The sequence below is a fragment of the Impatiens glandulifera genome, chromosome 1 (genome assembly GCF_907164915.1).
Source record: "Impatiens glandulifera chromosome 1, dImpGla2.1, whole genome shotgun sequence".
Classification (NCBI taxonomy): domain Eukaryota; kingdom Viridiplantae; phylum Streptophyta; class Magnoliopsida; order Ericales; family Balsaminaceae; genus Impatiens; species Impatiens glandulifera.
The window spans coordinates 38,049,142-38,121,230 of record NC_061862.1 but is presented as its reverse complement, the minus strand read 5'-3'; the positions used below and the strand labels follow the sequence as shown (position 1 = coordinate 38,121,230).

At 32.3% G+C, this 72,089-nt stretch overlaps 4 protein-coding genes across 8 annotated transcripts; 2 read left to right on the top strand and 2 right to left on the bottom strand.

Moving 5' to 3' along the window:
• Nucleotides 1-35,670: 35,670 nt before the first annotated feature.
• Nucleotides 35,671-37,355, top strand: LOC124922229 (probable pectate lyase 5). Its single transcript, XM_047462963.1, has 3 exons — nt 35,671-35,854; nt 35,938-36,681; nt 36,764-37,355. The coding sequence occupies exons 1-3, from the start codon at nt 35,733-35,735 to the stop codon at nt 37,122-37,124; spliced, it is 1,227 nt and encodes a 408-aa protein (XP_047318919.1). The 5' UTR covers nt 35,671-35,732; the 3' UTR covers nt 37,125-37,355.
• Nucleotides 37,356-40,512: 3,157 nt separating this feature from the next.
• LOC124922228 (T-complex protein 1 subunit epsilon) lies at nt 40,513-44,348 on the bottom strand. The gene is made up of 9 exons (XM_047462962.1): nt 44,024-44,348; nt 43,301-43,619; nt 42,857-43,205; nt 42,612-42,744; nt 42,430-42,482; nt 41,641-41,743; nt 41,358-41,524; nt 41,155-41,268; nt 40,513-40,906 (listed from the first exon to the last, which is right to left on the bottom strand). Exons 1-9 carry the CDS (start codon nt 44,220-44,222, stop codon nt 40,736-40,738), a joined length of 1,608 nt encoding a protein of 535 aa, XP_047318918.1. The 5' UTR covers nt 44,223-44,348; the 3' UTR covers nt 40,513-40,735.
• Nucleotides 44,349-45,697: 1,349 nt separating this feature from the next.
• LOC124920876 (inositol polyphosphate multikinase beta-like) lies at nt 45,698-46,977 on the top strand. Its single transcript, XM_047461448.1, has 2 exons — nt 45,698-45,822; nt 45,915-46,977. Exon 2 carries the CDS (start codon nt 45,946-45,948, stop codon nt 46,807-46,809), a length of 864 nt encoding a protein of 287 aa, XP_047317404.1. The 5' UTR covers nt 45,698-45,822; nt 45,915-45,945; the 3' UTR covers nt 46,810-46,977.
• An 18,482-nt stretch (nt 46,978-65,459) lies between these two features.
• Nucleotides 65,460-70,328, bottom strand: LOC124922225 (cleavage and polyadenylation specificity factor subunit 6). Of its 5 annotated transcripts, none has more exons than XR_007097781.1 (3): nt 70,147-70,328; nt 67,114-69,214; nt 65,460-65,826 (listed from the first exon to the last, which is right to left on the bottom strand). XR_007097781.1 is itself a non-coding variant. In XM_047462960.1 (2 exons), exon 2 carries the CDS (start codon nt 69,170-69,172, stop codon nt 67,193-67,195), a length of 1,980 nt encoding a protein of 659 aa, XP_047318916.1. In that variant the 5' UTR covers nt 69,173-69,214; nt 69,603-69,626; the 3' UTR covers nt 66,793-67,192. The 5 variants fall into 5 exon arrangements, 1 of the variants encoding a protein (XP_047318916.1); XR_007097779.1 differs by having other exon boundaries at nt 65,460-65,781; XR_007097778.1 differs by lacking the exon at nt 65,460-65,826 and adding an exon at nt 66,128-66,545.
• Nucleotides 70,329-72,089: the final 1,761 nt, after the last annotated feature.

Below are 72,089 nucleotides of genomic sequence, written 5' to 3'. Positions count from 1 at the left end.
CATTCAACCAAAACCTGTGTCTTTGTTTTGTTTCGAACTGTGATCTCTCGTTCCCCTACTATCCTGCCTTTCTTGTCAGCTTCCTTGGTTTGGGGGATTTCCACAATGGCAGTAGGGGTGCCTTGGAAACTTTTTAACTGAGATACATGAAAAACATTGTGTATTTTTGCACCAGCTCCTAGCTCCAGTTTGTAAGCCACATTACCGATCCTTTCCAGCACTTTGAATGGTCCAAAAAATTTAGGAGACAGCTTGTGGAAACATTTTCGAACAGATAATTGTCTATAGGGCTGCAGTTTTAACAAGACCCAAGCTCCTACCTCAAGTATCACATCTGTTCTTTTCTTATCTTGCACCTGTTTCATTCGGTTTTGTGCTCTTTGCAGGTGAAACTTCAGCAATTGGAGAGTTGCTTCTCGTGCAGAAAGAGTTAAGTCAACTTCTTCAACTCTTGAATCTCCAGCGACATATGAGGTGTGAATTGGAGGAGAATACCCATAGACAGCTTCAAAGGGTGAGGTTTGGATGGCTGAATGGAAGTTGGTGTTATACCACCACTCAGCCAATGGCAACCAACGAACCCATTCCTTGGGGGATTGTCCAGCCATACATCGTAGGTAAGTGCCTAAACATTTATTTACAATTTCTGTTTGTCCGTCTGATTGAGGATGATATGCTGTGGACAGATTTTGCTGCACCTGCTGTATCTTCAGGAATTCTCGCCAAAAGGTGCTGAGGAACACTTTATCTCGATCACTGACTATAGACAGAGGCATCCCATGAAGTTTAGAGACATTATTGACAAAAGCTTCAGCGACTGTTTTGGCAGAAAATGGGTGTCGCAGGCTAATGAAATGTGCCATCTTGGACAGTCTGTCCACCACCACGAAAATTACAGATTTACCTTGTGTTTTGGGGAGGTTTTCTATAAAATCCATGGAGATGGATTCCCAATATCGATTTGGAATTGTTAATGGCTGTAACCTGCCTTTATATGCCATATTATCTGACTTATTTTTTTGACATGTCTCGCAGGTTCGAACAAACTCCCGCACATCCTTAGTCATTCCTGACCAAAAGTATACGAGCTGCAATTTCTTTTGTGTGACCAGTGAGCCTGAATGTCCTCCTTCGGCACCGCAATGTATTGCTGCTATCAGTGTGGTCCTCAATTCAGCGTTTCGTCCAACTACTAATTTCCCTCTTCTTCTCAATGTGCCATCGATATAAGTGAAATCCGGGTGAGAATTTGGTGCATCACTTATTTCTTGAACAAGCTTGACCAGATTTAGATCAGTGACATACGTTTCTTGTATTTGTTTTTGCACAGCTGTATGGTATACCGAAATTCCTGCGCATTGGACCCTTGTATCCCGCCTAGATAACGCATCTGCCACCAGGTTCTCTTTTCCCTTTTTATACTGAACTGTGAAATCATAACCTACCAATTTGTAAAGCCACTTTTCTTGTGCAGGAGTCTGCACTCTTTGTTCTAGCAGATATTTAAGCGCTTTATGATCTGTTTTCACCACAAATGGTTTATATCTGAGGTAGGTTCTCCACTTCTGCACAGCAAACGTTAAAGACATCAGTTCCTTTTCATAAGTCGATGATGGCAGTTTCCTGGATTCGATAGCTTTGCTGATAAATGCTATTGGGCGACCTTCCTGCATCAACACTGCACCAATGCCTGCTCCGCTTGCGTCCGTCTCTACAACGAATGGAGTCTGAAAATTGGGCAGCGCCAGAACTGGAGGGGATATCATCATTTGTTTCAGCAATTGAAATGCGTCATCTGCTTCTTTGTTCCAACCAAACTGTCCCTTTTTCAGCAGAGAAGTAAGGGGTCGAGCAATGCAACCGTATTGCTTAATGAATCTACGGTAATACCCGGTTAAGCCTAGGAATCCCTTGAGTTGTTTTGGTGATTGTGGAACGGGCCATGCGCTCATTGCTTCCAGTTTCTCCGGATCTGCAGCTATTCCATTTTCATCCAAAATGTGTCCCAGGTATGCAATTTGATTACAGCCAAAACTGCACTTCCCTTTATTTAAAACTAATTGATGTTGCTGTAATATAAGTAATACTTGTCTCAGATGAAATATATGCTCCTTCCAGTTTGGACTGTAAACCAGAATATCATCAAAGAAAACCAACACAGATTTCCTTAGAAATGACTTCAACACATCATTCATCAAACTTTGGAAGGTGGAAGGTGCATTTGTTAAGCCAAATGGCATCACCAGGAACTCATACAAGCCCTCATGAGTTCGGAACGCAGTCTTATGGCAGTCTTCCGGGTACATTCGTATTTGGTGAAAACCAGATTTCAAATCCAGTTTGGAAAAAACCTTGGATCCATGCAGCTCCTCCATCAGTTCTTCTATCACCGGAATCGGAAACTTGTCTTTAATGGTGGCTGAGTTCAACTTTCTATAATCGATACACATCCTCCAAGATAAGTCCTTTTTTCTGATCAACACCACGGGAGCAGCGAACGAACTGTGACTTTTTCTAATTATTCCCCTTTCCAGCATATCATTGATTAAGTTCTCAATTTCTGATTTCTGCAGGGCCGGGTAGCGATAAGGGTGTAAGCACACAGCTTCGGTGCCTTCCTTTAGTGGGATCCGATGATCGTGCTCTCTTGTAGGTGGTAAGCCATCCGGTTGCTGGAACAGAGTACTAAAATCATCAAGCAACCCCTGAAGATCTTCAGAAACCTCTTCCTGGGCTCTTGTGATAAGTGCAAAGAACTGGGCTTCATTCTCTGTTTTTGCTTGTACCATGGCAGCCAGGCTGCCCTTCCTTAACAATTTCTCCAACTGGTGACCCTCTATAAGATTAATTTGTGTTTGGGGTATCCCTTGCAAGGTAATAGTTGCACCCTCCATTTCAAAAGAAAATGTAAGTTTTTCAAAATTTCAGGCTGAAGTGCCTAGAGTAATTAACCACTCTATGCCCAACACCATATCATAACCTGTCATAGTAAGAACTTTCATATCCGCTTGATAATCTTTACCTTCCATGGACCATTTCAGGTTTTTGCAAATGCTGGAACAAAACAGGGTTGAACCGTCTGCCACTTTTACCGACAACACTTGAGTTTTCATAGCCTCGTGGCCTATATTTCTTAGTATCCTGCTGTTAATGAAGTTGTGAGTGCTGCCTGTGTCGATAAGGATCACTACCGGCAGACTCCCAATCTTGCCCCGGATCTGGAGAGTTTGGAAATTCTTGGAACCGGTTAAGGCATGTAGAGAAATGGCGGGCTCCTCCACTGAATTGGGCTGCAACAATGAAGGATCGTCAACAACCGTTTCTTGAACCAATTGGACATCTGGTAAGGCTTCTTCCTCATTAGCCGAGATAATGAACAACTTTGTTTTACACTTGTGGTTTGGTTCCCATTTCTGATCACATTTGTAACAAAGGCCTTTTCTCCTTTTCTCATCGAATACAGCAGGTTCTAATTGTTTCATCGAGCCCTGATTCCCGCCAGAAGAAGATGCATGAGGAATGCCCGAAAAAGAAGTTCGGTTGGAACTTGGCCCGACTGGTTTGGGCAGTAAAGGGGCTGATTTACTATACAAGTGTCCTCTGCTCCACAGGGATCTGTATATTGATTCTTGGGCTTTAGCCATCGACATAGCCTCGTTCAAAGTTTCTGGATTTCTAAGTTTGACAGCATCTGCAATTTCCTCATTCAGACCCGCCAGGTAACATTCTATCACGTACTCTCCTGGAAGGTTAAGCAATTTCTGGGAAATATTTATATATTGTTGATTGTAATACATGACTGATTCCTCATTCTGTCGTAGATGCATAATCTGTCTCATGGGGGTGTCATACATAGAGGGACCAAAATGTGCTAGTAGATCCCTTCTGAACACTTCCCACGTCAAGATTTCCCGATGATTGCGTTGCTGCAAATAGGAACCGTACCACATTCTGGCGTTGCCCGTAAAATGGATTGGAGCAATGTCTGTTTTGGTTTCATCCTCTGTCTTATCAACGCGAAAAAATTTTTCTGCAGATATGAGCCAACCTTCCACTTCGGTTCCATCAAATCGAGGAAAGTCGACTTTGGTGAGTCGGGTTGGAGGAATATGTCGAACGTTTCTATCACGTGGAGGGTTCTGACGGCCATTACCCTCATGTCCCCTATGACGATTTTCTTGGCCAAGAATATGAATTTGTTCTTCAGTGGCCTTCATACGAGTTTCAATAGTGTCCAATCTACGATCCAATCTAGTGTTCACATCAAGAAAGGAGGCAGTTAACGTTTCGATGGAAGCACGAAGGGCATCAATCTCTGACTGTTGTCGGGTTTCCACCATGGTAGGATTGTATGGCTCTGATACCAAGATGTTACAGGTTAGGGTTTGACAAATTACTGAATTTTGTGGTTTTATGATTTAGGGCAGCGGAAGCAGTGTTTTTGAAGAAGAAGAAGAGATCTGAAGAAGAAGGAAGGATCTGTCAATTTATTAACAGCCAAGAAGAAGAAGAAAAGGTACATAACAACCTTTAAGATTTTCCATAATATTGATAAAGAGATTTGGGATTGTTATACCCAAACATTACAGTTTTACAGTTACATAACTACTTTTCATAACTACCCATTACACAAACTACCCACTACACAAACAGTTACTAACTTCTAACTTGCATAACTGTCTAAACTTATCATGAACACAACACACACACAACAAACATAACTGTCATACAATTATACTGAAATTACCAGCTACATGTAACATAGTCTTAGTTCTCAGACCTGCAACATTTGGCCGAACTCTGTTATCAAATTTTTAGTTTGTTATTTCTTACATTTCTTTTTTTATTCTGTAAGTTTTTCCCAACATTTAGGTTATATTTGAGTAGTCTTTCTTGAACTGAAACTCAAAAGCAATGGCCAAATCGACGATCAGATTTTTTCAGTTAAAATTCAACTATCCAATTCACAAATCAAAACAAACATTCAGACATAATCAAACATTTAGAAGACAATAAGGATCAATAATACAAACAATGACCGATCGTTTAACGAATTAAAACAAATATATACCCAAACAAGAGATGAATATGTTATTATTCAGAACTGAAATTACAAATGGATCAGTACACTTACAATCACTTAGGAAAACTTATGAACGATTCATAATAAAATCATAGGGTTCTTAGAGCAGCGATTTTTGCTTTTATAGTGAGGTAAGAAAACTCTAATGAGTTTCGATAAAAAAAAATAATAAATTCTTGTATAAAACAATTCAACCATTCTTCTTTCTCTCAGGTGCTGGTTATCTCTCTATCTAACTTAGGTTAAATCTTAGGTCATATAGTCAATCCTAGACCTAATAAATTAAACAACATACTAACTTGGACAGAAAGTTACATAGACTCTTTAGACTTACACACGGTGGGTGATAGGTTGAGGCTACTACCCTTCGAAAACTTATCATCATAGATTTCATTTTTAAGTCATTCACGCAATTTGGTTTATCATAGCTTTTGTTCTTTCTCGTTAAAGATTGAACACGTTTAACCGCGACAACCGGCTTGTGGGCATCTCGAGGCTTACACACGGTGAGTGACTAGCAAAGACCAGTATGTGCATGTAGTTGATCTTCGAGCCAACAATTTGATAGATGGATCGTCCCATATGGTGCACCTTAACTTTGTCATTCATTTTGATTGAAGCTTCAGCAACTTAAACTCGTCACTACTGGGTTGTGTAGCTTCTCTTGGTTGATACACGATGCATGATGGACTGGGGTCGATACTAGGGGTGAGCATATTATGGGTTGACTCAATCCCCAACCCTAATCCAAACCCAAAATATTAATTTGGGTAAGTTAATTTGGGTTGGGTTGAGTATGGGTTGGGTTTAATTTGAGTTGGGTTAAGGTTACCCAAATTATATAAATTTAATTTAATTCTCTCTTATTAATCCAATATAAACTAACTATCTTCTAACTTTAATATATTCTCTTAATTTTTACTATGTTGATCTCCATTACAGTCGAACATGTTTTCAACATGTTTAACACGTTTAACATATTTTCACACTTTAACACGTTTTTCATGTTTAACATGTTCTTGATATTTTTAACACATTTTCACACTTATAACACGTTCTTCACATTTTTGTACTTTTAACACATTTTTGACACGTTTAACACGTCTTTCACGTTTTTGGCATGTTTAACACGTTTTACACGTTTTACACACATTAAACACGTTTTTCACATTTTTGACATATTTAACACGTTTTTGATACGTTTAACACATTTTGACAAGTTTAACACATTTAACACATGTTTAGCACATTTAACATATTTTGTTACGATTAACACGTTTTTCACATTTTTGCCACGTTTAACACATTTTTGACATTTTTACACATTTTTGCACATTAAACATGTTTAACACGTTTTGACAAATATTTGACACTTTTAACAATTTTTTTTGCAAATCTAACACGTTTTTTTTTGCATGTTTAATATTTTTTTGACATGTTTAACAAGTATTCACGTTTAACACATTTTTAGCACGTTTAACACATTATTGATACGCTTAATACGTTTCGACACATTTAACACGTTTTTTTTTATGTTTTTGGCACATTTAATACAGTTTTTGACATGTTTAATACGTTTTGACACATTTAACACATTCATATGTTTTTGACATGTTTAACATGTTTTTAACCATGTTAAACGTGCTAAAAACGTGTTAAATATGTTTAAAATTTGTTAAACATGCCAAAAACATGTTAAACATGTCAAAATGTGTTAAACGTGCCAAAATGTTAAAAATGTGAAAACATGTTAAACATACCAATAATGTGTTAAACGTGTCAAAACGTGAAAAATGTGTTAAAATGTGTTAAATGTGTTAAAAAATGAAAAACGTGTTAAACATGTTAAAAACGTGTTAAACATGCCAAAACGTGTTAAATATTCAAAAACGTGAAAAACGTGTTAAATGGATACAAATGTGTTAAATTAGTCAAATATATGTTAAATGAAAAAATAAAAAATTAATTTGGGTTACCCAACTCATACTCAACCCATATTAGTAAATAATATGGGTTTGATTATGGGTTGGATAAATTTAATTTGGGTTGAATATGGGTTGGGTAATACGGGTTGAGTTTATCTGTTTGTTCACCCCTAATCTGTGTCAACTCGTATCTGACTCTTGGGCCATCAATTTGATAGGGTACATGTGCATAATAGAGCAATCTAGATGAATTTTTCTTCGGTTGAAGTTTAGTCTATCTCTAGTTAGCTTATATGACTTATATTGCACCTCCATTGATTTTCTTACTTCACAAACGATGAATGACATGTCAATGCTACTATTTTATTGTTCATCATTGTATTGTGAACATTTTGGTACATGGTTCATCTTTTTTGTTGACCAAACTCTACTTCTCGTTAGTTGAACCCATGTTGTCCTTTAATGCCTCAAATGACACGTTTTTTGTCTTTAAACGTGAACCAACACTATTATAAGTATACCACATCGGGACCTATACCTCGTTAGAGTAGAGTTCCTTGTTATCATTTTTGTACATCATGCTCTTGGAATTGTGCCTCCTAACTATGGTTGTGGTTAAAGAAGCCAAAGCTATTTGGGGGAGTTTTTATCTTAGGATGGAAATGGTTGAAGAACTTCAAGTTGCTAGTTGGTGTTGATGAAGATGCCTTCCGCGAAGAAGAAGGCCCTGTACGTGCATGCATGCACATGCAGTTCATTCCCGCCAGTTGCTCCTTCACCCATGAGATGACCAAGCCAGGCGTGGTTGACTCACTCCTAGTTCACCTAATATGTCGGTTCTGACCTCCATTGGTCATGTCAGCGACTTTTGGTTCCGGTTCGACGTCGACCAACACGTGCCATCACCCACGACGATTTCTAACGAATTCCTTGATCATTTTTTGCAAAAACAAAAAAAAAACGCAATATTATTAAATAATGTCATACAAGCTTAGGCCATCGGTCATGTTTAATTATTTTATTTATTATGTCCACTCTATAAAATTTCTATAATTCAATTATTTCAAAAACTAATTAAAGAGTGTCGTTCTCGAATTAATTATTTTTTAAAATCCAGATTCAATATGTCATTTCTACAAAAGTCATATAGGCTCGACATTTTTCAAAAGTTGTATTTGCGGGAATAAAAATCAAGTGTCTACATCCCAATGTAGTTTATTTCACTCTAGTTTATGTGTTTCCTCATTTTTATTTTGTTTTCTATAGTTCTCTTTTCACTCTCATTAGTTTATCAGTTTTTATTGATTTTTTTTAAATAAATAATATTTTCCCCCAAAATAAGGTTTACTATAATGGTCTCGGTTCGATCTTTCGGATCCAAGTTTGCTGATTGTGATTGAGATCTCTTTTTGTTTTCAATATGCTTTCAAATGGGCAATTTTGACCTTATTCTATACATTTTGGTTGAGCTATTTAATTTAGTGCATATATATATATATATATATTTTTGAATATATATATTTTTAAATATATATTTGATTTAGTATATATATATATATACTATTGTATCTATATATATATATACTATTGTATCTGCTTAAAATTTTTAAGTGCAGTTCATTTATCTATTTTTTATATAGTATATCAAAGGAGTCATGGGCCCTCGACAGCACAAGCACTACTAGCCACAACAGTTGTTGATTGTGAAAGGTGTGCAATTCTCCCCCTCAAAAAAAGACAAAAATTTAGTAAAAACATATTTATGACGAGAATCTCGTTAATGTACATTTACAATCTTGTTTAACAACTATGAGACGAACAAAAAGAGGTCGTTAGGTCATTCAATTGCAGGAGGTGCGCGCTCATCCTAGAGAATGACGAAGATATCCAAATAGATAAAAAGATGTTCAGTGCATACTAGACTTTCGGGGGATCGAAATCACTGAGTCAACTATAAACGACTCAAAGGACCCCAAATAAGATCAAAAGTTCATAGAGTGGAGGAGAAGATAGAGGATCCTCAAGAATAATGGCGCTCCCAAAACAACTGAAATGTCATAGAAGATCCTAGAGAACTGAGCAACTGACAATAATTTTAAGATAGACTTTATAGTTTATCTTATCAACAACTTTATGTAGACCTCACAAAATTAGTAATCCAAGTATAGAGTTAATCTTAAAACTAACATTCCAAAGCATCATACATTTATATACACTTCTGACCCAACTCGTTTTCATGGACCGCAAACAATTCTACTGGTAATTAATCTTTGTCAAATATTAGTACTTTATTTTGGTGGTTTATTTAAATGTAATTGTTCTAACATATTGAATATATATGTTTTCAGACGTGCCACTTGGATAGGATCGTGGACTGTAGAGTACAACTAACTTATGATCGACGATTTTTAATATTGTAATGTTGAAATGACAGTAAACTAAAAAATAAGATAAAAATGGAAGTGAGAGGAGGAGAATTTGGATTTGGAAGATCTGTTGGATGCCTTCCACTTCCAATAACCCACCAGATGGAAAAGGATGAGCATGAGATGGTGGAAGATCAAGTGGAGCCTCAGATGGAGATGGTAAATGAGGTAGAGCATGAGGTGGACGATCAAGGGGAGTGAAGGCTTGAGAAAGAGGAGTTCACGCAGATATTAACCTCCTCTAGGGTTACAGTTACATTCATTATTATTGTTGAAAATGCATAGAAGATGACAGATGCCACATGAGAGTTGGAAGATATAGCAGCAGCATCACAACAACGGAAAATCAATGTAGATGAAATATTTAAAATCAGAATTCATTCTTATACGAGATCTTCAACACAAATGAATACCTGAACGATGGCCTCTTCAAATTCCTCACAAAGACACAAAGACACCCATATAGAAGGAACACACGTAGTGGTTGGACAAGTCACTCCACATGTAGAGGTTGTAGTACAAATACCACCCGCATATGGTGGACAAGTCTCTCAATCAGTAGAGGTTCGAATAAAAATACCACCTGCAGATGGTGGACAAGTTTCTCAATTTGTAGAGGTTGAAATAGAAATACCTCCCGCATATGGTGGACAAGTCTCTCAATCTGCAAAGGTTCGACTGGAAACATCACCCGTAGATGGTGGACAAGTCTCTCCATCCGTAGAAGTTAGAGTAGAAACACCACCCGTAGATGGTGGACAAGTCTCTCCATCCGTAGAGGTTTGAGTAGAAAAACCTCTGAAGTTAGTATGTAAGATTTTGAAAGAGGAGAACGTAGAGGAAATCAAAAAAGGCCATATCAGTCAACACCATAAGAGGAAGATTCAAACTCTACTGATGACTCTTAGCTCTTCATACTTGACAACATATTTCAAGATATATGCCAAACACTTCGAAAGGTCAAATTAAGTCTCAAAGACAAATAGTTTTTGGACTTAATATTTGTAAATAATTTTGAATTAAGGTAACATCTTTAGAACTCTTCATAATTATTATAAGGTTTTCTTAACTCTTATTAGGATGTATTTTCTTAAATTTCTTTACAACGAAATTTTATTCTGGTGTGAGCACACCACCCTTACCAGAGAAAATATATGTACCATAAAAACTGAAACCTATCTAGACTGTAAATTAGTTTATGTCTATGCCCATACTCTGGATTTGAGGAATACTAGACAACCCAGACATAGCATCCACAAATTTTTCTTCTCTACAATGTCCCATATCCAGCGCTTAACTCAATATATTTTTTTATCTAATGTTTATTATCTTTATTTTTTTAATGTCATGTTAATTTGCAGACTGTATATTGTGCCTACTCTTTTTGAAGACACACTTAAAAAAGAGATGAAAGTATTTAATATATCATTTGACGACTTAGAGACTGTTGGCGCTGTAAATAACCTCTCTAATATTTTATTTTTCAGCTACCTAGCTACCTAACCATATGACATCTTAACATGGGACTTTGCAAATCTTCGTCCCTATTATACAAAGTAGATATTTTTATATTTTCTACATAAACTTGGAATTCAAACAAATCCAAATAATTATCAACCTTCCATTGCTAAACAACAAAATGGGAGGATAAATATTTGATAGATTCGGCCTTGCTAATACAATGAACTTCTCAAAAAATCTAGAATGTTTCATTGCCAAATAATTTCCTTCCATGTTTATATTTTTTCTTGCCTTTGTAAAATAGAAGTTCGCATTTGTGGATTTCCTTAAAAGTATTAACTCACCAAGCACCGATTTAAAAGCTCAATTCTCGATCAAGGTTTTCAAATTTCCATGGCAAACATTAAAGAATAAAACAGACTGTGGAATCTACTGTATGAGGCACGTGAAAACCTATGTAGGAGATGAAACATAATAGAATTGTGATCTTACAAAAGAAAATGTAAGTTATATAATTTTAATACTTTGATTGTTTGAGAATTCTCAATACTAAATTGTTGATACTTATTTTTTTTGAAGGCCAATGGAATAATTGAGACGCTTATGATAAAATATAGTACGGTGATCTTGAAGTCAGCGCTCAACACTTATAGGATCTCATTGCCTAAAAATTGTAGTGACTTATACAATGAGCTCAAAAAATGAAGAAATGTGTAGAAATTTGGCACAATTGTATAGATGAACATCTGACACAAATGTATAAAGATTTCACAATTGTATAGGTGAACATGGCCTTATAAAGCACTAAACGTAGCCTTATGAGGCGCTAAACATTACCTTATGAGGCGTTGAACATGACACTCGTTTGTTTGTTGTTCCTAAGCTTTTGCTCAAGAATGACAAACTCAAAAGCATTGTAACATGTTATAAAATTGTGTATGATCAATCCTACTCCATTTCCACTAGTTTGATGCATGTCCTCAAAATTTTTAAAAAAAATGTTGATAGCTATCGGATTTTTGTTCATAGCATGATATTGAAGGCCTTAGGCTAGAATTAGATTTGTGTAACAAGTTTCTGTAGGGTCAAGACAAATCAATTTTTAATTGATTTGTAAGTACTCACATTTTTTTGGCCAACCTTCAGGTTTTTATGATAAACCTTTGTTGAGCCTCTTCCCCATTGAATGATGACTCATGTGGCTATAATGGTAATTTCTCAATGTCATGAGAACGTTTGTATCTAGCTAGATCTTAAATTAGAGGTCGGGAAACTAAAAACCAATTTGACAAAAAAAAAACTTGGTCGACTAGAGGTTGAAGACGACTAAGGTCCTTCACCCGTGATCGAGGAACGTCACTACGCAACTGGTAACATAGTTTTTGTTTGAGGAGAACGAGGTTGCTTTGCTTGCGACCGAGAAAAAAAACCTCAAGCTTGATTTTCGACCAAGTGTCCGACTGAGAATTCATCAAGGTGCGCGACCGAAAATTCCCTAGTCGCCCGACCAATAGAGCTCCCTACCCGACTAAGAGGATTTTTGCCTTCCATCGAAGGATGTTGGTGCTCGTCCCGTTACTGAGAGGTTAGGCTTCTAGCCTAGTTTTCGACCGAGACCAGCCCATGTGCCCGCGACTCACGTCTACGTCCATGACCTGTGATCTGCATCCGACCCGATCCACACATGTCTAAATTCTTTTTTGTTTTTTTGTTTTATTTCTTTATTTTTACACTTGTATGTTTTGTTTGATTATTATAAAAATAAAAAAATATATAGAAAAAAATAATATTTTTAATAAAAATGAAATATTTCTTTTTAATTAGGGTTTGTTTTACTCGTTTTTCAAGATTTCGCTACATTAATAATTTGTCAAAGTTTGGGCCATAATTTGACCAAACCAAAAATTGTGGGCTTTAAGTTACATAGAAACTTAAGGACTTAAACAGATAAATGTCATTTTTTATCACAAGAAACAAGTTTCACAATTCTAAATATAGCTTGTCAATCATAATTTTCGCTCCTACAATTCTAAATATAGCTTGTCAATCATAATATTCGCTCCCTATAAGTTTTAAGATTTCAACACTCATTTTCTTTAATTGTGTGCAAGTTTTGGTATGTTTTACCTTGTATATCTATGTTTCTTATTCTTTATCTTTATATTTGAATTATTTGTAAATTTTCTTATATCTATTTTTCAATAAAATCAATAAAATAAAAATAAAAATACATTTATTTTGTTTGTTATAAAATTATTTGTTAGGTACCATAATTAAAATAATTTATTTGTCATAATTTGTTTTAAAAGAATTTAATCTCAATTCATATTTATTTTTAGAATCTTTTGGTTACACAACAAATTTTTTGTTTACTTTAATTTGAAATAAAATCATATATATATAAATATACTCTAAGAAAAAGATAAATCTATTAATTGTTACATTTTTTATGATTTTTCTTTAACAAAATCAATTTCTAGGAAAAAAAAGCACTTTAATGCCCTTTTCTAAACAAAAAAAATTAAAACTTTAATGTAATGAAAAAATATTATTATCCATATCATCATTTTTTTAATACAATAAATTTACACTGGTAGTCTCATATTTATTAAGGTTAATTAATATTTTATCAGTGATTTTACAAAGACATGACAAGTACAAAAGCTCCATCATCATCGATGATTGATACATCATCATCATCAATGATTGATAGTGAATCATCATCTGGACGCTCATGACCTCACCAGCCTAGACGCTTCATGTTCCTTCTTCAGCCGGATTGCTCAAGACGAAGAAACCCTCTCATGGACAGAGGCTGCAGTTTTGGAGGTTCATGAAAACGCGTCTTGAGATTCCTGCTCGCCCGTGAATTCTGCTCCAGGTGGGGGAAATCTCAAGTGCTAACCGGACCCGGTTATAGCATTGCGTCAACAATTTATATAAATTTTCATAGACATTTAGTGGTCTAATTACATTGTATTTGTATTCTCTTATCACTCTCCTCTTTGAGGAGAAACAGATTTCTCCTCTAGATTCAAAACTCTTTTCAATGACCATTTTCTCACCTTTCATCTTCTAATCTGATCTCTGTCTGAGAATAAGATGAATTGAGAAAAACAAAAGTTAGATTAAATTTTAAGATTTTTAATCTGTATACAAAACTATTTTCAAAGAAAAGATTCTCACCTTTCATCTTCCAATCATAACTCCATTAAAATCTTACTCTTATGTATCATCTGTTGTTTATTTGTGCTCTATTACTTGTGATAACAGTTTATTTATAGATTTTGAAATGAAAGGCGGCGGCTAATTAGAGAAAATATTTCTAGGTTAACTTCTGGGCATTTCTTATGGGCCTGAACCGACCACCCGGCCCAGTTTTTTTTAGGGCAATTAGGTAGGTATAAATTAAATTGAAGTCCTTAAATAAATTTAGACTTTAAAATTTATCAATTATTTGTTAAGATTAACATTCACCTCAAACTTATAATAAATCGAATATACAAATATTTGTTATATTGGGTTTGTCTAACCAGAAACAAGAAAATTATTTGTAACTTTAAATTATTCATTTAGTCAAAAAAAAAAAAAAAAACATTTCTCTAATATTTAAAATAAAATTTTGTCTAGTAAGAAACAAGAAAATTATTTGTAACTTTAAATTATTCATTTAGCCCATAAAAAAACATTTCTCTAATATATGAAATAAATATTTACAATTTCAACAACGAAATCGAAGCTTTTTGTCGTTTCGACCTTCTAACAGCGAATCATTTTGTAAGACAGGTAATAAAGTAAAATCTATCATTTTAATTATATAATAATAGTATTTTGCATTTGATTAAATGCGAAAATTATTACTTGAACCACAGTAGTATTTGTTAAGAATTCCATGCAAAATTTGTATGGAAAATCACTATTGATATTCCAATCTCTTTTAATATTCCAACATCTTGAGCACTCATAAAACATCCATCATCCATGATCCATGCATCAACATCCAAATTAATATTAACCGTACCAGAAAATTAGTTTTGAAAATGTTATTATAATATAAAAATAGATGAAAAGAGATTGAAATTAGTCTTGCCTTATCCATATAAATATGAAGGTTAAGAAATTGTGTGAAGGATTGAGGTTCTTTCTAAATTTAAAATACTGAATTCATGTAAAAGCTTGATTTTTAATTTAAATTTGTACACATGAAAACACGAAAACAAAGATTTTCTATTGTCGAGCTAAATTTTGTTATTATGTATAAACTCAAACACGTAAAATTTTGCGTTTTCACTTTCCACGTAAAATTATTTTAAAATTAACAAAAATATTTTAGTAATATAATATGTTTTTTTGTAGCTAACATTAACAAAAAAAAAATAACATATTTAAGATTATAGGTGTCAAATATAATTATTTATCATACATATATATTAATACTTGTGAAAAAATGGTCAAATTTATTCACTAATTTAAAATTAATAATAATTATTATATTTGGCTAACTTTTAATCGCACCAATTGACCATACATTAAATTACTTGTTTACTTATATATTTTTAATTTTACATAATAATTTTTTAAAATAATAAATTATAACATTATTATAACATTATTATTTTATTTTAAATTTTAATTAGATTAATAATTTTAATTTATATACATATAATTTATATTAGAATAAAATATTTACTAAATAAATATGGAACTAAAACATTAATAATAAAAACTATTTTAAATAATAATTGCTTTTAATAATATAAATTAATTTTAATAGGAAAGACAAAAAGAATTATATATTTTAAATAATAATGCATTATAATATAATTATATATATAAATTAAGATTATTAATCTTATTTTTTAAAATAAAAATATTAAATAAATTCAAAATAGTAATAAAATATATAATAAATTTTTTTAACATTATAAAGTTATTCTAATATATAAGACTTTTATATATTTTAAATAAAAATATAAAAATAAATAGAAATATATATATATATATATATATATATATATATATATATATATATATATATATATATATATATATATATATATATATATATATATATATATATATATATATATATATGTTTGTGTGTAATTATGAATCTTATTAAAAAAATAAATAACTTTATTCTAATATATTAGTTAATTGTTTAGTTATTCTAAATAAATTATATTATATAAATTAAAATATTTATTTATTTTTTAAATAAAAATTTTGATTTAAAATATTTTATTTCAAGTTATCATTGATTTTAATCATTATAAATATGTAATATAAATAAAAATTATTAACCTTATTATAACTTAATAATATTATAATTTCAAAATATTTTATTATTTATTATTTTAAATAAAAATATTAATTAAAAATATATTTTTTAAACTAGTCATATTTAAAGTAGAAGGTAAATTATTAGTTTACTTTAGGGTTTGTTTTAATACATAACCATGACAGGTTCTGATTTCAAACCTTACATCTTCTTTCTTTGGAAATTTTATTTCTTTTGAATTTGAGTGTCATGTGTTTTTATAATAAATTTTCAAAATTTGGGCCATAATTTGACCTCATAATAAATTTAGGGTTTTAAATTATAAACAATTTGAAAGTCTTAAACATATATTTTATTTATATGAGAAAAGCCATTTTAAATAGACGGTGTAAATTTGGGTAGGTTTTACTTTTAACACCGTAATCACATTTATTTGTTTTCAAATTTAAATTATTTATCCGTTCAGTTTTAAACGGTTCCGGTTAAATTCGGTTTTACTTCTTATTTTACAAACCGGTTAACCGACCAATATTGATATCAATTTTACCAGTTTGAGAATCATTGGTTCCGTTCAGAGTACCGGTTGGTTAACTAGTTTAATCGTAAACTAATAATTCAATTTTTTTAATTAATTATTAAAATTATTAAATGATTTTTTTTCAAAATTCTTGTTTGCGGTGTACTTTTATGTTATTCTCCATTTTTTTTATCTATATTATGAATGTTATAATATAATATATTATAATAATATTTCTTAGATATATTTAAAAATATTTTATAATATATTATATTATTCTAACCATATAATATATTTAAAAAATATTTATTTTTAAATTTATAGGCATATAAATTAGATTTTTTAAATAATTCTATATAAATTATAATTGAAAATTAAAAGAAAAACTAATATATATATATATATATATATATATATTATTTATGATATATCTAATATTTACAAAATAACTAATATTAATATATATATATATATAATTAAATTATTACCGGTTAATCGGAACCGTTAGAACCAGTTAACCAATAAACCAGTAAAATGAAATTGGTAAGTCATCGGTTCGGTTGGGTTATTGGTTTTCCGGTTTTTTTATAACCCTAATTGCCTTCATTCTTTTTATAAATATTTTTCATTATCATTTATAGATTTCTTCTCAATTTTGTAGAGCGGGTTTAACTTTTTAAAATGTATTTATCTTTTTCATAATCACAATTATTGAAAAATAGTTAAAATAAAAATTAAAATAAATTTATTTTGATTGTTAAAAATTTATTTGTTAGGTTTAATTATTAAAATTAATTTTTTAGATGTTGATATGATTAAAATGTTTTTTTTTAATTTTATTAAACTATTTTAATCATGATTCATATAAAATTTTAAAGCATTTTAAAAATAAAACACAACAATTTCTTTTTTCTTTTTAATTTGAATCATTGAGATTAATATATTCACTTTGTGTAACAATGAATAAATGGTTTATTACTTATTTGAAGATGATTTTGTATTTTATTATTATTTTTTAGTTTAATTTGAAATAAAGTCAAATATATTAAGAAAAAAATAAATTTATCAATAGTTACATTTTTATTATTTTTTCATTCATTACAAATATTTAATGGGCTTCATTAAATACCTTATTTTTAAATATATATATATATATATATATATATATATATATATATATATATAATATTTATTGATCTATAATAAAAGCATTTTTTTCTAAAAAAAAATAAAGAAGAAGAAAGTCACTTTATTGTACTTTTACAAAAATAAAAAGCACTATAATTTTTAAAATATATTATTAAATATTATGAATAACAGTCATTTTAACCGTCGTTAATATCCTAAATTAATTAACCATATTTAACAATTACAATTGTTATAATAATTTTTCTTTTAAAATTTTCAACATCTGTTTTCAGTTTCATTTTAATAGTTAAATAATAAATTATTATTAATATAAAAATAAAGTAATTTGGTTAATATAAGAATAAAGTGAATATTAATACTTGTTAGGATTTTGTTTTAATTGTTAAGTTAATTTAATATAAAATAATATAAAATTGTTTGATAAAGTTTATCTTTCCCTTTTTAATTTATTTTTCTATATATAATAGTTCCTACCTCTTCGCCTTCAATTATTTACTAATTACAACAACGATCGTGATCTTGCTGGTTTAGATCAGGTCGACTAGGAACAACACTGAAATTTGTGGCCCTTGCAGCCGAAAAAATTGTTCCTGTTTTTTTTTGTTATATTGAAAATATTAATAATTTTTTTATTATTTTTAACATAAATAGTTTAACATAATTTGTTAAATGATATAACACTTTCTAAGAAGTTTTATGTTCAAATTGATAGAATATTTATTGTTTTCTAAAAATATTTGGATCCAAAGCGTCTACTTTTGATTGCCTTACCCTATTACTTCCCTGAACTAAATGCACCTTGTTTCTATTTCAACCCTATAAAAGCACTATGACAAAGTTATATGTTCGCATTGGCAAAGAAAAAAGAAAACCAAAATGTAAGTGAATTTCTCTCGTGAACACAATATTTTAACTGTGGTTATTTTTACAATTCATCATTAACAATATTAGATGGTTTATTCGGATGGACGTGGACCGATATAGAGACAGAGCTACCTTGGGGTAAGTCCGGTAAGTCCTCGGAATAGGGCAGCCCACTCCCCGGCAGACCATTTGTTACAAATATCAAACTATTTTATTAAATGTATTGTAATTTAAAACATAAATTTATGTAGTTTGGTGGTTCAAGATAAAAAAATTAAAAATTTTACAGATGATTTTGAGTTTTGGTTAGTTTATTTATATTTATTTTATTAATAGGATTAATGATATTTTGATAGGCTATTTTTTCATAGGATTAATTTAATTTGTAGTTTAAAAGAAAATTCGAATAATTCAAATCCAATTCAAAATTAACCAAACTCAAATTCAACCAACTAAAAATTAGACAAAAATAAATTTTAGAGATAAAATTTCTTACACTATTTTTTCCCCTTGTAACAGTGATCGGTTTTGGTTATTTAGACTATCTCCAACAAAAAAACCCATTTTTAAATTCATTTTGGTGTAAATGTCATATCAAACAGTAATTCTTTTACAATCGAAAAACTCATTCTCAAACCCAAAAGAATATTCTTATAGTATTCTTTCTTACATCAACTTTTATAACTTTTTAATATCACCCATATATTTTTCAATGTTATAAATTATACCATAATATTTTAATATTACCCTATTATTTTAAATTTGATTGTAAATTAATTATAAAAATTTAATAATACACAAAAATAAATATTATAAAAAAATATTGTATAAAATAATATTGTTTGATAAAACAAAGTTATTAAAAAAAAATCATTAAATATTTTTCATTATTATAATTTTTAACATTATTATAATTTTTTTTAAACATTATAATAATTTTTTGAACATTTTTATCAATTTTGAACATTATTATAAATTTATGTTATATAAATAAATTATATAAATAAGTTTAATGTATAAAATATATATAAACTAAGTTTATGGGTTGAATTAAAAGAAAAAAAAAATTCGATTGTGAAGAAAATGCTGAAAACTCATTTTAGGTTTAAGTTTGAGAATGAGGGTTGATTGAAAGAAAAATAGCTGAAAACCCATTTTGGGTTTAGGTTAGGTCACCACTATAACTAAAAACTTGAATTAGTTGAAATCTAATTAATTATTAAAAATATTTGGACAATTAAATAAAAATGTATGATGTTTAAAGTATCTATTTATAAATAAATAATATATATATATATATATATGGGAGAGAAAATTTGGGTGAGAAAATTAAAAAAAAAATGGACACAATCGGATAAAAGTAAAATAATTTCTCTCTTTTCTCACACATTTTCTTTTTTCTAATCAATGAAGTAATGTCACTTTATTCTCTATCTCATTTTCTCTTCCAAATTTTCCTTTATCACTACTCTCATATATATATATATATATATATATATATATATATATATATATATATATATATATATATATATATATATATATATATATATATATATATATATATATTTATATATTAAAAAAGAAAATTAAAGAGATAAAACCGAATTTGATTAAAATATGGAATAATTATATATTTATTTTACAATAATCAAACATATACCTTTAGAATATTTTCTGATTAAATTAAATAAAGGAGAAATTAGGGGTTGATTCGAACAAAGAGATAGATAGACAATAATTAAGTATCAAATAAAACGAGTGAATAAATGAAGTTTTACTATTTTTTTTAATAATTATATAAAAAACATGAAATTATATTAAATTTTAAAAAAAATATTAAATTATTGTCAAATTTTAAACATAAATTTTTTTTTTCGGGTTAATTTTCAGCACACCCAAACCTTACCTTGTTAGATTCGTCCATGATAACAAGTCTTAAAATGATTCATCAATTTCCAAAGTCCAATTGGTTCATTGTCTTCAATTTCTTCACTTCTCCATGACCTCCTTAAAAATTACAATCATAAATATCATTGAAACTGATTTGTTGTTTTTTTTTATTCTCCAAATGTCATGACTATGGACTTATGAGTTAATGTTAGAGTGAATTTTAAGGTTATGATGCATTATAACCTTAAAACATGTCTGTAAATATTTAACTTTTTTATTAACTTAATCTAAATACCATCTAATTCTAATTTAAAATTTTAAAATTACTGTTTTTAAATTTATCGTAATAACTCCAAGAGTTATTGACAGCTATTAAATATGTCTCACTCAGACACTATTTCTTATTGATTAGAATGTTAAAAGAGAACCAATAAACTACATTTTTCATTATCACAACCATTTTTGGATAAGATAGACTAGACTAGCAAGAAATAAGTTTAGATTTTCTCCATCCTTTCAATTGAAATAAATATTAACAAGATCTTATTCATCTAAATACAAATAATAATTAATTAACTCAAAATTTTGACACAAAATAACTTAAATTATTTGAAGAATAAATTCACTTAAATTATTTAAAGAATAAATTAATGTTAAAATTTAGTTAACTGTGGTTTTTGGATCTTAAAAATAGTTTAGAGAATAAATTTAAGTTCAAATGTGGCTGCTCCATATCTTGGCCTTGTTCTCTTTGAGTTTTTAAAAAAATCAACCAAAATTAAATTTTTAATCAATCACTTCTTAATAATTATATCACTCATTTCGTTAATCAAAATATTAAAATACCTTCTATTTTAAATTATTATTTTTATTTTATTCATATATATCAATATTCTTTAAAAAATTTTATCAAAAATAATCATCACCTTTTCAAAATAATCACTAATTATTATTTTTTTCTCCCTTTAAATTTTTAAAAAATACCTTATAATCAAATAAAGTCTTTGCATGGTAAAATTTAAAACAAGTTGGTTGTGATTTTGACTATGAATATTGGATTGAAATCTAATTAAATATTATTTATTTTTCTTTTATTTATTATAATACTTAATTTATTAATTAAAATATTTGTTATTTAAAAAATGTAATAATTTATTTTATTATTATATATTAAATCATTTGAAATTTTTTTACAATAACAATATTTCTTTGCATTTTCATTCAATAGTTTATGCCACTTGTCACGGGTTGACTGATTAGGCTCACGGGCCTTAGCAACTATTGGACAAGTAAACTTTTCCCTTAATTTAATAAAGGACATAGGCTCACCGACCGAAACAACTTTGACTGAGAGGAGAGGGGAAGAAGGGAGGCTTTGGGAGAAAGTGAACTGGGGGACCCCGCGACAGGTTAACTAGAGGAATGCCAGGTGATCCAGGCGTCGGCTTTCAAGGAAGCGGCTCTCTTGTCTTCCTAAACATAAGACTTAATCATCGAAGGTCCAACCTAAGTAACATTTTAGAAGTCTTGTAAAAAAACATATCTTACATTAATGAGCCATTAAATGTGGTGGTTGTTTAGTAAGTCATTAATGTGATAATTGAGTATTATGTAATTAATATAGTAGCTGAGGATAGCCTATAAATACCTTTGAGGTATTCCTTTATAAATCATCAAGTATTCAATAAATATAATATTACTTTTGTAAGAGATACTTTCTCTTTCTAGAATTTTTGTGTCCATTCAATCAAACATCGAGTGTTTGCTTCGAATAAGGCTGACTAGCTACTTGTTCTTACGAAGATCGTAACTAGTGTCGCACAGATCGTTAGTGGAAAGACTAAGCCCGTGACAGTTGGTATCAGAGCAGAATGACGAAGAGATTGAATGAAAGTGCCACTAATAATAATGTGGACGGAGTGGAGAGACTTTCCCAAGAGATCGGAGATAATCTTACGAACCCGAGCCAGGTTTAAGAGGGAAAATCCAAAAATACCAAAGAAAGGGGAAAATCAAGAGATGCTATTGTTGACATCGTCGCTAGGTTGGAGAAAGTAGAACTCACAAACAATATAACTTCGGGGACCTAGAGGAACGCATCGTCAAGCTCGAGAAGAAGAGAGAGACGAGCTCCGAGATGGGATGCAAGGTGCCTTGAATGAGGGGTTGTCCAAATGTCAAGAACAAACTCAGATCATGGAGTAGACCCTCATTGGTGAGATCAATACCTTGAACGAGAAACTCGAGGTAATGACATCTAAATTACAAGCCACTAAAGAGGATGTGGCGTTACTCAAGAAGGCGGATGCGTAAGAATGCGAACATGCGCCTATAGGAGTCTCTAATTCAACAAGGATAGACATTCCAAGGCCTAAAACGTATTTAGAAGAGAGGAATGCAAAAGAGATTGACAACTTCTTATGGGGTCAAGATCAGTATTTCAAAGCACTCAGCCTAGTAGACGAGGCGAGAAAGATAGATACTTCCATGACATACCTAAAAGACACCGCAATATTGTGGTGGAGGAGAAGTAGTGACATAGAAAGAGGTATATGTACTATCAATACCTGGGGTGAATTCAAGAAGAGACAGTTCATCCTAAAAACGTCATTCGAGAAGCAAGGGTTAAGTTGCGACGACTCTCACAAAGGGGGGTATCAAGGAGTATGTCAATGAGTTCATCGCTACTCTCCTTGATATCCCTAACTACTTAGACGACGAAGCCTTGTTTGCCTTCATTAATGGTCTATAAATGTGGGTGATGCTGGAGTTAAAACGGCGTGGTGTCCAAGATCTAAACACAGCTATTGTCATGACTGAATCTCTTGTCGAAATGAGAAGGCAAGAGAAACCAAAGTCGACCTATGAGAGGAATGACGATGGGGAAAATGGTGGAGACCATTTCTACAGCAATGAAGACCCAACTAAGTTTACGAAGCCCAATGGTAGAGGAGAGCGTGACGAGAAATGTGGAGAGAGACCCCGAATAAAGTGTTTCTTTTATGAAGGACCGCATAAAGCAAGAGAGTGCCCTATGAAGAACAAATTATCCGTTTTGATGGAGGAGAACAAACGTATTCATGATGAATCTCGATTGGGGTCGTTAAATCTCCTTAGTGTTGTTAAAGAAAAGTTTGAGGAGCTAGTCCGCGAAGAAATGACTATTATTCGTGGAAACAAAAGTAAGAAGCCATGTAGTTAAAGCTTTATTGGATACGAGAGCTAACAACAACTTTCTAGAGGTAAAAGAGGCGGGAAGACTGGGCATCAGGTACACCAAAGAGAAGGGTGGCTTAAAGTAGTCAACTCGGCACCAAGTGCAACTTATGGAGTTGCTCGTAATGTAAAGGTCAACTTGGGGGAGTTGATTGACATTATAGATTTCTCCATTGTTAAAATGGACGACTACAAAATGGTTCTCGAAATAAAGTTCCTAGACAAGGTAAATGTCTTCATATTCCCTTCTACCAATACTATGCACATTCTAGAGCAAGGCAATACTTGCACAATACCTTTAACAAGAGAGGGCAAAAGAGAAACTAAGCACATCTCTGCCCTACAACTCTCAAAAGGTGTGAAGATGACCCACTCATCATCTTTTATCACCTTGAAAGAAGATGAGAAAGATGCGTCCCAAGAGAATACACCTCCAAAAGTTACAATTGTCCTTGAGAAAGGTCATGATGTAATGCCCGCTGGATTACCAAAGAAACCCCACCATAAGAGAGAGGTGGATCACAGAGAAAAGTTAGTCAAAGGTACTAAACCATCAGCGTCGGTCCTTTATCGCATGGAACCTACTAAATTGGAGGATTTGAAGAGGCAGCCAGAGGAGTTTCTTTTCAAAAAAGAGAAGTGCGAAATTGCCAAGGCCGCCAAGGGAATGAAGAAATGGGAGGACAAGAAGGGAAGATACTTGGAGTTCGGAGGAAACCGAGTGATAGTAAAACTTCTCCTCCAACAAGGGAGGCGATTTTTCAAAATTTACAAGGGACTTATGAGGCGATACGAAGACCCTTTCTTAGGGAAGAAACGAGTTGAAAAACTAGCATATCGCTCAAAACTTCTATCGTATTTGGAGACATCATTCAGACCTACAAGGAGGATGCGACGAGGATGTCGTCGAAATGAGTGTGGGAGAATGTCACGGCTCCCTTGTCTTTCTAGACCTAAGGGGCTTAATCATCCATGAAGGCCCAACCCAATGAATATTCTAGAAGCCTTGTAAGAAAGTATGTCTTAGATTAATGAGTCATTAAATGTGGTGGTTGGTTAGTAAGTCATTAATGAGGTAGTTGGGTATTATGTAATTAATGTAGTAGCTGGGGATAGCCCTATGAATATATTTGAGGCCTACATATACCAGCCTATTTTGAGAGTCCAAAAATTGCCAAAACGAAATTTTAAAGTACCAATGACCAAAATGTCTTTAAATTTCATTTGATTCCTATATTAAAAATTAAATAATTAATTTGTATCCTATATTTTGTCTATTGCACATGGACATAAAAATCTGTAGAATAGACTATGTTCGGTAGAGCCAACTCATGGCGGGCGGGCCTATCCATCAAAACCAATCGTTTGACGGGTCAACGGTGGGCTAGAAAATCCCCAACCCAACTCAAGGTAGGTTGCGAGTTAGGCAATTCAGCCCGCGGATTGTCTTACTACAAATAAAAATAATAAAAAATCATTAATAGTTCTAGAAAATAAGAGTTTAAGAACATGATCAAATAGTCATAATACACATCAAACAAGAGTCTTGTCTACACATTAATTGACTAAATAGTTCAACAAAGTAACTAAAATTTAAAAAATTCTCTAAAAATTCTCTCTCTCCTACACGTGACCACAAAATCTTCCGAACATGGTCATCACGTTGGGGACAAAAAATTTCCCAAAATTACAATGTTCGGGACAAAAATCGCCCAAACATGACCATGTTTGATACAAAAATCTACCGAAAGTAGCCATATTCAGGGGAAAAAATCTCCCAGACATGACCATCCTAAACAAAAAATTACATTTTTGTTTTCTCTCTTTTACAAATGGCCACAAAAATCTCTCAAAAATTATCATTTTCCCCCTAAAAAGAATAAAAAAATTGATAAAACTTAATTGCTCAAATATTTTATATATATATATATATATATATATATAATCAAATTTTAACATTTTTTTAATAATTTAAAGCTCTCCATTAAAAGAACTGCTAAAAATAAAATAAAATTAAGAAGGGATTCATGTTAATTTCATTTTTTAAATTAATCAAATATTTGGGGTTTAAAGTTGATAGATCTCTTCTTTTCAAATGGTATATGTAATCATGATAAATATATATATGAGCAAAGGTACTATCCCGTATGTCAGTCGGTATGGCATATGTTACAAGGAGGTAAATAGTTCTCCATCTGTTTTTGCACTTTCATGTTGGAGATTGAGTGGGTTATATTTTAAGTCCATTGACAATGGTTGAAAAACATAGATTGAGGCAGGTTCATGTGGCGGGATTAAAAAATTTGATCATATATCCAGGCTCATCTTTTGGTGAAAAAAAAAATAATCTTAAGGCACTCATAGCTGAGGTGAGGGCTGGTCCTAGGTGTTGCAACATATCTACCACCTAACAAATTCTCAATGTTTGAATTCTTCATTTGGTCACTAAACCTATAAGAAACTTTGGGAATTATTTTCAACATTTTAGTATATATTATTAAGTAAGTGTGTATTAGTTGTTATCATATAAAATTTAAAATTCAATTAATGTGATTTATTAAAATATAAAAGTTATAGTTTTATTTAGATATCTATAATAAATATTATGGGAATATATTTGTGTAGAAACATAAATATCATTTACTATTTCGTTGATGAAATGAATAGTAAATGTGTATATTTGGGTTAGGTCCCCAACCCATAAAGACAAAACATGCAAGGGCTATCAATTGAGCGCTGGAAGACTTAAACCTCAGCACATCAGACATTCCAATCCAGATCCAGATCCAGATCCAGAATTAGGAGATCCACGTACGATCAAGAGAATATCCGAAGAATAACTTAATGAACAATTTTTCATTTTAGATTCAGGTATGTTTCCACCGCTTATAAGTTTATTTCAATTTATCGACATAGATTATAATGGGGAAGAATGTCAATTTTACCACTGAACTAATTTTTGTTCGCTCATACCACTGAAGTTGAGATTAATATTCATCTATGTCACTACTCCACCAAACCTCTAACCCCGTTAAGTTTCTGTTAAATGAGACGACATGTGGAATTAACATGTCATTTTTTAAATTAATATATTGACATGTCATATTTTTTAATTAATATATATTATATATATTTTTATTTATTTAAAATTTTAAATAATAAAACATTTATAAAGTTATTAATAATTTCTTTCTTCTACCTTAATTAACTAAACCCACGATTCTTCTTCTCCAATTCTTGTTCTTCAAAAGATTCGATTTCTCAAATAAAAGAACCGAAGGGAGACTGAGGAGTTAGCGAGAGAATTGAGGACAATGTGAGATGAGATTTTGATTTCAGAACCCTACCACGACGAACTTTGACATTTAGCTGAGCCTTAAACCTCAACTTTTTCTTCTTACTTCGACCAGTCTCAAACAAAGTTCACAATGAACAATGATGACAGGTAATGAAGTTTACAAATCTTCTTCTTTCTGTTGAAGACTTATTTCTGGATTATTGTTCTTGTTCTCTTCCTATATGCTTTCTTATCTTTTCAGAGTTTGTTCTCTTTTCTTTTCCTATATTTTTGGATTATTGTTCTGTTTTAAAAAGGTGAATCTATATGATTAATTAGGTGAACCAGAAAAGAAGAATGGTGGGTTTAGTTAATTAGGGCATGAGAGATAAATTATTAATGACTTTGTAAATGTTTTATTATTTAGAATTTTAAATAAATATATAATATATATTAATTAAAAAAATATGACATGTCAATTCCACATGTTGTTTCATTTAACAGAAACTTAACGGTATTAGAAGTTTGGTTGAGTAGTAACACAGATTAATATTAATCTCAACTTCAGTGGTATGAGCGAACAAAAATTAGTTCAGTGATATAGGTGAATATTCTATTATAGTTCAGTGATAAAATTGGCATTCTTCCCGATTATGATGATTATAAACTTAAGAATAAATATTCAGATTAAAGATTTTAACTAAAAACAACTAACCAATAAAATTAAATTACTTTTTTTTTAATTATTTTACATTTATACTACTATTTTAAAAGTTGCTAGAAAAAATATATACTAAAAATTTGAATGGATTGGCCCATCATTCAATATCCAACATTCAGGACGGGCATGACATGAGATGCACGTTGGGTTACATGTGGATCAGCCGGCGACCTTATCGCTATGTTGGAGGACCTCAGTGCTCGACCTTAATTATCCATGCAGAATTAGTCGCAAGTAACAAAACATGTCGATATCATCTTGACACTGCAGAATCAATGACTTTGGGATGATTGGATGAACTTCATTAGAAATATCATATATGAAACATCTTTTGATTAATTTCTGACTCTATTTGCAGCACCATACAAAGACAAGAAGAACCCAGATTATGACACAAGCTGGGAGGTACTCATGATGAACATCCAACCGAAGAAGCACATGGCTTTCATTAATAATGATTTGCACCTTTCACTTTTTTTAGAAAGCCCTACTTCTTATTAAGGATTTACCCTCGTCTGTTTTTGTCTATGTTTCTTCACTTTTTGAATAAAATCTGATGATATAAAAAAAAATATGGTGAAAATGGAAGAAAGAGGACCCCCAAAGCTTGAGGGATATGATGGTTTTAGAAATATTAATGGGAAACGTTGAAATGAAAGGCCGACAATGTATTTGATCTCTTGATTTTAATGAAATGTTGACATTTTCGATATCTTTAATTCTCAGTTGCAGTTGCAGACATGTTCCCCTTTTCCTTCCATCACCTAACATGGTCATAGACGGTGAATATTTATTTGCCTATTTCCCTTTGAATTTTGATCATGGGCCTTTATTGTTAATTATATATAATTAGTCTTGTTTGAAATCCAATATATATATATATATGGTTTAGGTTATATGATCAATTAAGTGTTTGATAGTTAATTGAAATATACTTAATCAAATATAATTAAGTATTTGATAGTGTAAAAGGTCAAGGAGTGTACAAATTTACTTTAGAGCCAAACAATTTTATCTGAGAAAAAAAAAACTCTATAATGTTGAAAAGTCATATTTTTATGATAGGCCTCTTTGGGTGGTTTTTTTAGCATGGGTGGTCGTATTTCTCTTTACACCACTTAGATTTGAATTTGTGTTATATTTTGTTCGGTATGACAAAAAATTTAACAGAATTGAATTTGTCATTTCAAATTATTATAATCTGAATAATATTCTCAATCTTTAGTAGGTCGTTTGTTGCTCATACCCTTTAATCGTGTTGGTGATCATTTCTCGGGTCCGTATTCATCTTCTTCTTTGCAACAAATAAGGAGATGATGTTGTCGGATCTGAAGTTCTTTTTTATTTTTTTATAAGGAGTTTTTGGAATTTATCTTTCATACGAGGACCCTTTTAGAAATATCTTCTAATTAGTTTTATGAGTTTATCGTTATTTTAACCATATTTGTATATGGTCAGTTTATCATTTGACAGAACTTTTTCCGACGTTGGTAATTACCAACTCTCGGGCAAAGATAAATTTTACTGTCGCTTAGAATTTTGGGTAGATTTTTCTAACACCGCTTGATTGGTTTGTTCGTCTTTCTCTCCTTCATTGCTCGTTTTTATTGAATTCAAATGAGTTCGTTATTGAAGCTACCTGAAGAAATCGTGTGATTGGTGAATTAGTTTCATTAGAATATTCTTAATCTCTGCAAATTTATATTATGTAACATTTATATTTTGATTTTTTTAGATATTTTATTTTATTTTATTTGTAAATTAATGTTATATATGTATCTCTTTATTTATTGGATTTAATAAGAATTAATTTCTTTTAAAAAAAATATTTGATAGTTTAAAGATAAGAATTTGTTTGATGTAATGTTATTTGGAAATAATAATATTATTTCTTCTTTTTTAAACAACATAAAATTATACATCCCCCAAAGACATAGTTTGCATTTAATGAGGAAGATTACGTCTTTGACAAATAAATTGATATAATTAGGACTATTATTGCTTGAGAAATTAATTATATTAAGGTTCAAATGCTAAAAATAGTCTTAATATTTGATATTTTTTAAGTTATATACCATGAACAAGAAAAAAACAATAATAATACTTTGATTGTATAATTGATTGAATTGATAAAATTTTAAATTATTTGGATTTATTCTAAATAAGTCACTTCAAACTTGGTATTTTAAGTGTGAGTTATTAGAATAATGTTGAATTTTAATTTAAATAATTCATATCAAATATATTCCCAAGGAAACTCTTATGTTTGTATTGATGTAATTAGTTATCTGTTTTAATATAGGACCAAAAAGAAAGTTTGAAATAAGGGTAATATTCGAATAAGAGGAATATTTATTAGAATCCAATTAACACCAAACAAAATTAATGTGATTAGAATTTAATTTTTCAAAATCTTAAATTAATTATTATAATATAAAAAGTACATTACAATCAATCAATCAATCAATCTGGATCATAAGGTATGATATAGAAAATTGGAAAAATAAATCTGAAATGGACATCCAACCTTCTTCCTTATTGAAGATTAGTAAGTAGTTAAAACACCATTATTTTCTTACCCTATTGCTAAAAATGGTGAACAAGAGTAATTAAGCCCTCAAAGTGTAGAATTTATGACAAACTAACTCTATGTGTTTCATCAATCATGTCCCCATCACCATAAATATATAATCTAGGACATTTTAATTGGCATCTGATTATTAATTTGAACAATAACTTGTTATTAATTTTGTCTTTGAGAAATGATAAAAAAAAATGTAATCCGGTTAATTTTCAAAAGGACAGAACTCTCTCATATTAAAACTTGCAATAGAAAGTATGGTTGATGTAGATTCATGTATTCATGTCAATATTTTGGAATAGTAAAAGAGTGACCACAAGGTAAGGCAAAACCAAATAGTTTTATCAAATGGACAAGATATGATCATATAAGACATATTTTAGATTATCTTGACAAAACAAACAACATAAAGAGTAATATATATAAATATTTGTGCAAGATTGAAGAAACAAGAACATACCTGATATTTACCTATCATAACAATTTTTCAACCATACAATTAAAATATTAAAATTATTTTATTTTATAAGAAAAGTATATTAGTTCAATTAATTAAAAACTTAATAATTTAATTTTTCATAAAATAACATTTTTTTTTCAATAAACCAGTAAAAATCAATAATAACCCAACATCTAGATAGGATCTATGTTCTCTTTCACAAGGAGAAAATAAACAATCAATTTTTTAAATAAAATTATTGTTTTACCCCTCCATGTGAGATGAAACATGAATCTCCGAAACAAGACAATCCCATGTGAGATGAAACATGAATCTCCGAAACAAGACAATCCCAAGTGCCCAACATTGAGGTTGACATAGGGGAAGGCACCGCCCGCTTATGCCCTCAGGTTCGATCCATAAGTAAGTAATGTTACTTTCATTAAAAAAAAAATAATAATAATACAAATTTATTATATTTATTTAATAAAACATAAAATATAACTACTACAACTACAAAATATAAATAATTTTTATTTTCGCTTAAAGTATATACCTCAATACTTAGGGTCGTACTGCCAACATCAAACAAACTCTAAAATTCAACTCAAATTTATTTTGTCATCCTAGCAAAATTCAATTGGAAAAAGAAGATGTGTCACTCAAGTATATATTTTTACAAATGGAATAAAATAATTCAACATTTATATAATAATATAACTGAAATATATTCTTTAAAAAAAATAATTAATTAATTAAATGGGCTCATGATATCCACTCTCCATATAGAAATTAAGAAATGAAACCACATTCCTTTTCACACTTTTTATTAAATAAATGGGATCAAACGGGTTTCTCTATGTGAAGTTGTCGGCAGCAATTATTTGATTTCTCCGGCCCCCACCTATCCTTAAGTTTTGTGTTCATCCAAAGTACATTATTGTATATATATATCATGATTAATATTGAGGTTACGATCTAATGTTTGTTTATCGAGTTCAACTTAAATACTAAAATATCGAATTTGAAATCTTTTGACCTAAACTCTTATTTAAGGTATCATATTTAGTTTTTTTTCTCACATGTGATAATGAAGAAAATAAAAAGGTAATTATATATCTAATTAATGTATATAAATGAACCAATATAATTAGTAATTTTATTAGTGAGTAACTATAATAAGTTTGGGAAATAATTAAGATTAACTGGGAGGAGGTGGGGGACAGAACTCACATGCAAGAACATGAGCTTTACACCTTCAAAGGAGGAGTCCACGTCATCAATGGCAACGAATTCTTTGCGTACGGTCTTTAATGTAGATATGTATTGTAAATGCAAACTAGTTGGATGTCAATTTAAACTCCTTCTTATTCTATTTTATTTGGCCAGTTGAATAAAATTTATTAAATTTAGAGGAGCGATAAAGGAAAGAATGACGTGATATTATGTTATTGTCGATAAAATGAAAAGTAATAAGAGGGAAGATAAATAATTTGTTTTTTCAACCAATCAAATTATCAAACATCTTTACTTTTACAGAGTGATGAAAAGTTTAATGTGAATTATAATAAGTTTTGATTGGGATGAGTCATGGTGCTCTGGCTTGATCATTCATTTGCTTTGTTGTATTGTCATTAGCTATCACGAGGTGTTCTATCTATGCAATCATGTGTTGTTTTTTTGTTGTGGGGTATTATTTATACAAACTTTAAAAATAATATATTATATATTATATAATTTAATTTATCTATCCATAAAATAATAAATTGATTTTTTTAAAATATTTTGATCTTCTAATTTTTATAATTTATATCCAAATTTTAAAAAATAAGCTATTTTTATAACATCTCTATTAAAAATAAAATTCTATCATTTATTTTTTTTCTCTTTTTAGTAAAGGTTTTTTTTTCATTGATTTTTATCAAAGAGAAATTAGCTAAAAAAAAATAGATGGTACGGCAATCTTGGTTTACTTTTAAGTACGAACTAGTTTTTGGATTTTATTATTATTTGTTTTGAATTTTATTACTATTTTATTTAACTCATTTAAATGATGCATTATTCATTTTGTGTAAGTAACTATTAATTCTCATCTAAGTTCTACCGAAAAAAAACATTAGTTAACCGGTTCTAACGGTTCTGGTTAACCGATTTCTTACCGGTTAAACAGTTCAGTTTTGGTCGAATTATTTTTCTAACGGTTTAACCGATAATAATTTAATCATATATATTTATAATAGTTATTTTATTTTATTTTTGTAAATATTAGATATATTATAAATAATATTTAATAATATATATTATTTATTTTCAAAATTAAAATTATAATTAATATAAAATAATTTTTTTAAAAAAATTATACAATTATTAGTTTAAAATTGAAGACATTTGAAATATAATATATTTTTAAATATACCTATGAAATATTATTATAATATATTATATTAAAACAATAATATAATATATTATAACATAAATAAATAAAAAATGAAGAATATAATCAAAGTAAGGCGCAAACAAAAAATTTGAAAAAAAAATTAATAAATTTAAAACTTAATTTAAAATTTTGAATTATCGGTTCACGATTAACCGATCGGTAGTTCGGTACTGGCCGAAACCAGTAAAACCAAAATCGGTAAAACCAATATCAATTACCAATACAGACCGGTTAGCTGGTTTATAAAATAAGAGATAAAAGTGGACTCCACCAGAACCGTTCAATAACCGACCGGTTAAACACTCTAATTATCTTCTTAATTAAACTTTCCCTTTAATTAAGACAATAGAAAATTATTGTGAATTATAGGAAAAGAAACAAATGAAAATCTTTCTTAACAAATTCTTGTAGTATTCAGAATGAATTTTTATTATGCACTTTTTTCTTGACATGAATAAGTTTTTAATAAAAATAAATGTTTACTTTATCATGATGAAATGTCAAAATTGCTATCACTGAAAAACACTTAATTTGTTGAGTAAATTTTTTAACGTCTTCTTTTATGTATCATAGGTTTTAATACATAATTTATAAAAAGAATTATTATCAAATAAAGATTCAACAACTAACAAAAAAAGATTGATTAGTTGAGATCTTTCAATCCTTCAAATGGAAGGAGCAACAGTAGAATAGTGCCTACTTAAAAAAATTATCTTTCAATATTCCACTATTCACCTAACATGGTCTTGTTCGTTTCAGGTTATTTAAATAACTTAGAGGGAGAAAATAATTATTATGGATAATGATTTTGAAAAAATTATGATATTTTTTTTTTTATAAAAAGACCTAAAAAATATTTATATATATAAATAAAATAAATAATAATAATTTAAAATAGATTGTATTTTAATATTTTGGTTAATGAATTAATTGATTTATGGATGAGAGGGAGTGATATGATAATTGATTATGTTGGATTATTTGAAAAATCTGAATGACAACAAGGACTATGATAACTTAAACTTCAATAAAAGAGAATGTATATGATTGGATTAGAAATCTCTGATAAAATATTCACTCGTAATCAACATTTGAGTGAGTAAGTATATTACATATCATGATTTAGAGATTGACCACTTACTCATTTCATTTATTTTGATATTAAATGTTACAGAAGTGGATAATATATATCAATTGATCATTTGATTCAATAATATACAACAAATCCTCAAAATAAGCAATTTTGATCATAAAATAAATCTCTCACATTCTTTTGTAAAAATAAGCAATAATAATATCATTAATTTGAATGACTACATAAACCAATTTGATTATATATAAAATTTGATTTTTATAATGTAAATTCTATTCTATGAAATTCATTAAAATTGTACATGATAGTAAAAGAAAGGTTAACTTATCTCCCTTTTGAATGTGCAGTGACTCACTCAGGAAAAAATTGCATTCTCATTTATTACTATAATGAGTATTTGTTTTCTCTCTTTGAACAACATTTGATGCTTGAAGCATGTTTGCTGGATTAATGACAATGGGAACACGGTTTTATGAACTGTAAATCCTAGTATTGTTTTAGTTCAAATTGATTTGAAAATTTCTTATGAAAAAATATTTATTTGGTTTGAAGATTCTTCATAGAACATTGTTTCTTTTATAAACTACAAAAACGGTATTTTTATATACATAAAAGTCTCATTTAACTATTCTAATTTATAATATAAATAGTTCTAATATATTAAATATTTATTTTGATTTTTAATATCTTTATTTTAATATATAAAATAGTAGAAAATAAATTATAAATTTATAAATTATTGTTAAAATTATATGATAAATTTGTGTTTTGAGTGGTTGTACGTGACCGAATCTAAGTATTTTTCTCGTCTATTTTTAATCAACTACAGATCAATATCGAATAAAAACAGTCACAAACAAACATTGTGTCAGATTAAATCAGCGTCCCTAATGTTTACGTTGAGTATCCCTCCAAATACAATTATTAAGAAGAAATAAGATTAGGGAGTGATTTTTTTAAATCCTAAAAAGAAGTTTGGATCAGTTCTTTTGTTTTGATTCATTTTATGACACTTTACAACAAACTTTTCCTTTAAAAATATCACTTAACAAAGGAGTACACGTGACAACAACAATAACAGTAATAATAATAATAATAATAATAATAAACATCAAATCCAAAATTAAAATTAAGAGAATGGAAACATGATTAACGTCTCTAACTACCATAATTCTAAATATGTAAAACATAAAACCATCCATTGAGGTTGCACCCATGTGCTTCCTTTCTTCTTTCCTTTTCAAATTGTCAGAGATCACAACCCTTTCCCCTGCCTCACAAACACACATTATATATATATATCCCCCTTCTTCATCTTCATCTTCATTCCATCTGTGATTCTCTCTTTCTCACACATTCAGAGACAAACATGGCAAGAAATCCAATGATGTTTCTTTCTTGTCTACTTCTTTCTCTAGACATTGCCATTACCATTGCTGTTTCTTCTTCCCCTGTTCAGGATCCTGAGCTGGTTGTTCGTGAAGTTCATGAGTAAGTCTTGGCATTCATATATACTTATTGTCTCTGTTTTGTTTTCATCATTTTGCTAATAAATTCATCGTCTTGTATTGAAGGAGAATCAATAATGCTTCAAGAAGAAATCTTGGATACCTCTCATGTGGAACTGGAAACCCAATTGACGATTGCTGGCGTTGTGACTCCAATTGGGAAAAAAACAGACAAAGACTCGCAGACTGCGCAATCGGCTTCGGAAAACACGCTGTCGGCGGTCGTGACGGCAAGATCTACGTAGTAACCGACCCTTCAAACGATAATCCAGTAAACCCAAAACCAGGAACACTCCGTCACGCCGTCATTCAAAACGAACCCCTCTGGATTATCTTCGCCAGAGACATGGTAATCAAGTTGAAAGAAGAACTCTTAATGAATTCCTTCAAAACAATAGACGGCCGTGGAGCTTCAGTCCACATCTCCGGCGGCCCCTGCATCACGATCCAATACGTCACCAATATCATAATCCACGGAATCAATATCCACGACTGTAAACGGGGAGGAAACGCCGATGTTAGGGACTCGCCTGAGCATTACGGGTGGAGGACGGTGTCGGATGGTGATGGAATATCGATATTCGGAGGCAGCCATGTTTGGGTTGATCATTGTTCTTTGTCTAACTGTAACGACGGTTTGATTGATGCTATACATGGTTCAACGGCTATCACGATTTCAAATAATTACTTGACACATCATAATAAGGTTATGTTGTTAGGTCATAGTGATACTTATACTCAAGATAAGAACATGCAGGCCACCATTGCTTTTAATCATTTCGGAGAAGGCCTTGTTCAGAGAATGCCGAGGTAACTAACTAATTTTGATCATAATTAACTCTATAATGTCCAAGATTTGATTTTTAATTGAAACATGAAACATGAAACACAGATGTAGACATGGGTATTTTCATGTGGTGAACAATGATTATAGTCATTGGGAGATGTATGCGATTGGTGGAAGTGCAAATCCAACAATTAACAGTCAAGGAAACAGATTTGCAGCTCCAAATGATCGGTTTAACAAAGAGGTGACAAAGCATGAAGATGCGCCGGAAAAGGAATGGAAGAAATGGAATTGGAGATCGGAAGGGGATTTGTTGTTGAACGGAGCTTTTTTTACGGCGTCCGGCGCCGGAGCATCGTCAAGTTATGCAAAAGCATCGAGCTTGGGGGCTAGACCTTCGAATATAGTGGGATCTATTACATCTGCTGCCGGTACTCTTCATTGCAAGAAGGGTTCAAGATGTTGATGAAATTACAGGAGGGACACCGACAAAATGACATGATAATAATTAATTATTAATCTTTTCAATGTAATGGGTAGCTAGTAATTATTGATATGGTGATCTTTCCTTCATCCCATATTGTGACAGTTTCAATTAAAGATAACGGGCAGCTATGTATGTTTGTCTGTATGTCTGTCACTATTTGTCTATGGTCCAAGGATTTATTTATTTAAAACCTCGGCCTGGTTTGTTGGATCCTATATGGGTCATTCAAAGTACAAGAGCTGAGCTCAATTATATAAATATATATATGTTTTTAGCATAAATATATTTCATCTTTGTTTTTATTTTGATTTTAATTTATAGGGGTTCTTAACATGAATTGATTCGGCATTGAGTAATGATAGTAATTACATGATGTGTGGTGAATACAAAAAGATACAATTATATAAATAAATAAAAATTGAACACAATTTGTTTAATAAAATGATAGATGATTCAAGGGTGGATTAATGACTTGTAACATGTGAAAATATGTGGGCACCATTTAATAAATTATTTTGTTAATTAAATTATCAACTAGGAAAATTAATACAATATTATAGTTGTCTATTGGAATTTTGAAGTTATAGTGTGAGGACTAAGATTATGTGGTGGTAACAGTCTTTTATGGCCATGGTCCATTAAGTTGTTTATTGATGGAAGACTTTAGGTAACTTTTAATTTTCTTTAATTTTTTCTAGATATTTTTAAAAAATAATATATAAATATATAATAGTTTAATATTAAAAATAACTTAGATGATTAATTATTTAATTTATAAATTTAATAATTATAGATGAAGCTTCATACCTTAGGAAATAACATTTTTTTGGGTACATCTTAGTGTAATACTATACAAATACAAAATTGGTCCTAAATTATTTTATCGTCCTTGGTGATCACATATGTTAGTGTTTTTTTTAATTATTTTAAAAATCATAAACTCAACAATTTATGATTTTTTTTTTCTAAACTATAATTTATTCTTTTAAGTAAATTAGCTTCAATTTAAGATATTTAAAAAAAAGTAAAATTATTTTCTTGAAAAAGTTAGTATAATTCTCACATTCACTTCTAATTCAGAATATTCTTAGTGATAATCGAATTGATAATTTTAATATAACACAACTCCATCCATTTTCATTACCCTATCTTACAAGAAGATATATGAACAATTGAAAATAATGAAAAGATAATATAATAATAGAAGGGGGTCAATTATCCAATATACATATGAGAGGATATAAATGAGGAAAGTGTCACATGGGAAGGTGGATCATTTGGAATAAATGTGGGGACAAAACAGGATATAAGGGAGGAGGCATAATTCAGATATAAAACTCATTTTAGTCAACAATAACACTAAATACTTTTCCCACCTCCCCATGTTACCATTTTGCTTTCAAATTAAACCTAATTAAGCTAGCTACTTCAAAAAATAGCATTAATTACTAACAAAGTGGCAATAATTGGCATAAATAGAAATCCCCCCATTAATTAATAAGACCCCGTACCATTTCACCTCAGTAATTAAATCAACCGACATTTTTTTTTGTTATAGAATTGATTAAAATTAAAAAATGTGATGTGAAGGAGATATGATTTATTTCCTGTTATATGCCATTCCCTGTTGCTGTTGCTGCTGTGTCTATTCAGAGACAAGTAACATGGTGCACCTTCATTCATTAAATACCCTTTCATCTCATCTTTCAATTTTTCAATTAATTATCACACCTACCTTACCAATATATCTAATATTTATTATTATATATATTCATTTTAATTCTTTTACCCATTTCACGTGAATTCAATCAACTCTTTCCTTTTATCTCATTTTTCATTAATAATAATGTTATTAATTGTATTTCCTTTAAATTTAATGTGTTTCTTTCTATATGAGACATTTGGACATGTGATTATAAATACAATACTAGTAAGGAATCATGTTTATTGTTATTGTGAGTTGTGAACAGATTTAATTCGTTGGTGGGGGGAGAGAGGAGTCAACCAAATTTGTTCAGACTTAAATGATAACAGTCCAATTCCAGCATGAGTCTGAAACTGCAAAATCAGATTCCAAAAACAGAATAGTATGTCTGTCTCTAGGCCTAGTTGGTTTCATTTTTATTTTAGTTTGTTTAGTTTGGTTAGAGTGATCAACCCACCAAGGTATTACATAACCGACCAAATGGTTCGAGTCCCAAGGATAAATTTGGATAAATAAATTAGGATTACAAGTGATGTGTGGGCCTTGGATGATGAGGCCGAGATGTATTTTTGTGTTTTGGGTTCGACTTTTTCGTATGAATGAGTCGACGTATGGAATGCTCAAAGACATGAGTATGCCATGGCACTAAGACACAGTAGTTCATCAATTCCTCTTTTAATTGCGATTTAGAGCTTATTATAGAATATTACTTGTTGTATTCATTGAGTTATGCCGGAATTCATCATTAGTTGTTGAGAAGTGTAGATAAAAACGGTGAGTTCATTTGGTTTGAATCGTTGAACCCCTATCTCTTTATCTTCTTGTGAAAATTTTGTTTTGAAAGAAACCGTAGAACGTTCCGTTATCGACCAATGCGTTTAATTTATAATTCTATTATTATTACAATTGGAGAGGTTTCATCTGGCTAAATTAGTTGAGTCAGTTAGGAAACTCATTGATTTTCTTGAAAATTTCTGTGATCTATAAAATTTGTTATTTTTGTTTAATTATTGGTGAACTATTTTGTGTTGTGTTTTTTTTAAATGTTTTTCTTTCAATTTTTATAATATTTTTGTAGTTGAGTTTAAACGAACTCTTATTTATATCATTTTGCATTAAACATTTAAAAATAATAATAATTAATTTTTTTTTGAAAGAAAATTTCTTTACAATCCTTTGTATTTAATAAATTCTTAACATTTAATCTCTTATTGACATTTTTATCTCTAATATTATAAAAGATTTTCTTGAGATAGAAAAGAAAAGGGACAAAAAAAAGTTTTGTTTCCAAACACTTAAACTAATTCTAGAAGATAAAAAAATATTATCAAATAAGACCAACTTTTTTTAAAATATCCAAGTCTCTTAAATTAATAATTGATAAGATTTATATGCTCTCAAAGATCTATTATAATCAAATAATATTTTTCCTTATATACATACTAAGTTACTAACTTGATAATAAAATTACTATTAGTATTTTTTTATAAAATTTTCAGGTATTCAATAAATTGATCCAAGAGGCAGGTACTAGAAACAAAACAGTGTTTTAATACAAGTTCAGAAACAAAATGAAATTCTTTTCATTAATAATAGTGGAATCCAAGCACCATTCTCAATTCTCAAATCTAATATGCAAAATCAAAATTAGACAATTATAAATACTAGCAAACTCAATCCATCTGTTCCAAAACCTCAACATAAATAGTAAGAAATCATTTTCTAAAACCTCAACTTACAAGAAGTTGGCAATTCAATAATCCATACATAATAAAACTAGCAAATACAACGAAATGGGAAGTTAAAGAAAACAAGAACAAAATTTCAAGTGCGAGCAAATATTAGTTTCAGACATCACCATCAAAATTCACAGCAACCTGGGTTTTCAGTATTCGGATGGGGAAATGACATCATCGATCTTTAGGATCATCTTCACAACCTGAGTTGCCAGCAAGATTTGCTGCTGCTTACCGATCAATGTCTCAAAAACATTTTGCTCGCGCATGTCATTTGTTCCCACATCATTGCAGTCTATTCCACAGCAAGGATTGTTGTCCTGCATATTACATACATTCATTCATTAATTTCCCCAAATCTAAGGATATTACTTTAGAGGTGAATGAAAGAATTCACCTCACTTTAGAAACTTGCATTAAGTGGGTTTTCTCAGTTTGATATAAAGATTAAGATTTGATCATGATACAGATCATTTTCAAAGGCGAATCATAAAAATATGTAGATTTTCCATATCATTAAGTGAATCATTAAATGTGAAAAAAAAATTAGGCTCATTATAAAAAGTACCTTAATTTGCTGAGACTTGACAGCAGATAAGGTTTCAATAGGTTGAAGACCACTATTTTCTGCAAGTGCCATTGGAATGGCATCCAAGGCATCTGCAAATGCCCTCACAGCATACTGCAGAAAAAATCAAAGTTCATAAGATCAAAAGACAAACATAGGGATAACTTAAAGCCAAAATAAAAACTAATTTGACGATTATATACTTGCTCTACTCCTGGATACTTATCAGCAGCAGCCTCCACAGCAATCGAGCAAGAAATTTCAGCAGCACCACCACCGTACACAATAGAGTTGTTGCGAATAAGATTTCTAGCCACACACAAAGCATCATGAATACTGCGTTTAGTCTCTTCTATCATCATCTTGTTACCTAATCAACCATCAAAATAGTGAGTAATCGATTAAAACCAGTAGCTACTACACTAATTTAACATGAATAAAATGTGCATTTGAAAGGGCCATGTGAGAATCAATCAATAAACTTACCACCACGAATGAATATTGTGACGGCCCTTGAGTTTGCACAGTGTTCAATGTAAAGCATCCTGTCTTTTGTTGTGCCAAATGATCTTTCTCGCACCAGTCCAGCCTAGATGGAAAAAGCAATACTTGATTAGTTGTCTTTGGCATAAACCAACAAACAACAGTTAACCTTTAGGGAAATTCAGATAGTGCAATACACAAATAGGAAAGACTCGTAACCATACAAAAATACTTTGACCTGTTACCCAAAATAATAATATGAACCCAAAATCCAAACTGAGAAAATGTAGAATGCAAAATTAACCAATCAAACAGCAGAAAAGAAGTTTAAAGCATTGTTTGATGTGGGTTATTTGAAATTAATTTCAAATCATCAACCAAAATACTCTATTAGAAAATATAAATCATTATATATTTATACACCTATCGTCTTTTTACCCAAATAACCCAATTTTCAATAACCTACAACAAGGTTATTTTGAATTAAACAGTTGGTTATTCAAAAAAATCCAAGATAATCAGGCCTAACATGGATCGAACAACAAACTTTTTGTTTCTCATCATTAAGGTAATGCATGGTGATGAACTTAGTGAGAAAAAAGATTATATCCCAAATACCATAATTGCATAACATTTTAATCTAGGAGAATGAAACTATGGAACTTGTGCACATTGGACAATCTAACTGAAAAACTCAACAAATAGTCAGAGAACCCTAAGAATAGTTAATCATGGTGAAAGAACAGATCAAGGAAAGGATTCCATACTAGTGGAAAACTGGTAAAAAAATACCTTTCCAAGCTTCTCTGTTGTCAGCTCCTGAAACCTTGGGACAATTCTTCCCCCTAACAAGATGAAAACAAATATTAAAATCATTGAGGTAAACCATAAATGACAATCATTGATAGTGAAAAAGTGCAGATTTAAAAAGTAGGACTTCATTATACATGTCACTGAAAACTAATATTACTCACCAGTGGCTATGGCTATGAGCTCCAGCTCAACACCACCTACCCAACGAACAGCAGGCAGATTTCTGTGCATCAGTAGATGATTTGCTTCATCATCAAAACCCCATTGGCATATCACTAAAGTAGCACCAACATCCTGCAATTTATCAGACACTATAGTCACCAAACTAAAACACTGAAAAGAATATCAAAGACTTCCTTTGAGAAAATCCAACTCAAGAATATTAATTAAGTCACTATGATTTTACCTTACACTTCTGGACCATTTCATCAAAATATTGCTGCTCTTGTTTACGTAAAGTTTGGAACTTTTCAACAGTGTCAATGTCAACCTTATGCTTGGTCTTTGGCTTCGGTGGCTCAAACGGGCAAGTTAGAATAGCAATATGGGCATCTTGGATTACCTTAGGCATCTGAGGGTGGCTCATATCCTTATCGACGGTGATTCCATAAATCAACTCTGTATCCTCCAACTTCCCACCTACCTTTCCCTCCACTTTGATCAGGTCCAGGTTAACATCCTTCCTTTCCAAATCTGCCACAGCCATAACTGCCTTAACAGCAATCTCAGCCAAACTTCGTTTGCATCTATTCACACTGTCAGATCAGGATAAAAGATGTTAAATATTAGAACTAAACATAAACAAAACACTAAAAATAGTTGAAAGTGTCATTTTCAATAGGGAGCCTACATCTTGGATGACAGTGTGGTCATGCATGGTCCAATAAGAGATTCTAGGCTAGTTGCACTAAAATCAAATTTATGAGATATGTGTTCAAGATGTTCAACAGCAACTCTAGAAGCCATTTCATAGCCCTCTGCCACCCTGATAGGATGAATACCACGCTCTAGGAGCTTCTCAGCCTGTTCAAGAAGTGCACCTGCCATCACAACAACTCCAGTAGTTCCATCACCAATTTCATAGTCTTGACTTCTGGACAATTCAACCATAAGCTTTGCAATTTGATTGTCAACGTCCATCTGTTCCAATATAGTTGCACCATCGTTTGCTGACAAAAAAAAAGACAATAACATGAGACATTATACACACTTAAATGATAATAAAACAGCCTAACTATACCTATGTAGATTCAGTGACCTGTTATTACTGTGCATACCTACCTAAAAGTTATTGACAAATGCAAAGAATAAAATCTTCCTGAATGGATGGATCTATAAAAGAACCTCAGACCCAACTCTTAAAACCTATGTTTCTTAAGATCAAGACAGCAAGACCTAATCTTTTAGTGCCGGAATCAATTTTCTAGATCAGCTGTAACAGATCCTCAACTAAAAAACACGAAGGAATGCATTTCCAAGAAAACCCAGAAAACTAGATCACCTACTAAGATCGAGATCAATCAAATACAAGAAAGTACGATAGTTACGAAAGTAAGGGTAAAGAAGAAAGTACTAATGGTGACTTCTCCGTCTGGACTTTGAAGCATCTTGTCCATGCCCTTGGGACCAAGGGAAGTACGAAGGATGCGAGCAATCGCCTTTCCAGCGGAAATATTGGCTTTCTGAGCATCGAGACCTCTCAACCTCGACTTCTGCTCTTGCTCCTTGATGATTATGAATGGCCTTCCGTACTCATCGAAAGCCAGAGCCATGTTTTACTCCCGACTAGTGTCTGGAAGCTCCACTTTTGGGATCGCTGTCCAGAGAAATATAATGAGCGAGAGAGAGAGAGTGTAGATCGAACGATGAAAGGGAAGAAGGGGAAAACTGAAACTTTTACAGTTCGAGAAGTTTATAGAGAGAGCGACTTATTAAGCTGCAAGCCCTAGTGCTCCTCCCGCTTCTTTCGAGTCCATTTGGATCTCGTGGGTCGGGTTCCTCTATATGGGCCTTGCTTGTTGGCTTTTTTTAATTTTATTTAAGACAATCTTTTCTTTTCAAAAAAAATATTTAAGATTGTATTTAATGGAAGTTTTTAAAAATAAAAAAATATGTAGCATGTATAAATTTTTAACATACTTTCACTAAATGTAATTTTTTTACAAAATAATTATTTTATAATATTTTTTATTTATTTGTGTAAAACCAAAATGTTAAATAGGGATAAATTGAGATTTATGGATTTTTTTTTAAAAAAAATCTTGCAATTTATAGCTTCTTTTTGTCTCAAAGGTTTTAAATAACGTTAATTTTTTATTATTATTATGAAAGAGATATCTCCAACCTCTCCGATCGAATCCGTTATTCAGCAAGTTATGTGTCTAGTTAAATAGTTAAGTGTGATTGCGGGTTATATGCTTAACATTCGAGGATTAGTCGTACTCCAAAAGAGAAACAGAACCCATCATTCTACAAATAAAAAATTAAAAAAATTATAAAGAGCTAGTATGACATCACACAACCATGATTATCCGTTGTCATTTTGATTTATTAAATCAGGCTAATTTTTTCCACTTACCATTCGGTGTGAGGTAACACTATTAATCTATTACATACGTGATATTTATAAATAAATAAATATCACTGTCATAAATTTAATTACCAAATTTTAGCGAATTAAAAGTTTTTATTATAAATTTTTTAAAATATAATCAAAATTCTTAATTAATCAAAATTAAATATTAAATTAATAAAATTAAAATTTATTTATAAATGTCATATACATAATATATTAATAATAATGGTTAAGACAAAATATCTATCTATATATATCTATATATATATATATATATATCTATATATATATATATATATCTATATATATATATATATATATATATATATATATATATATATATATATATATATATATATATATATATATAATATTGAAAAGAATATTGATGAAATCTCGTTTAGGAAATCCAATCTAAACATTCCAGACAGAATAACTCCACAATCATACCAAAACAAAAAAAAAATTCTCTAAAACTATTGTAATTCAAGTATTTAATATGAAGAAGAAATGGTAAATGATTTATATAAAATAAATTGACAATTTTATATACTATTGTATAAATTAAATTGTGGACAATAAATAATTTTTTTATTTATTTGAAAAGGCCCGTTGCTCTTTCTCTCTCTCTCTTATTTTGATTTTCAGAATCACACTCACCAAGTGTTGAAAGCTCTCTCTTTTGCATCTTCTTTTCTTCTACGCTACTTGTTTGGTTACATTCGTTTTCCCCGGCGGATCAATCTCCTTCGCGATTATCACCAACAAATTGCAGTTTCGATCGGAAATTAGCAGAGGTAATCAAATTCCTTCCTATAAACATAACCATGCATGATTCTCGCTTATTGCATCAACTCATAAAGTTCAAATTAAACAATAAAACTGACAGGCAACAACACCCAATTCGGAAAGCATTTACCATGTTCAAGATCCCTGATCATCAAGTCGCCGGTCACCAAGCCAGTGATGGATCGCTTGGTCCTCTAATCGACGATTCTGGGCGATTCTACAAACCTCTTCAAAGCGATGATCGTGGATCAAATGAAATGACATTCTACACATCATTCTCCTCCAATGGAAAAATCCCAGATCATATCCGCAAGTTCTTCCCTGTCTTCTATGGCACTCAGGACTTACAGTCATCAGATGGGTCTGGTTTGCGTCCTCATCTAGTTTTGGAAAATCTTGTATCTTCTCATGTCAATCCATCTATAATGGATGTCAAGATAGGTGCTAGAACCTGGCCTCATGATTCATCAGAGGATTATATAGCGAAATGCTTGAAGAAAGACAGAGAAACAACAACTGTTTCATTGGGATTTAGGGTTTCAGGATTTCATATCTATAATGATAAGAAAATGGAATTCTGGAAACCGGATAGGAAATGGGTCCTGAGATTTTCTCATGATGATGTAAGGGTAGTATTGAGAAAGTTTGTTTCATCCAATGCTTCTGAAGATCAAGATCAAGATTCAAGCCCTGATTGTGCTTTGGCATCGGTTGTGTACGGGGGTTCGACAGGGATATTGGCACAACTGTTGGAGCTGAAAGAATGGTTTGAAGATCAAAGTATGTATCATTTTCATTCTTGTTCTGTGATTATGATGCATAGTAAGGAATTAGGTGCAGTAATCAAGCTTGTTGATTTTGCTCATGTTTTGGAAGGAAAAGGTGTTATTGATCATAACTTCTTAGGTGGAATTTGCTCTTTGATTAAGTTCATCTCAGATATACTAATCAGTCAAGAAGAAGAACAACAATCAGCCAAACATTCTATAGAATAAGACAAGATCTGATGATCATTGTAGCAGCGAACAGAAATCTTATAGTTTACTTTAACTTTTTCTAGACGATTTTGAGAGCTTTACTTCAAATAATGATATGTATTATTAACACTTATGTTTTCTTTGGTGGTCGGTTGGCTGATCATTTGATGCTTGATTGGGATTCTAGATTTCTATGTTTTGAAACAAATTGTGCTGTTCTAGTTGGCTTTTGATGGGACAATTAGGATGACAATACCCGTTGGGTCGTCCCGGATAGGTGAAGAGTGGGATATGAAATGATTTAGTTGAAAATTCTTGTTAAAATTTCTTTTTCTCATTCCCATTGTATTTACCTTAACTGTTAGGGTTCTATCTACTTCCTTTAATTCTTCACTCTTCATCTCAATATAATTATTTTATCCTTTATCTTTAAGATTTATATCTAATTCTACTACAAGATATAACAGTGGTATTAAAGCTCGTTCTCGGCAAAAGTAGTGTGTACAAATTGAGGTTTATAGCTGAAACTTATATGTATTTGAGTCATGTCTGAAATTACCTCTCTAGCCGCAGTTCACAAGAATCCTAATCAAATCACTCAAGAGGAAAAAGAAATGCCGCTGCTTAGAAACCGTTCACAAGAATCCTAATTGAATCACTGAAGAAGAAGTGCTCCAAAGAGGATGAAGATCGTTGCAGAACTGTATTTTCTTTTGGCGTGATCGCGAATCTGAGTTCACGATATTCACATGATTGCGATTACTTATGTGATTGTGATCCGCCTTTATTAAACTTAGCGACCGTCAACGTCGTTCCTGTTTTCCGATTGTTATAGAGATCAGAGTCGGTGCTCGTCTAAGGACAGTGAAGAAGGTAGTTTGGAACCTGAGATTATAGGCATCGTTGTAACAATGCAGATGAGACCGAAACCCTAACTCTATAGTCACGAACCATCACTTTCAGATAAACGATTGCATTCCAACTTCCGTTTGTCAATAGGGAAGAAGACTTTGTAAATCAAGTTTGATTCCTGATTTAAATTTTTGAGAGGCCTATAGGGAATCAAGTACTACTTTCAGGTTATTGTGTGTGATTGCTTAGCTTGAAGATAGAGTTGATTTTTGTATTTTGTTCTAATTGTGCTCTTAAAGAGAGGAATCTGACTGAGCAATTAAAAAGGGAACAAAAGGTATCAGAAGGACATGTTCCTTACCTGCTCCATACCCTCTTTACTACTGTAGTGTAGCTGGTACCCTTCCTTACTATTATAGTTGCTTCTTACTAACACTAATGGAAAAGGTAAATTGAAATTAGAGTGTGCTTGATTTGAAAATGATTTATCTCAAATTCTTTGGAGAAAATGTTAAAGATGTCGAAGACTAGATTGATGAGGCAAAAAGATTTTTTCGGGTTAACGATACGCTTGAAGAAGACGAGGTGCATCTTGCGACAACTCACATGAGGAAAAAAATATTACGATGGCTTAGGAAACATGTGGTCATGAAAACTCTCAACAAAGGATTAACGTTGAGAGAATTGAAACAACTATTGCGACGTGAGTTCAGGTCATGTGCAAGGGACGATTCCCGACATATACAAAAGAAAGTGCAGCCAGAACTGTGGGAGTTAATCGCGGAACAGTGTCGACAAATAACCGACTTGTTAAAATCATGGAGGATCGCTGACAAAATAAAAGGCAGAAACAAAAGGATGATGAAGAAATAACAAGGCAAAAGTGGAAAATTGATCATCAAAAATTGATTTTCAAATCCGATGAGTTAGTGGAAGATTACTATCAACATGTAAAAGATGTGGGACAATCGACACATTCCCCATTGATATATTCAGCTCCAAACAAAGATGTAACCCCTATAGATGACGATTATTCTAAAGTGGAAGACGCGCCTCCTCTCGAAGACTTTTTTTATGAAAAAGAAATGGAGAGTCCACGTAGTAATGATACAAAACACGACAATCTCAATCTTGATGAAGAAATTTACGATAATTCATGTTATATGTTTATTCATTTGCAAGTCTCCCTAGTGTACGATAACCGAGAGAATACGAAGGCAACCTACGTTGAAAAGGATGATCATTATCGGGGTGACTTGGGAGAAGCTGAAATTAAAAGAATGTTTGAAGATGTTTTGGACATTGAAGATAGGATGTTGGCATTTGATCCCATTTCTCAAGCATATTTAGCACCAGGCCCAAATTGCGTCCAGTTTTTGTGGTTCGAAAAATTACAAGACATTGAATCTTGTTTTTAGAAACTTTTATGGCAAAAAACATGGATGAGATACAAGTATTTATTATAGTTTGAAGAACCGCCTGATAAAGAGTTTTTGTAATTGTTCTTATGGGCTACAATTAATAAATCTTGTGGGACAATTTGTATGGTTTGAAGAACCACCCGATAGTCTATAGAAACAATTTGGACAATTTATATGGTTCGAAGAGCCACCAGATGCTTGGGAATTTCAACTGAACTTTCGTCTATTGTCGTTCGCGGGCGAACGAATTGAAGGAGATGATAATGATACAAAGGAAAAAGAATATTATGGTTAAATATAGTGGCGAGAATAAAGTGTTAGTTATAATTAAGTAGTATAAATAGAACAATTAGTTATGAAGAGTGAGATATGAAATGATTTAGTTGAAATTGTTGTTAGAGTTTCTTTTTCTCATCACCATTATATTTGTTGAATAAACTTTAATTAATAAGGTATTTAGTTTTTTGATGTTTAATAATCCTAGAGTAATAACTAGGGGTGAGTGGGATAACCAAGAGATTTGGGTGGGAGCTATTTAATCTGCAGAATAATTTTGTTTTGTAATTTGAAGAGTCAAGCATATGAAGAGTCTATGCTTTATAAAAAAAATATATTTTGGCATCTTGTTATCAACAAATTGGTATCAGAGCTATTGTGTGTGAGGTGAGCGTGAGAAAACCTGTTAGTCTCAAAAGAGAAAGCCGCGGTGTGCGCTGGCCGAGAGAGAAAAACAAGAGCGATCGAGAGTCTTGTGAGGTGTGTGTGTTGAGTGTAAACACTTGAGAGGAATGGCAGGTCTAACCAATGGCATCCCGCTACCCAAGTTGACAAAAGGCGTCAACTACGACAACTGGAAGGTGTAGATGAAGGCCCTTTTCGGTTCCCAAGATAACTGGGATGTGGTCGAGACTGGGTATGAGGAACCGGAGAACACGGATGGGTATTCAAATGCCCAGTTGAACGCGTTGAAGGTCGTTCGAGCTAAAGATAGGGCGGCTCTATATCTACTATACCGATCTGTCGACGAATCTGGTTTTGAGAAGATAGCTGACGCAAAATCTTCCAAAGTGGCATGGGATATACTCGAAATAGCAAACAAAGGAGACGAACGGGTGAAGCAAGTCCGACTTCAAACCCTAAGGGGCGATCTGGAAAACATGAGGATGAAAGAGTCTGAAAGCGTATCTGAGTTCATTACTCGAGTGGAGACCGTGGTGAACAAACTAAATCGGAATGGTGAGAGTCTTTCATCAAACCGAGTTGTTGAAAAGATTCTGAGGTCATTGACAGATAGTTTCGAAAATACTGTGTGCGCAATAGAGAAATCTAAGGATCTATCAATGCTCACCATTGAAGAGCTTGCTGGGTCCTTGGAAGCGCATGAGCAGAGAAGGAAAAACAAGAAGGGGGAGTCTCTTGAAGAGGCTCTCCAGGCGAAGGCGACAATAAAAGAGGAGAAAGTGCTTTATGCTCAGAGTACCAGAGGCAGAGGAAGAGGCAGAAGCCTAGGTGGTAGAGGAAGAGGTGGACGAGGAAGAGAGCAAGTCGGCCAACAGAACTGGCATGACAGAGGTCAAGCTCGGGGTGGCCGGACAAACACAAATAATAATATTGAGTGTTATAACTGTGGAAAGAATGGACACGTTGCCAAGGATTGTTACTCAATAAAATGTTACAATTGCGGAAAGCTGGGTCATATTTCCAAAGATTGTAGATCCGAGAAGAAAAAGGAGGAACCAACAAACTTTTTTGCTGAGAAAGAAGATGAAGGGTTGTTGTTGGTGACAAAAATTCTAGAAACTGAGATCAAACCAAGCTGTTCTGATAACTCATTTTGGTACTTGGATACCGGGGCAAGTAACCACATGTGCGGCGACGAGAGCTTATTCAAAATACTCTCAAAGGTGGAGTCCGGATCCATTTCTTTTGGCGATGCTTCAAAAGTAGCCGTCAAAGGTCGAGGAACGATCAGGTATCAGCAGAAAAATGGGGGAATCGGAGAAATCAGAGATGTTTACTACGTACCTGATCTCAAAAGCAACATACTGAGCATGGGACAGTTGATGGAGAAAGGGTATTCGGCTATAATGAAGGACCGAGAAATGCAACTGAAGGATAAACTTGGGAGACTCATTGCCCAGGTAGAAATGAAGAAAAACCGTATGTACAAACTTGAGCTTAAAATAGTTCAAGATAAATGTATGCAACTTGATCTAGAGGATGAGGCCATGAAGTGGCATTATCGGTTCGGTCATCTTCACTTCGGAGGGTTGAACGAGCTGGTGAAAAAGGAGATGGTGCTTGGAATGCCTAACATTATATTCGAAAAGAGGTTCTGTGAAGAATGTGTGATCGGGAAACAAGCGAGGTCTTCTTTCCCAAGCAGTTCTGAATACAGAGCAAAGGAGCAACTCGGACTGATTCACACAGATTTATGTGGGCCAATAACTCCAGAATCATTTAGTGGTAAAAGATACTTCTTTTCTTTAATTGATGATTTTTCGAGAAAGACGTGGGTTTATTTTCTGATGGAGAAGTCAGAAGTGTTTGAAAACTTCAAGAAATTTAAAGTGATGGTGGAGAAAGAAACAAACAAAGTTATCAAAGCAGTCCGATCTGACAGAGGAGGTGAGTTCACTTCTAACGAGTTCAACAAATACTGCGAAGAACATGGAATCAAGCGTTTCTTGACTGCTCCATACTCTCCGCAGCAAAACGGTATAGCAAAACGAAAGAATCGAACTATACTCGATATGGTTCGATCTATGTTGAAAGGAAAGAATATGCCGAAACAGTTTTGGGCAGAGGCAGTGCAGTGCGCAGTTTATGTGCAAAATAGATGTCCACATGCCAAGCTAGGAGAGAAGACACCTCAAGAGATTTGGAGTGGTATGAAGCCGAGTGTCTTTCATCTTAAGGTATTCGGTAGTGTGGCCTATGGGCAAGTACCAAGTCAGCACAGGACAAAGTTAGAAGATCGAAGCAAGAAGTACATATTTATCGGGTATGATGAAAAATCTAAGGCATATAAATTGTTTGATCCTATTAATAAGAAATTGGTGGTGAGTCGAGATGTTCACGTGGAGGAATCAATGACATGGAACTGGAGTAACCTGATTGAGGAAGAAACTAGTTCAGAGACTGTTATGCCTCCGATATCAACAACCACCGAGCTTTCAGAAGATGAATCTGAGCCTCTACAACCCAGAATGAGAAGTCTACGGGAGATATATGACACTACAAATGAAGTCCACATTGTATGTCTTCTCGCCGACTCAGAAGATTTGAATTTTGAGAAAGCTGTACAAGACGAGAAATGGAGATCGGCTATGGATGAAGAAATTGGGGCAATTGAACGCAATAAAACTTGGGAGCTAACCGACCTTCCTGAAGGAACTCGACCCATTGGAGTAAAATGGGTGTACAAAAAAAAGATGAATGTCGAAGGAGAGGTTGAGCGTTATAAGGCTCGACTTGTGGTGAAGGGCTATAGACAAAAGGAGGGAATCGATTATGATGAAGTTTTTGCTCCTATCACGAGAATGGAGTCAATCCGACTTCTGATCTCGTTAGCTGCTCAAAACCAATGGCCAATTCTACAGATGGATGTGAAATCAGCATTTCTAAATGGAGTGTTGAAGGAGGAGGTGTACGTCGAGCAACCACTTGGGTATATGAAGAGAGGTGATGAGAAGAAGGTGCTGAGATTGAGAAAAGCCCTCTATGGGCTGAAGCAGGCTCCTCGTGCTTGGAATGAGAGAATTGACGAGTATTTCAAGAAAAATGGGTACCAGCAATGTCCGTACGAGCATGCCTTGTACACAAAGAAATCAGAAAATGATATGATGGTAGTCGCTCTCTATGTCGACGACCTCATATTCACCGGAAGCAACACAAAACTGATTGAGGAGTTCAAGGAGGTAATGAAGAAGGAGTTCGAGATGACAGACTTAGGTTTGATGAAATATTTTCTTGGCCTAGAAGTGAAGCAGTCAGAGGAATGTATTTTTATATCCCAAGAGAGGTATGCGCTTGAAATTTTAAAGAAGTTTAAAATGGAGGACTGCAACCCAGTTTCAACTCCAATGGAACCAGGCACTAAACTCTCAAAGTTTGATGGAGGAGAACGGGCTGATGCTGGGAGATATCGAAGCTTAATCGGAAGTCTAAGGTATCTTACAAGCACGAGACCCGACCTAATGTTGAGTGTTGGGATAACAATCAGATTCATGGAGGATCCAAGCTATACACATTGGAAGGCCTTGAAGAGAATTCTGAGATATGTTCGAGGAACTCTTTCACTTGGTATTTTCTATTCAAAATCAGATAACTACCGATTAGTGGGTTACTCTGATAGTGATTGGTGTGGTGATGTTGATGACCGGAAAAGTACTTCGGGTTATGTATTCCTACTCGGAAATTCAGCTTTTACTTGGTTGTCAAAGAAACAGCCTATTGTAACTTTGTCGACCTGCGAGGCAGAGTATGTGGCGGCCTCTTGGAGTGTGTGTCATGTAGTATGGCTTTCAAATTTACTAAAGCATTTGGGAGTGATCCGAGACGAAGGGACTGTGATTCGAGTTGATAACAAGTCGGCGATCGAGTTGGCAAAGAATCCAGTTAATCACGGAAGGAGCAAGCACATTGACGTCCGATTTCATTTCATTCGAGAACAAGTCAAAGAAGGAAAGGTTGAGTTGGAGCATGTTGAAAGTCGAGCTCAAGCCGCTGACATATTCACCAAGCCATTACCGACCACACTGCTGGAGAGTTGTAAAAGGCTGATTGGAATGAGAGATGGGAAGAATATTTAAGTTTAAGGGGGAAATTTGTTGAATAAACTTTAATTAATAAGGTATTTAGTTTTTTGATGTTTAATAATCCTAGAGTAATAACTAGGGGTGAGTGGGATAACCAAGAGATTTGGGTGGGAGCTATTTAATCTGCAGAATAATTTTGTTTTGTAATTTGAAGAGTCAAGCATATGAAGAGTCTATGCTTTCCTATAAAGAGTTGTAAAAATCTATTTGAGATAATAAAAAAGATATATTTTGGCATCTTGTTATCAACAATATTCACTCTAACAGTTAGAGTTCTATCTACTTTCTTTGATTCTTCACTCATTATCTTAATATAATTTTTTTGTCCTTTTATGTTCAATATTTATACATAATTCTACTACAAGGTATACCTCATAGTAATATTGAATCTGAATTGGGTTTGCTCTACCCTTTCAGTTAGATTCATTGACGCAAACTTGGCGGCAATATTTCCCATATTGGTTTTCCAAGATACCCTCCCAACAAACTCGGGTATTATAGTGGACTTCATCTACAAAACAAGGAACAACATGGGAGTAAGCAAATCGAGAAAATTATAATTACCTAAACTATTGGCAAACTATTTCAAATAAGGTCTAAGTTTCCCAGTTTCATATTACACATCATACTGCAACCAAAATAATGTTAAAACTAATTGTCTTATTAGTTTTTAATAATCCAAAATCACTAATAGAATTAATCATTGAGAAATGCTTGCAAATTGACAGTTCTAAATACATTAAACATATGATATGCCATTTCTTAATATAACAACTCAAGCAATATCAAAGAATACACGAAAATGCCATTTCTTCACAAGAACATAACAAACAAGAAATTATTAAACGAGAAATGAATGAATAAACGAGAAATGCATGCATGCAGAATAAGAACACTGATATAATACTCGTCATATACCCTAAAAGCATTTACACACATAAACGAAACCAGAACTAAACCCTAAACCTATATCCATCAATATAAACGGTACAATATATATCAAAACCTAAACTTAAACATAAACCTAAACTTAAATCTAAACCTAAACCTTAAGCCATAAACTCACCTGAATATATCGAAGAGATGGTGGAAAGTCGATGATGTCGAAGAGACGGTGGAAAGTCGATGATGTTGGACAAAGAACGATGATGTTGAACGAGGTTGATCGATGATGTTAAACGAAGTCGGAATGGAAAGTCTGCAGTTGTAAAGTAGGCAGTTTTGGAAGTCGGGGTGGGAGGGAGAATCGGGGGGTTTTGTTTTAAATTAAGGCCAAAAAGTTATATATACGACGAAGGACGAGAATCGACATTCACGCGTTTCATCTAAAACGCGAGAATTGATTGACGCTTTTAAGATGAAAAGCGTGAATGAGAATTCTCGTTAATTGAAAAACGGGAATTGTCATTCACGCTTTTCATCTAAAACGCGTTAATCAACTCACGCATTTTAAATGAAATCGCGTGAATGACGATTCTTGTCAATGAGCGTAAAATTTGACACCCGAGAGGTATTTCTGACATTTCGCAGGGCAAAAGAGCTCTTTTTACCGACATTAGCCGGCGCGGTCCATTTTTTGAATATTTTTGAACTTTCTAATATGCAGCTATAGTAAACTCTATAATGATATATATGTATTCAGAAATAGCAAGATTAGAGAGAAAAATGTTGGTGAATCGAAAATTTCTAAATATTGTAGAATAATTTTAATATATATATATATAGTTATTGTTAGGTATGAATGGAAACAATTCTCAATCTAACATGGTTTCTCGTTTAATTTCCAAAACTAACTTAACTTTGTTCATTCATTCCCAAACTAACCTATTTTATAATTTAAACTCATTTTTTTTTACTTTTTTAATTTATTTATATTTAAACTTATTATTAAATATATATATATATATAACTAAATTGTTATTTTTATAAATTTGATTATTGATATATTGATATATATATTTAAATTAATATTTTAAATTATTATTTTTATAAATTTGATTATTTATATTTTATTATATATTTACTTTTAATTATTATTTTATATAATTTTTTATTTTTATTTTAAAAAGATTAATCCAATATTATATAAACGAGAATTGTTTAAATATGATGACAAAAACATTATAAAAAAAACACGATTGTTCAAAGTGTCATCAAATAAAGTGGAAAATAACTAGATTAAGCATTTGAGAAACAATAATAAAAACATAAGTAAAAAATGTTTATCAACGAACAAACCTAACATAAAATATATTGTTAACGGTTTCAGATATGCTTAAGAAAATTAATATTGAACGTTCTCAATAGCACATGATTAGGAGAAATATGATAATTTTCTTCTTAATGGAATTTTGAGAAAGAAGAAAAATTAACAAAATCAAAGTTAGCGTTTTCGAATTGAGATGGATAACTCACGAAAGACCATTATTGAGTAAATTTGTCAATAATTTAGAGAAGAATGATTGTAATTATTTTTTATAAATTATTATATATAATTTTAATTAAAATATTTTAAATATATTAGTATTTATCAATTATTTATGTGGAGGGTAAAGTGAATATTTATTATATTATATTATATAAATAATAATTGAAATGTAAATATATATATATTAAAATTATAAAATTTATAAAAATAATAATTTAAAATATATATATATATCGAAATATAAATAATATAGTAAATATATACGTCAAAATATAAATAATCTAATTTATAAAATATAATAATTTAAATATTTTAATAAAAAAATGACAATTTAAATAAATATATTTAATGTTGAGTTATGGAGCCTACACTTATAATAAATTCTACATTGTTAATTAGAGTTTATTGAGTTTTCTTTTTTTGGTTTTGGGCTTGGGCCTGACCAAAGTTATTTAGGTTTATTACCTGAATGTTTACCCTATAAATATGTGATTATTTAAGGGTTTACATGTGTAGACAGAATTTTAGAGAGATAAAGTGCGAGGCAAAAACTTTGTATTCCTTCTTCTTCATAGTAAATCTGGTGGTGACTGAAGTGGATGTAGCTCAATTTGAGTGAACCACTATAAATCTGTGTGTTCTTGTGTTCTTCTTTCTTGTGTTTTTACATATTATTTTCAAGCAGGTCGGATTTGGGAGATACAAATCCTAACAACTGTTATCAGAGCAGCTATGCTAGATTTGAGCATTGGAAACAATGGCAAGTGAGAACAGTATAGGACATGGGATTGGAAGATTTGATGGGACATATTATGCCTTCTGGAGAATGCAAATTGAAGATTATCTCTATGGAAAGAAGCTTCATGTTCCTTTGAGTGAGAAACCAGAGAAGATGGATGAAGCTGAATGGAAACTCCTTGATAGACATGTTTTGGGAGTTGTCCGATTGACGCTAGCCAAGACGGTTGCTCGCAATGTAGCAAAGGAGAAGACCACCATGGGTCTGATGAAAGCTCTTTATGATATGTATGAGAAACCATCTGCTAACAACAAGGTACACTTAATGAAAAGACTCTTTTACTTAAGAATGGTTGATGGTACTTCTGTCACTACTCATTTGAATGAATTCAATACAATTATGAATCAATTGCTATCTGTTGAGATTGATTTTGGGGATGAAGTTAGTATCCTGATTTTGTTAGCATCTCTACCAAATAGTTGGGAACCTATGAGGGCAACAATTAGTAATTCAGTTGGAAATGCTAAACTGAAATTTGTTGAAGTTAGAGATCGTATTCTTGTTGAAGAGGTTCGTAAAATTGATTCTGGTGAAACATTCAAAGGTTCTGCTCTAAATGTGGAAAACAGGGGAAGAGGTAATGATAGAAATTTCAACCGAGGTAAGAGCAGATCTATGTCAAGGAGCAGGAGGAGTCAGTCCAAGTCTGGGAGGACATTTGAGTGCTGGAATTGTGGTAAACATGGTCATCTGAAGAGGAACCGCAAAGTACTGAAGAAAAACGGTGATGATAAAAATGATGCAGCCAACGTTGTTACAGAATCTGTCACTGATGCGTTACTTCTGTTTGTTGATAGCCCGATAGATTCATGAGTTTTGGACTCAGGAGCGTCTTTCCACACCACTGCTCACAAAGAATTAATGGAGAATTATGTGGTTGGAAACTGTGGGAAAGTATATCTTGCAGATGGTGAGCCACTGAATATTGTTGGCATGTGGGACATCAAATTGAAGATGGTAAATGGTTCTGTTTGGAAGATTAATAAGATGAGACACATTCCAAGTTTAATGCGCAATTTGATCTCTGTTACACAACTTGACGAAGAAGGTCACAATTTCAGTTGTGGAAATGGTGCATGGAAGGTGACTAAAGGAGCAATTGTTGTTGCTCGAGGTCACAAAACTGGAACGTTATACACGACTTCAACTTGCAGAGAAACATTTGCTGCTGTAGTTGATGACTCGAAGAACAATGAATTGTGGCATTGCAGGTTGGGCCATATGAGCGAAAAAGGGATGAAAATTCTTTTGAAGAATGGACAGATTCTAGAACTAAAGTCGGTTGAACATCAGTTATGTGAAAATTGCATTCTTGGAAAACAGAAAAGGGTGAGTTTCTTAAAGATTGGGAAGGATCTCAAGAAAGAAAAACTAGAGTTGGTACACACTAATGTGTGGGGACCTGCACATGTTTCTTCTATTGGCGGATCATACTACTATGTGACTTTTATAGATGATTCAACAAGAAAGGTATGGGTTTATTTTATGAAGCACAAGTCTGAAGTATTTGTTATTTTCAAGAAGTGGAAGGCTTTGGTTGAAAATGAAACAAATCAGAAAGTTAAGTGCTTGAGATCCGACAACGGAGGTGAATATATCAATTCAGATTTCAAAGAGTTTTGTGCTGTGAATGGGATCAGTATGGTGAAGACTGTTCCCCGAACGCCTCAAGAGAATGGAGTAGCTGAACGAATGAATCGAACATTGAACGAGCGTGCTAGAAGAATGAGATTGCATGCAGGGCTGCCTAAAACCTTCTGGGCAGAAGCTATTAATACTGCTGCCTATTTGATAAACAGGGGACCCTCTGTTCCTCTTGAATTCAGAATTCCTGAAGAAGCCTAGAGCAATAAAAAGGTAAATCTTTCTTATTTGAAAGTGTTTGGTTGTTTATCATATGTTCATATTAATAAATGTGATAGGAGCAAGCTTGATCCAAAGTCTAATAAATGTTTTTTCATTGGTTATGGTGATATCGTGTTTGGTTATCGTTTCTGAGATAATCAAAATCGGAAGATCATTCGTAGCAGAAATGTTATCTTCAATGAACATGTTCTCTACAAATATTGTGTTGGGAAGACATCAGATGGTGATTCCAAGTTGGAAGAGACTGGTACAGTCGATTTGAGAGAATTTTCAGCTGAATATATACCGGTTGTCGAAAAAGAACAATGTGTTGTTGAAGATGAAATCGTTGAGAACGTGGCCCCAGAGGTAAATCAGCAAACACCGGTTATACAGTTGAGAAGATCATCAAGGAATCGAAAACCAGTTGAGAGGTGGTCTCCATCTCTGAACTATATCTTGTTGACAGATAGAGGTGAAACTGAATGTTATGAGGAAGCAATACAATCTGATGAATCAATTAAGTGGGAGTCTGCTATGAAAGATGAGATGAATTCTTTGATGTTGAATCAGACTTAGGAGCTCACTGAGCTACCAAAGGGAAAGAAAGCACTTCACAACAAATGGATCTTCAGGATTAAAGAAGAACATGATAAACCATGAGGTACAAGGCAAGGTTGGTTGTGAAAGGATTTTAACAGAAAGAATGTACTGACTACAATGAAATTTTCTCTCCAGTAGTTAAATTGATGACAATCAGAACTATTTTGAGTTTGGTTGTGAAAGAAGACCTTCATCTTCAACAAATAGATGTCAAAACTGCTTTTCTTCATGGTGATTTAGATGAAGAGATTTATATGCGACAACCAGAAGGATTTGAAATCAAAGAAAAAGATGAGCTTGTGTGTAAGCTTCAGAAAAGTCTGTATGGTTTGAAACAGGCTCCAAGGCAATGGTATAAGAAGTTTGATAACTTCATGAAAGGTAACAATTTTTTGAGGTGTGAAGCTGATCATTGTTGCTATATCAAGAGGTTTGATAAATCGTACATTATTCTTCTTCTCTACGTTGATGATATGTTGATTGCTGGAGCAAGCTTGTATGAGATTAACAAGCTCAAGAAAGAGTTGTCTGAAAATTTGCAATGAAGGATTTGGGTGCTTCTAAACAAATCATTGGGATGAGAATTTTCAGAAATGAAGAAGTTCTCAAGCTTTCACAAGAAGAATATGTGAAGAAAGTTCTTAGTAGGTTCAGCTTGTATGATGCAAAACCAGTTACTACCCCCTTAGCTAGTCACTTCAGACTATCTAAAGATCAGTCGCCTTCAACAGAGGAGGAGAAAAATTACATGGTCACTGTTCCGTATGCCCCTGCCATTGGTTGTATTATGTATGCGATGGTTTGCACAAGACCAAACATAGCACATGCAGTGGGAGTTGTTAGCAGATTCATGAGCAACCCGGGTAGACAACATTGGGAAGTAGTAAAGTGGATACTACGATACTTAAGAGGAAGTACGGGTCTCACTTTGTGTTTTCGAAAGTCTAATATGGGTTTGGAAGGATATGTTGATGCTGACAATGGTGGTGATGGTGATAGTAGGAAGAGAACAACATGGTACATTTATACTCTGGGAGGTACTGCAATCAGTTGGGTTTCAAAATTACAGAAGATTGTTGCTCTTTCTAGTTGTGAGGCAGAGTATGTTGCTGTGATAGAGGCTGCTAAGGAGATGATGTGGTTACAACCCTTTTTGCGAGAATTGGGTCAAGACTACGAGGGAAGTGTGTTGCGATGCGACAGTCAGAGTGCCATTCATTTGGCAAAGAATCCTGTTTATCATGGCAGGACGAAGCATATACAGGTTCGTTATCATTTCATCCGGTCAGCTTTAGAAGATGGAGTATTAGCTTTTGAGAAGATTCCCGGGAGTGAGAATCCAGCTGATATGTTGACGAAAGCTGTGACAAATGAGAAACTGAAGTTGTGTGCAACTTCAGTTGGTCTTCTTCGTTAAGACACCGAATGGAAAGTCACTACCGATCGAGAAATGATGAAGTTAGTCTCCAAGTGGGAGATTGTTGAGTTATGGAGCCTACACTTATAATAAATTCTACATTGTTAATTAGAGTTTATTGGGTTTTCTTTTTTTGGTTTTGGGCTTGGGCCTGACCAAAGTTATTTAGGTTTATTACCTGAATGTTTACCCTATAAATATGTGATTATTTAAGGGTTTACATGTGTAGACAGAATTCTAAAGAGATAAAGTGTGAGGCAAAAACTTTGTATTCCTTTTTCTTCATAGTAAATCTGGTGGTGGCTGAAGTGGATGTAGCTCAATTTGAGTGAACCACTATAAATCTGTGTGTTCTTCTTTCTTGTGTTCTTCTTTCTTGTGTTCTTCTTTCTTGTGTTTTTACAGATTGTTTTCAATCAGGTCGGATTTGGGAGATACAAATCATAACATTTAATAATAAGTTTAAATATAATAAAAATAAATAAATTAAATTAAAATATGAAAACTGAGTTTAAATAGTTAAGTAGGTTAGTTTGGGAATGAATAAACAAAGTAGGTTAGCTTGAGAAGTTGAACGTCAAACAAGGTTAGATTGGGAATTGATTCTATGAATGGGGCATGGATTTCAAGAACAATTATGAACTATTATCTGTCCTCGAACTCGATAGGTATTTCAGAATTATTCCTGGTCCTCACCCATTTTAAAAATATTTGTGAGTATCAGATTTTTGAATACTCATTGTCATTCCTAGCCACAATGACATGTTTTTGGTGGTTGATTGGCCATGCTTGTTTGGGATTATAAGTTTTTATGTTTTGAAACAAAATGTGTTGTTCTATTTTGGTATTGATAATAACATAGGTTTCTGCATAGGTGAAATCAAACCAAACTGAATTGCCCGAAATCTAATTCAGTCATAACTGTATGTAAACATAATAAAATCTAATCAAAATCGTTATTAATAAATAAATGTCAATAGAATACAAGTACAAATGTTTGTTTATAAGCTAAACATTGAAATAGAAAATTCCTAAATCTAACTACTAATTACTATTTGCTAACATAATCATTATCCTTCACAATAATCTAATTCTCAATGTCATATCTTCATGTGATTGACCATTGGAAATCCTAACCTCCATTTCATATTATTAACTGTAACAACAATTTAATTTACAACAAATTGTATAAATATAATAGTTAGATAATAATAAACCAGCTTTGGGATTATGTTTAGAAGGCGATGGAAGAAATGAGAACAATGGCGGCAGCAGCCATGCAGGACATCTCAATGGCGGTGGCTGTGGCTGTTGCGGTGGCGGTACTACTGTCTGTAACAGTAGGGGTGGCAGAAAAGGCGCCATCAGGAACGGGTCCTCCGACTGGAGCAGCATCGTCGGCGCCGTCGAGGTTTCCAACGCTGTCATCATCTGGGGAAGCTGCCGGAACAGAGCCTGGTAGGGTGGCGGTGACTGCGTAAGCCATGACAATGAAAATGAGAGCAAATAACACAATTTGACGTGCCATCTTTATTAAGTATTGAAAATAATTGCAGGAATTCTTTATGTTGGGAAGTAGAGAAGCAGTGGAAGATGAAGGAAGAACATTGAAGACCAACTTATTTATGATAGGGGAAGTAGAAATTATGGCCCTACGTGAAATTAAAATAGCTTTTTTTAAGGGAAACCATCACATTTTCTATTCAGTGAATTAATTCTATTGTTAGAGCAGAGGAGAACAAATGTTTGCTAAACTTATCATTCATGTTGATCTATTTTTGAGCCTTACTAACTTAATCGATTTTATTTTAAAATTGTATAGCAATTTTATTTGATCCATTTATTCACGAAAGAGGTGACTATACGTTGAAATTTTCGCTCAAAAATAAAATTAGAAAAAAAATAAAACAAAACACTCACCCAAAAGAGATGAATAAAAATGGTATAAAATTACCTTATAAGAAAAATTGTTGATATTATAAGTATATCGAAAATACGTACCGCAATGTATCAAAAAAATATTGATTTTTAATGTATACCAAAAAAATGTAAGGTATGATACAGATACCGAAATTATTAATACGGTAAAGATATAAGATTTTTTAAATGTTGATATATCGAGATATATCTACCGAAATAATATTTATAAATTAAAATATAATATATATATATATATATATATATATAATAATTATAAGGAAATAAATAGATTTGATATTAATATAATTATAAAAATATAATTTTTAAAAATCATATCAAAATATAATTATTCTGAAATATTATTCAATATATGCAATTTCAACCTTAACGATGAGATTACGATGAGATTGAAAAAAAAAAATCCAACTAAACCTTCCATCTTTTCCATTTATTAAAAAAAAAAAATCCAACTAAACCATCCATCTTTTCCAAATGGTGGATGTTTTCACTTAGGGAAAGATAGTGAATCATTTTAGGAACAGTTTGAGTCATAAAATTGTGGAAACATTAGTTTGCATAGGGGTGGATATACCTTAATACTTTATTCATACCTTATACTTTACCTAAAATTTCGGTATACAAAAAAATACATACATTTATCTTACCTTGATTTCGGTTTACCTTAATTTCAATATACCTTAATTTCGGTATACAAATAATTCATATATTTACTTTATCTTGATTTCAGTATACCTTAATTTTAGTACGATATCGATATTATACTTTTGATACTTAAAAAACATATTAACTTAAAAAAAATCAATCTCATCGTTAAGGTAGAGAGGCATATATAAAATAATATTTCAGACTAATAATATTTTGATATTATTTAAAAAATTATATTTCTATAATTAAATTAATATTAAATTTATTTCCTTATAAGTATTATATATATTTATATATATTAACTAATAAATACTATTTCGGTATTTCGCTATATCTTGATATACCAAAATTTTAAAAATTTCATACATTTACCGTACCAATAATTTCGGTATCGGTATTATACCTTACCTTTTTTTGGTATACCTTAAAAATTAATATTTTCGATATATTACGGTACGGTATTTTTGATATACCTTTAATATTAGTATTTTTTCACCCTTAAGTGTGCACAAATGATTAACTAAAATAAGAAGAATTCAACTTATGAAAATATCTTAAATAAATATGATGTACTTGAATTGTTTAAGAAAATTAAAAAAATGAAAATAATGAATTTTTTTATTAACTAAATCTAAATTAAGTAATTAACTAATATTTATTATTATTATTATTATTATTATTATTATTATTATTATTATTATTATTATTATCTAACCTATTTACATTATCAATTTATAAAACAAATTTGCAGATACAAATACTATTGAAAATCATTCTGAATCTCGTTTTCACTTTAGTCATAAGTCATACTTGAAGACTATATTCTTGTTAACTATAATTTTTTGAACTAACTTTAATTTTTAATATTTATTAGTTTTTACAAATGTTGAATTTTAAAAATAATATTTATTTTATGATAAATATTTTTAGTTTTTTAGTTTTGTATAAAGTTTGTTTATTTAGTAACTATATTAAATTAATTTTTTTTGTTTAAGTTAATATGTTTTTTAATTATTAAAGGTATAATAGCGATAATATACCGAAATTAAGGTATATCAAAATCAAGATAAAGTAAATGTATAAATTTTTGTTATACCGAAATTTTCAGTAGATATAAAATATGAATAAAAAATTATGATATACCGTACCGACCCACTCCTAATCAAATCAAACAATATTATACCTCAAAATCCGATCAAAAAGTTAGGAGACCCGACAATTCTCTATCCGTGATCTTTTTAAGCATAATTAACGTTCCTACGAATTTCGTAAACAAACTTTCCGGTTCCAACCATTTTAAAGTTTTTTAAAAATATACTTTTGTGAGTTATTTGAGACTATTTTGAGAATTAAGATATATCAAATATAGCATTAAAATTTGTTAAAAAATAATTTCATTTGTTTACCCAAGAGGTTAATCGGTACGGAAAATGAGAGCAGTGTTGGTGTATTTAACTCTTACACATTAAAAAGTTAATTAATAGATGAATAATAGTATTTGTGTTAATGTAGTTGCTAGGGCACCTTGACCTCAATGTGTGACACTATGAAACATTTATTTTCAAATTGTGTGGTAATAAACACACAAAAGGGCAAACAAAACTTCAAAAGAAAAATCTAAGATCAAAATGATATAAAAATACATGAGAAAAAACGCGACATAGAAAAAGTTCGCATGAGAAAAAGCACGCCTTCTTTCTAATAGAGAAGACGGTGATCTAAGCCAGACAAAGAAAGCACCAACAAGTGGTGAATCACATATAAAACATACTACTACAACACAAACAACAATTTGTTCTTTACTAGATTACATAAAATGGTAATGTACAAAAGAAGCAATTCTAAGGAATAACCCAACTGATGACATCGCATTCAAAAGGTTGATAGTAAGAAACAACATGATTTAGATCAAGAAATATATTAAAATTGGCAAGTAACAAGATGCAAAACAATACATCCCAAGAGAACCTAATAAAACATGAAAGCTTGAAAATGATACATGAATGGGCAATACCTTTTTTGCTATATCAGGGTGACTAATACAAGGTATTGACAAACTTTTGTACCCATCAAAGCAAGAACTAAAGTACATGAATTGAAATTACATATGTATATAAATATATTTGAGACAACAACATCAACAGCCAACTTCATCATCAAACAGCAGAGCAAAAGGCAGAAGCAACTGTACATCCACCAATTATCATTTCACTCCTTATCTGGAAGAAGGATCATCAACTCTTGAACTATAAATACATAAAAACCTAAACAAAAATACAATGAAATCTTACACGTAAACAAGGTACAAAAAAATGAGACTATAAATACAAGAACCCTAAACCAAAAATACAATGAAATCTTACCCGTAATCAATGTACATAAGAAAATGAAACTATAAATACAAGAACCCTAAACAAAAATACAGTGAAACTTAATGGGCAAAACATCTATGGAAGCAATAAAAGACGAGTACAAGCCCACAATTTAAGGGTCTACCCAAGAAAAGAAATAGAGACAATGATCCATTTAATTCCTATGACCATGCCATGATCATTACACAAATCGGAAATAATGAAGTCATTCTTTGACCAAAAGGTTACATACAAGATATACATGATGGTGAGACAAAATTGACCGGTAAATGGGAGTTCAATTACATGTACATCCCCTTACAATTAGAACAAGGGTGATACAACATAAAACTAGTCCTAACTTTTCTAAGTTAATACTGCAAAACATTGACAAGAATTGGCCACATGACTGCACAACATATTTACATACACGCTTACAGACAAAAATGTCCAGCGGTAGAGGGGCCAATTACATCAGGATAAAACAATGTACAATGTGAGCCTAGAAAATAGATTAATTGAAGGAAAGCAGCAAACTAAGCATCTTCCTTCCAATAAACAGCATAGGTTGATTCAATCACAAATATATATAACTGCCAACTCGCTCCCTGCGTAGGATAATATAAATCATCCTGATGTCAAAAATGGAGAATTCATTAAAAGCCTGCCTACAATTCAAGTCCAGTCTACTTATAAACCTTAAGAAGGAGAGTTGAATATAGGTAACAGAGACACGTTTAGGCAATCCAAGAACTAATATGATAGTGTAAATCAATTTCCTACTTAAAACATCTTGAACTGGCCAAGATTCACCAGCCAAACACATAAATGATAAGCAACCATATATGCATATCCAAACTAGCCAGAAATCATATTTCTAGCAGAATATAAAACAAAAAACCATGAAAGAAATAATCATAATACAACAGTATGCAACAACAACAGTTTCAGTATGCCTCTCCGAAACTCTCTTAAAAGAGGATACTATCAAAAGCATAAGAAAAGTCAACTAGATATAACTATAAGCTGGATGATGAGATTCCAGTCACCCTTCACCGTTGTGGAACGATACTAAATATAGGATGTGTTCTAGTGCACATGCTAACTGTTTAAATCATATATATAATAAGTCCAGTAGGCAGGAAATGAAGCAAAAGAGGGAAATCCATTTTTCCTCCAAATAACGTTATCATGACTTACTTTTTGCGAAAGAAACCTCAGCAAGAGCTCATCATTCACTGGTCCACAAAGTAATACAAACAGTTCACACTTGATTCCATCACTCCGATGGACGGCGCTTTCGTCTTCCATATTCTGAATCCCTCGAGTCCCTTGAACGCCTATAATCATCTTCCGTCGTTGCTTTGGATCTGCTACGTGATCTGGATGAAGACTGCCCTCTATCCCAATCTTCGTCATTGCCCAAGTCACGTTCTCTCTGACGATTCTCACGATAACCATCCTTCTCCTCCTTGTATTTCATATCTCGGTCAGATCTATCCCTTTCATGATGATCCCTTTCGCTACGATGCCTTTTCTCAGAGTTTCCTGGCCAATCGCGACTGGAATTCCTTTCCTTTTCTCTGGGAGCAGCACTTATTCTGCCTCCTTTATCCTGGATTTCCTCTACATGCCCACCATACTCAGAAGCACCATCTTCACCACCATAACTTGATTCTCTAGTTTTTTGCCCATGTTCTTCTCCTACTCCACCTCCTACTCCCCATCCACCACCCATTCCTGTATCATTCCACATCCCTGCATGTTGTCCATCCATTCCCATATGCCCCATCATTCCTAGTCCATTAGCTGCCATTCCTCGGGCAAAGAAAGCAGGATTGACATGTGGAGCAACACCTGCAAGTCCCATGTGATGATTAACACCTGGAAATGGAGGAAGCATGCCTGGGAAAGGAGGACCTGAAAAACCCCCATAACCTGCTCCTCTTCCCAAATAAGTAGGATCAAATCCACCTCCCATAATACCCTGATGATGCATCAAACCACCTGGAGGGCCATTAAAAGTAGGACCAGCAAGATTTTGCACAAATGCTCCAGCACCAGATAGATTATTATTCCCCATCATATTCTTATTTCCCATGGGCCCCCTTCCTCTAATGGGTCCACCACCGGGGCCTCTGTTAAGTATTCCTGGCCCTCCACGTCCCCATCCACCTCCTCTTCCTAAGTTCCTCCCAGCTTCACTGATAGGTTGGTTCACCACACCGCCTCTCCCCATTCCCACTCCCATTCCATCATTCATCGGGGGCCTCCTTCCCTGTGTCTGAGCTGATGGCTGTGCTTGGTTTGTGTTTGCATAAGAACTAGCCATCTGTTTGATAGTTTGTGGAGAAGCAAAAGCCACAACACAGGCTCGTCCGTTGAATACATGGCCATTCATTCCTTCTTTGCATGCAGTTGCAGCATAAGCATCATAGAATTCGACTTGACAGTAACCTTTTGATTTGCCACTAGCTCTTTCATCGAAAATTTTTATCTCCTTGATACTTCCATACTGAGATAATACAGTTTCAAGTTCTGAATCAGTGGTCCACCATTGTAGTTCTCCTACAAAAAGCATTGCCCCACCATTCTCTGCAGGAGGATAGGTCTGGTCATTGTTAATTGGGCGGATCACATTAGGATTAGCATTCATACCCACAGCATTTGGTGGCATCTGATGAGCAACAATATGACCCCCTACACTAGGATTTAGCACAGCAGGCTCACTGGGACCTTTTCCTGATAAACTTGAAGAATCACCCCCTACTCTAGGAGGCAAAGGTGTTGAACTTTGAAACTGCACATTTCCAATTTGACTACTATGAGACACCTCCTGATTTCTTCCTGGTTGAGGAATTTCAGTAGTTCCCATTTGGCCTCTTTCAGCTGTCAATCCTCCCTTATGAGCCGAAGAATCAATATTAGGATTTGGATACTTCAATTCATTTGTTAGTGGAATGTTAGACTGTTGTGATCCCCCAGATTCCGCTCTGGGCTCAGGAATGACGCTCTTCTGCCCATAGAATCCTCCATTACCAACAGCACCAGATGGCACTCCAGCCTGAGAATGTTGTACCTGAAGGAAGCCATCTCCGACATTAACATCATTATAGAGGTCATCATATTCGTCATCTTCTCCTATCATTTCATCATCTGCGAGAGCAGAAATTGCTCCTCCACCCTGATACTGCATCTTTGAGGCCCCTGTGTATTCCTCATCTCCAAAATCCAACTGATCTTCATTCACTGGATCCATTCAGCCCACCCTACGGCTAAAATATTCTTGGGAATTATCCTCCTGTAGAGAAGACCAAATGAAATGCACTTTTTTATCAACTAGGCATTGCATTAAATTAAAGAGATCCATATGAGGCTAAATGAGGAAGCTTTAGTGCTAGAAGTAAATGGAAGAAAGCTTGTGAGGCAGAATTTTTATCCAAACATTAATTTGGTCGTGTATTAGAGAAGGATAATGCATTGGTACCGAAATCAAGATATTGGTATTGGGCTTATCAATTGATTCATAAGCTTTCAAGCCCAACCAATATTTATACACATCAATCAGTAAAAATCTAGGCAAAAGACTCACATATATAGTAATACAATAACTCTGCAAGTGCATGTCTCTCGGGGAAAATGATTTCTTTTTCAAAAGCATAATTTGAAAGTTTCCTTAAGCGACTGACCTCTCTTATTCCTTGGAGTACTTACTATCCACTAATCTAGACACAGCTCAAATCTTTTAAAGTATTAACCTTTGGATCATTTAATGCTGCCTGTAAAAAAAACTAGAGCAAAAAGGAAATTCACAACAAGAAGAAACGTAAAAGCATAGAAAGACAGCTCAATTTATTGGCCAACACAGGTTTCTCTATAAGAACCCATGAAAGAATAAAAGAAAGCACAAGTCACATAGCTACATTTAAACCTCGTGTCAAACTTTTGATTTCAGAAAATTTTAATCCTCGACTGAACTGGATTCAAATTCAATGCGTCAATCATATGATCCATTTCAGAGATCCATTGAGTGAAATCAATTTCAAGCTCAATCTACGATATTTCTAAACAAGATATTCTTTAAAATCAAACAAAACATGATTTTATTAATGTTCTATATGAAACCCAACTACAAATCAACTCAGTGATGCTTAATTCATTCGTTGAAAATTGTCTTACGTGATTTCTTGAATAAAAATTAGAGGGGGTTACGAAAAAGAAAGAAAGTTTCACCTCGATCGGAATGAAAATCGAAGAACCGGCACCCGTTTCAGTTGAAACCCAGAAACATCCGTCTTCCTTGAGTTAGAGTTGGGAGCACGGCCGCCTGGAGCTTCGATTTGGAATGACGATTTGAAGTTTCGATTTAGATCGATGCCTCTTTCTCGTTTTCCTCTCTCGTCCCCTCTCCTCAAAAATGGACTCGGATCCTCTCCTACACATTCTACATCAATCTCCTCCTACTCTCCGTGTAAATTAGCCACGTCATCCAATTCAATTTCAGCCGTTGATTGATATATATAACTTAAATAGATCAATTTTTAACTCTTATTTAATGGAATGCATCCGAGCCCACATCTGGGTTAAAACTCAAATGACATCCTCAAGTCTTAATTTCAAACAAATGAAGTTATTTGTTGTAAAAGAGGTAGCTTTGTCTAATCGATTATGAGACTGTCAAATTGGGATCTTGTCGGGGTTTCTTTCAGATGGGAGATATGATTGTGACTAGAGATGTGCAGGCGCTTTCTCCAGCGGCTGGTTTAATTTCTCTGCATTTTGGTCAAAGGTGCTTTCTTTAAAGGCTAACTAGCACTAGCTATCTGTTATGCCTTTGCAAGTGCTTGAAATCTGTCGAGAAATTAAGGACAGGGTTTGATCTTTACATTTAGTATGAAGTAATTCTTATAAAGAGATTTGGAAAATATTTGAGCACAAACTCGAAATGAACTAACACCAAGTTAGTACAGTGTTAAAAGTCGACTTAAGAGACTAAAATATCATGGGTTCGATTCAATTCTAAACGCTTTGAATTGAAGTGGAACACGATGACAATGGGGTGTCATCCTAGTTGTCTTGAAATAAAATGAAAACTTTGTCATTTTAACCACTTAGAATACTATGTATTCTTAATGAAAACGTTCACTAGATTCAAATTAAGAAAAGTGTGTTACATGTTTTATTTAATGTCTTACTTAATCTGAAATCAAAGATATCTTAATTTATTTTTTTAAATGAACTTAAAGGAAACCTTATTCTTACTCTTCAAAATAACTAAAGTCAAAGACTTTAATTTAATTAAAATTATTTTCTTATTTTCTATGCAGATATTTCCATTATTCAATGAGACATTATCGACTTGTTAAGAAAACATAAAACATATGTAACTTACCCACAAATCAGCGTTTGAGATTCGGAAGTCGGAACGTATTACTATTATCGCCAAGAAGAATAGTATGCATCGCCCTTCAAAATAACAACATATTTGAAAGTTTTTATTAACAATATTTCGGAGATTTATACAACCTGAAACCAAAATAGGGTTTGAATCCTTTGATCTACATATGTATTGCCACGTTCTGTTCTATGCAGAAATAGAGTTATTAATAATAAGTTTTTATAACAACCTGAAACCAAAATAGGGTTTGAATCCTTTGATCTACATATGTATTGCCACGTTCTGTTCTATGCAGAAATAGAGTTATTAATAATTTGTTATTTCGGAGATTTATACAATTAATTTTGTTATATGGCTCATTACTCTTGAGAATCAAGTCAAAACAATAGTGAAATTAGTAGCTCGATGAAAAAAAATTCTCAAAGTCACTGGGAGATCTCGGATAAGAAGCTCAGTCCCTAATCCCTCTTGTGATGAGTTCCATGGAGTTCTGATTGGACCAAACTAGTCTATTGATAGTGACAAACATGATAACAAGTCTTAATTGAGTCGATTGAGAATTTGATTCTTGAAGATTTTGAGAATGAGGAAGAAGAAAATTGAGTGAAAACTATTACCAGTATTGAGCATATGTCTATTCTATGTGATCATGGACCTCGAACCTCAAGGGAGAAAGTTGAGGCATGAATTCCATAGATGTCTAGAACCATGTTACTCTAAGAATTTTGATAATGACATTGCAATACAAAATTCTTATTAACGTTAGTTATGCTCGAAA

Excerpts from the sequence above, each read along its gene's own strand:
- LOC124922229 (XM_047462963.1), top strand. The coding sequence starts at position 35,733 with ATGGCAAGAAATCCAATGATGTTTCTTTCTTGTCTACTTCTTTCTCTA. Across the intron at positions 35,855-35,937 it reads GTTGTTCGTGAAGTTCATGA|GAGAATCAATAATGCTTCAA; the intron begins GTAAGTCTTGGC and ends CTTGTATTGAAG. Across the intron at positions 36,682-36,763 it reads CTTGTTCAGAGAATGCCGAG|ATGTAGACATGGGTATTTTC; the intron begins GTAACTAACTAA and ends CATGAAACACAG.
- LOC124922228 (XM_047462962.1), bottom strand. The coding sequence starts at position 44,222 with ATGGCTCTGGCTTTCGATGAGTACGGAAGGCCATTCATAATCATCAAG. Across the intron at positions 41,269-41,357 it reads AGTATCCAGGAGTAGAGCAA|TATGCTGTGAGGGCATTTGC; the intron begins GTATATAATCGT and ends TTTTTTCTGCAG. Across the intron at positions 40,907-41,154 it reads TCAAGTCTCAGCAAATTAAG|GACAACAATCCTTGCTGTGG; the intron begins GTACTTTTTATA and ends TGTAATATGCAG.
- LOC124920876 (XM_047461448.1), top strand. The coding sequence starts at position 45,946 with ATGTTCAAGATCCCTGATCATCAAGTCGCCGGTCACCAAGCCAGTGAT.
- LOC124922225 (XM_047462960.1), bottom strand. The coding sequence starts at position 69,172 with ATGGATCCAGTGAATGAAGATCAGTTGGATTTTGGAGATGAGGAATAC.